Below are 72,089 nucleotides of genomic sequence, written 5' to 3' on the forward strand. Positions count from 1 at the left end.
AACAGCATTAGTGGCGCATTTCGATCTTGAGGTATATCATACAGATGTAAAGACGGCGTTTCTCAATAGCGACATTGATGAGACAATCTATGTGATGCAGCTAGAAAATTTTGTGTCTGGAGACCCAAAGAATATGGTTTGCAAACTTAAGAAATCCATCTATAGGCTCAAACAAACATCTCGACAATGGTATTTCAAGTTTCATCAAGTGATCATCTCATTTAGTTTTGAGATGAATTTGTTCTATGGGAGCAAGTATATTTTTCTGGTTTTATATGTCGATGACATTATGCTTGCCAGCAGCGATATAGGCTTATTGCAGGACACTAAGAGATTTCTAGGTAATAATTTTAAGATGAAAGATCTTGGTGACACATCTTTTGTATTAGGCATATAGATACACCGGGATCACTCCCAGTGTATTCTAGGATTATCACAAAAGAGCTATATCGACACAGTTGTCAAGAGATATGGCATGCCAAATTGCAAACCAGGTGATACCCCTATTGCTAAAGAAGACAAGTTTAATCTCAATCAGTGCCTCAAGAATAACTTTGAGGAGAAAGAAATGCAGAAGATTCTTTATACATCAGTAGTAGGAAGTTTGATGTATGCTCAGGTTTGTACGCGATTGGATATTGCATACATTACTCGGATGTTGGGTAGATATTTAAGTAATCCAAGAATAGACCATTGGAAAGTAGCCAAACGAGTGTTGCGGTACTTACAGTGAATAAAAGACTACATGCTCACATATCATAGGTCTGATCAGCTTGAGATCGTTGGGTATACTGACTCCAATTTTGTTGGATGCCAAGATAGTATGAAATCCACTTCGGGTTACATCTATTTGCTAGCTAGGGGTATTGTCTCTTGAAACAGTGCTAAACAGTCTCTTATAGCCTCTTCTATGATGGCAGCAAAGTTTATAGTATATTATAAGGCATCCAATCACGAAATATGATTACATAATTTTGTCACATGGCTGAGCATAGTAGATGGTGCTGATAGACCACAAAAATTATTTTGTGACAATAAGTCAACAGTGCTTATTCCAATAACAACAGGAGCTCGACGAAGTCGAAGTATATAGACATCAAGTTTCTAGTTGTTAAAGAAAGATTTCAGAGTGGACAGTTGTCTATAGAGCACATCGGCATAGACTCCATGATTGTGGATCCGCTTACTAAGGAATTGCCACCCAAAATATTTCATGAGCACACTACTCGTATGGGTATCATGTCATTTAAAGATATTCAGTTTTAGTAAGAGTTTGTGATTTTAGATGCTCTTACAACATAGACATTTTCAGTTATTTCAGTTATAGATGTTTCCAGTTATTTTCTACATAAATAAAGTTTTGGTGTAGTCACACTCTAATTTTGGTATGATTTCATCTTATTAAGATTTAAGGTGAACCATTTGGAAATAGACATATTAAGTTCACATTACGTGAAATTTCCATGCTACACATCCACATCATTATCTATGTCATTCAGTCGTATTGGCACAGTGACTATTGATGGGTCGAGTTACGAAAGTTGTAACGAAGGCTGCTTTAATCCTAGGTTGGTACGGTTGATGAACCAGATTGGTTATAGATACATTTTAGTAATGACAGTAAGGTTGAGCTCATTCGGTTATTTTTTCAGAGCATAATTATAAAGTTACACATATAGCCCAAGTGGGAGATTGTTGGATTTTTAATCCAATATTGTTAGATCCTTAATCCAATTTTGAGCTTATATGTGAATAGTAATATGTTGTGGACTGCAATATATAAGTTAAGTCCAATTAAAAGTGATCTATTTAGATTTTCGTTATTACGGGCTTGAATACATCTAATAAGGTGTGAGCCTTTAATGTGTAGAGACCCAATAGTATTATAATTCTATGATGGGCAGAATTAGGAATACCTAGTAACAACAAGAAAAAGTTGTCTATTTAAGTGGTTATGGTCCCCAGGTCATATGTATCTTTCTATTCTTTCTGAAATCTCATCATCAAAGAGAGAGCCCTGAGAAAACTTAAAGGATTTTTTAGGAGAACGTGTAGATCTGGTAAGCCAACCACACTACTTCAGAGAGAAATTAAGCATTATGGATTCAGGTACGCTTCCGCATAATTTTGTTATTGATTTTTGGTGATACAACATGAATGTTCCTGGGTTTATAGGTGATTGTTTTCATCAAAGTTTTTCTTGTCCCAACAATTCGCCATTTTTCTCCCCTCATCAACTCCTTGTAGTATAGTCTCCCCATGTCTGACTCCATGCAAGTAGCATCGCCAATGTTGCTTGTAGTCATTCTGTGCTCTCAAGGCGTCATTGGCATGCCAATCCGCAAACTCAAAGCCAATCCCCACAGGCCACGTACTGGTCTACATTGGAAAGGAGATGGAGTAACAGAAACCCGATCTTGAAGACAGTAGCAGGCTATTGGCAACAACCATTCAGCTGAGAAACAAAGGGAAATCGTGATAGCGCAAGCTGGGAAATGGGGATGAAGACAAAGACGAGGATAAAGAGCTATCACATTTGTTGTCTGCAGCATTATTCTTTTTTATGTGTGAAGTGTGATCTAAAATTAGAACTTGCCATGTGAAGTCAAAAGAGAGTCCAACACTTAGAATTGTTTTGGTGGTTTCAAGATACGGTGTTGTTTCATGTCCAAACTGGCTTATCTTAAACTCACCTTTTCATTAAATAGTAATAAGCCATCACATGTATGTGATAGATAAATAAACTATCACAAATCTATCATGTCTTTGTAATATATAAAAATTGTCACATGTCTATCATATTCTTTTGATCAATGATTAATTTTTTAATATTTATGACAAAAATTCGGTCATTGCAACTTGTTTTTCTAGTAGTGAGTGTTTGGGTGTTGTCGGTTTAGTATGGGTTTCGAGGATTTTACTAGTTGTGTGTTGTATTTTCAGATTTGAGAGTGAGGCTTGAAAATTTTCTCAACACTTTTGTGTTAGCCTAAAAGGCTACACATAATGTAATTTTGATGATAACAAACATGTGTCTTAAGTAAAAATAATAAATATTGTATTTCACATTTTCACTAGTTTTTTAAGGATAATATTTATGCAAGTGAATCAAGTGAAATCAAGATTGAAGACACTCAAAGGACAACGGTAACATCAAGAATATAGTTTGGAGCTCAACGAACAAATTAGTGCGAAAAATTCTTGTAAAGCCGGTATGATTTAATTGATGCATGATTTAGCATTTGAGAAGCTCAAGAGATTAATTTAATTAAATATTTTTCATAAACTAAAAGGTTTTATTTTTAAAGAAAAGTATTTTGTGGATTTAAGTAATTTGGACTTAAATGCTAAGATTTGAAATCTTTGATTTTAATAAGTATTAAAATTTCAGAGTTGAACGTTTTTTACAAACATTTTAAATGTTTTGGGCCATACTATAATTTATGAATATTTTGGACTAAAGTGAAAGATTTTGAGAACTTTAAAAAATATGGGTATTATGTTGAAAAGGACATTTGTGCGAAATAATAAAATTTTTGGAGCCATATCATAATTTCAAAAAGTTTGGGAAAGACAACTATCTTAGGAAGTTCTGAAATTGGACCTATTTGAAAATTTTTATGACATTTTGGGCTATAGTATAATTATAGAAAGTTTTGGGTTAAAGTGTAATTTTATCGAACAGTGTTACTGTAGCAAAATTCAAAAATAACGGTAATATCACTGTTCCTGAGCGGCTAGCCGGATAATCAAGCGGCTAACCGCTTGAGCACTGAAATTTGCCTATAACGGCTAGTTTTTGTGTTTTCACTATAAAAACTCAACTCAAACTTCATTTTAAGAAGGAATGCACGAAAATATAAGATCATACAACATATATTGAGCTTCCAAAATGAAAATCATCATTGATTAAATCATTGTTGAGCTATTAGTTGCATATCCACTCTTAAAAAGAGTTTTTGTTGTAATTTTCATTTCTTATCAAATTGTGAGTGTGTAAGTGTGGGAAACAATTGGGGTGAAGAGATTGGGGAGATAATCTCTTGGTTGTAAAGGTTCATTGACACCTTGGAAGTCAATTGTAAACATTTGAAGCCTTGGGAGGCTTGGATAGTGAAATCCTCGAGCTCGGTTGGCTTGGAGGCGTGGACGTAGGCAGGGATTACCGAACCACGTAAAAATCCACGTGTTTGTTTTTCTCTTCCCTTGCTCTTTTAATTTTACGCTTGCTTCAATTTATTATTCTTTATTTCATTAAGGCGTTAGATTGATTTATTGTGCGTATCGTGTTGCATTATTTTTAAAAAACCAATTCACCCCCTCTCTTGGGTTGCGTTACTTGTATTTCATTTGGTATCAGAGCTTGGTTCTCTTGTTAGGACTTAATCATCTAGAGTAAAAGATCCATGGCAACCCAAAATGATTCAACCTTTAGGAAGGACAATCCATAACTAGGCCACCGTTCTTTGACGAAAATGACTAACCGTATTAGAAAATTAGGATGAGAATTTATTTACGAGCATTAGATTATGAAATTTGGGAAGTTGTATGTGATGGTCCATTTATGCCTTTGACTAAAAATGAATTCGGGGAAGACATTTCAAAACCTTCACGGGAATGGAATGAATTAGAAAAGAGAAAAGCTTCTCTAAATTCCAAAGCCATGAATGCCTTGTTTTGTGCACTCGATAAGAAAGAGTTTCATAGAGTGTCTAGTTGTGAAAGTGCTAATGAAAGTTGGCACAAACTTGAAGTTGTTTATGAAGGCACGAATCAAGTGAAAGAGTCTAAGATTAGTAGGTACACTCGGCAATATAAATTGTTCCAAATGGAACAAAATGAGAGTGTATATTCTATGTATACTAGATTTACGAATATAGTAAATACTCTAGGAGCCCTAGGAAAGACCTTTTCAAATAGCGAAAAAGTTAAGAAAATCATTAGGTCATTACCTAAGGAATGGAGACCAAAAAGGACTGCCATTGATGAAGCTAAAGATTTGAATATCTTACCTATTGATGATTTAATTGGTTCTCTTATTTCTTATGAGGAAGATTTAGCAGCCGAAAGAGGAAATGAGGAAAAGAAGAAAAACATTGCTCTCAAAGCCACAAAATACGAGAGTGATGGGGAAAGTGAGCTGGATGATGAGGAGTTGGCTATGCTAGCAAGGAGGTTCAGAAAATTTTTCAAGAAAACCGGTGACCGAAGGAAATTTAGAAACTTAAAAAACCAAAAGGAGAAGAAAGAGGTAATCATATGTTATGAATGCAAAAAGCCCGGCCATATAAGATCAGAATGCCCACTTCTCAACAAACTCAAGAAGAAAGCTATGGTTGCTACTTGGGATGATAGCAATGAAGATTCAAGCGATGAAGAAGAGTCGCAAGAAGTATCAAACCTAGCACTTATGGTACTAGGAGATGATGATGATCTCAATGAGGTAAGTGATCCAACCTATGATGAATTGTATGATGTTTTTAAAGAAATGCATGTTGAGTTGATGAAAATTGGTAAAAAGAATGCATGCCTTAAAAAGAAATTGTTAGAATTTACAAATGAAAAGGATGCCATGCAAAAATGCAATGAGTCATTGAATGAGAAGATTAAAGGATTAGAATTAGAGAATAAAACCTTGCATAATAGAGTTGCATTATTAAATGAAAAACCTAGAACTTCACATGAGCATTTAGAGTCACATGTAGATGATTTGAAAAAGGAAAATGAAATGCTCAAGAAAAAGAATATTAACTCCCAAAAATGTGTTTTTGATAAAGGAGAACTTGGGTATAAGCCTAACTTGAAGCAAAAATATTATAAGAATTATTTTGTTAAAGCTACCTCCACAAATGATCATAAGATTGTTTGTTATTATTGTAATCAAAATGGTCACATGAAATATAGATGTCCCGTAAAAAGGAATGCATATAATGGTGTCAAATGTGTGTGGGTTCTAAAAGGAACTGTTGCTAACAATCAAGGACCCAAAAAGGTTTGGGTACCGAAGACATAAGATTTTCTTTGCAGGGCTTGAAGAAAAAGAAAAATAAATGGTACTTGGATAGCGGATGTTCTAGGTATATGACCGGAAACTATGCATGGTTCTCAAGTTTCACCAAAATCGAAAATGGTGGAGATGTATCCTTTGGAGATAACTCAAAAGGAAAAATTCTCGGAATTGGAAATGTTGGTAAAATTTCTTCAACTTTAATTGAAAATGTGTGTTTAGTTGAGAATTTGAAACACAATTTGATTAGCATTAGTCAACTATGTGACAAAGGTTATAAAGTTGTTTTTGATAAGTCAAGATGTGTTATTGAGAATGCATGTGATGGGAAAATTTTGTTTATGGGAAATAGATGTGGCAATGTTTACACGATTGATATAGAGTGTGCATCTACTCATGATAAATGTTTTTCGGCATTGCATGATGATGGTTGGTTATGGCATAGAAGACTAGGACATGTTAGCAAGGATTTAATTTCTAAAATTTCAAAAAACGATTTAGTTTAAGGTCTTCCAAAAATTGGTTTTCAAAAGGATAGAATTTGTGAAGCATGTCAATTTTGGAAAACAAATCAAAACCTCTTTCAAAAACAAGAATAATATCTCTACTTTAAAACCTCTTTAATTACTTCACATAGATTTGTTTGGACCCTCTAGATATGCTAGTTTAAGTGACAAATTTTATGCATTTGTAATTGTAGATGATTATTCTAGATATACATTGGTATTATTCTTAGCTAATAAGGATAATGCTATTGATGCATTTAGAATTTTCTGTAAAAAGGTTCAAAATGAGAAGGGTTATTCTATCACTTGTATTAGAAGTGATCATGGTGGAGAGTTTGAAAATCATGCATTTGAAAATTTTTGTAATGATTTTGGCATTGAGCATCAATTTTCATCACCTAGGACTCCACAACAAAATGGAGTTGTTAAGAGAAAGAATAGGTCTATTCAAGAAATGGCTAGGACCATGTTAAATGAAAATGCATTACCAAAATATTTTTGGGCCAAAGCCGTCAACACCGCTTGTTATGTTTTAAATTGGGTGTTGATTAGACCTCATCTCAATAAAACTTCCTATGAGCTTTGGAAGGATAGAAAACCCAACATTGGTTATTTCAAAGTTTTTGGATGTAAATGTTTTGTTTTAAACACAAAAGATAATCTTGGTAAATTTGATCCAAAATCTGATGTTGGCATCTTTCTCGGGTATTCAAACTCAAGTAAAGCTTATAGAGTTTATAATAAAAGAACTTTAGTTGTGGAAGAATCAATGCATGTTACGTTTGATGAATCTAACCCCTTCTCTGCGGAGAAAGGAGTTGTTAATGATGATGCAGATGGAGAGTTACAAGAAGAATTATCAAAAGATGATGTGCTCATAATTTATCTATTATTTTAATGCTTCCATAACTTAATTTTATGTTTTATTATGTTAATTTTATTTTAATTTTCATATTTTATTATTTTAGGTACAATATGGGATTAAAGAGAATTAATTGGAACAAATCACAAAGGATTTAATTTAATTAATCATTAAGCATGCATGCAGCACGTGGAGGAAGCATTGAAGAATTCATTTACAAAGAGAATACGGCATGCAACACGTGGAGAGGCTTTTGCTTTTAATTATGATTGGCTTAGGAATGAAATAGGCGGTTGGGCTTTTGTTTTTAATTTTTTTCATTTAAGGATCGTGGGCTGGATTTGCAATCCTTTTCCTTTAAGGATTTGGAAGAAACCACAACATTATAAAAGGGAAGAAAGGCAGCCGCACAAGGGGAATAAGAGCAGCCAAGAGAAAATAAAGAGAAGAGCAGCAGCCGCAAGTTTTGAGCAAAACCGAGAGCAGCAGGAATAATTTGGAGCAAGAAGAAGACGCATTAATTCTTAAGTTTTTCTTTTCCTCTTCTCTATTATCTTGCTTGAATGTTTCTAATTAAATTAATGAATTCTCTTTATATTCCCATGAACTAATTTATTGAGATTAGGCATCATTTCTTGAGAGATCATGTTCAAAAAGGTGATATTGCATTAGAATTTATATCTACGGAAAAACAACTTGTTGATATTTTTACAAAACCCCTTTGCGAAGAACAATTTTCAAAAATTCGGCATGAACTTGGGATGATGAAATTTTCGCATTAACATATCTATTTATGTTATTGAATCTATTTAAATTGGTTGCTTGATGATTGTTAATGTTTATGAAGTGTTTGAGCATGTTAGATATATGTGATGTTTGATTTATTAATTTTTGAATGCTTATGGGCTTCATGATTGTATGCTTGTTGGATGGATTATTTGTTTGAATTAATTATCTTTTGGATGTTTAAAATCATGAATCATGCATTAAATTGGCTCTTGAGATGTTTCGGGATCACAAAATGGTCACGGAATTGATCAAACTTAGCCGGAAATCAACTTGAGTGCAGCTGGACAACAACCAGGCGGCTAGCCGCTTGGTCACGGGTTGGGCATATTTTTTTTGCTTCTTCTTCTTCCTTCATTAATTTTCTGCACATGTTCCTCTTTCTCTCTCAAAACCGTGAGCCACTCTCTTCCATTTCCAATCAATTTCTCTTCATTTCTCAACCATTTGTTTTGCCCAAATCAACCATTCAAACTAATACCCATGCATTTCATCTTCATTAAACAGTTCTCCATCATGATTTCTTCACTTGTTCTTCATCATTCCATCCTCATTCCATTCACGCGTGAATAGTGTGCTTCATTTTCTTGGTAAAATCAATCATCCAACTCATTATTCATCCATTCCTCCTTCAATTTTCACTCTCAAAACAACATTTCATCAACTCTCCACATAAAACCCAAAATAAAAAATTCTCACTCTACCCGTTTCTCTCTCTTCATTTTCAAGCTTCCTTTTGCCCATTTTTAATTCACTCTACATCTTAAATTAGCTTCATTCATCTCTAGGATTAATTTTCTTGCCTCAAACAATTCCATTTCACCCAATTTTTGTTAAACCCGAAATTGCATCTTTAAGCTATTTTTTTTTTCAACAATGGCGGGTGGTGACAAGTCCAAGGGAAAACACGTGGCCAAGAAGCGTAAGGATGACCATGGAGATTATTGGGACTTTATGTTGATTCATTTTCCTCGACTCCAACTTCGGAAACGTTTTCTCGACCATTTCAAGCCAAGGACGGTAATTACTCCTTATTCTGTCAATCTCAATAATATGAAGAATTTAGAAATTTGTGATAAATCTCTTAAAGATTTACTTATTGCTATCGGATGGAAGAATGTGTTGGTCGTTAATGATCCTTACTATGAAAATTTAGTCAAGGTTTTCTATTCGAATATGGATACGGAAGTGTCAAATAGAATTGTTACTAATGTTGGGAGAATTCACATTGAATTTGATGTTGCTTTGCTAAATTCTATCCTTGGCACTCCAAATGAGGGATTGGAAATATATAGTGCTAGAGCCAAAATCAAACAACCTTGGTTCTCCCTTGAAAATGCCGTTCGAAAAATTTGTCGACGGCATGATTTGTCCACTGCGTTCTGTAACTCACCTTTGAAATCTCAAGCCTTACCTCTTCAAACTCGAATCCTTCATTATGTTCTTCATCATGTGATTACTCCTAGGGTCGGTCATGCGGATGAAGTTAGTCGTTTAGATGTAGCTATTTTGGACTGCATTCTAGAGGAAAGTGTGCTAAATATTGGGTATATTATTCTTAATCATATGCTTAGTACTCCCAATTTAGCCAAAAGATCCCTTCCATATGCTAGTATTATTACCCGAATTCTAGAGTATTTCTATGTCCCTATAACCTAGTCAATCTCCTTGAATTCGAGGGAATTAGGCGATGATTCAATCGCTAATCTGGGTTTTTATTGGAGGGATGATAGCTGGCATAAAGATCAAACAACCAAAAAGGTTACGGAACTTGCTCCTTCAGATCATCGTTTCTTTAACAATGTTCGTCCCCCACACTTGCTTCGTGATCTTAGTGCTCCATATCTCTCACATCCTCCACCTTCCGAGGGCCCTTCCCACTCTACTTCAGCTGACTCTGAGGATCCGTTGCAGCAGCTGTTAACTAAAGTGGATTCACTTTCTAAGTGGCAAGACAAACTTCAGTCTATGCTTGAAGCTTTTCACCTTCAGTCCATTTCCGAGCGAGAGCGTCTCTTTGCTCAACAACAGCAGCTTCTTGATGGCTAGCAGCAACTTTTTACAGCTCTTGGATTTCCACCACCATCCTCTTCATCACATCCACCATCTCCTTAGCACTCTATTTTATTTTATTTTGTTATTTGTCACTCTGCACTACATTTATTCATGCATTGTTGTTTTTCATTTGCGGATGATATCTTGTCGTTTGCTATTTGGATATGTTATTTTTAATTTGTGGATTAAGGATGCTTGTTATTTAATCTTCGGATATGTTATATTTGGATGATGTTTTCGGATTGATTAATTATTTGCTTAATTCTTATGTGTTGCTTGATAACTTGGTGGAGTTGTTGGTTTGTTATACTTGTTAAACCTTATATGGAAGTGTTTTTAACCACATAGTGTATTTGAGGATTTGTTCATTTTTAAGAGGAAACTCTGCCGAAATTTTTGCTCGCCCAAAATTGGTAATATCTTCTTTGAATTATTTTTGGTAATCTTGTTTCAAATCGCATATATCTACTTTTTAAAGCGGGAAATAAATATGCTAAGTTTTTGATAATGTCATTTTGGTTAAATTTTTCGGTCTTCGCATACATCTCTAGTAATTTTGATGATGAAGGGGGAGAAGTCATGTATTTTGAATTTTGAATATGAAGACATGTAATACATATTTTGTATTTCAAGTATTTATTCATGTTTTTGAAATATTAAGGGGGAGCTTTCGAATTATCTAAATCAAATATTCAGGGAGAGTTTTTTTTTTTTTTTGAATTTGATTTATAAGTTGAAGTCATGTATGCCATGTATTGAGGGGGAGTTTAATGTCAAAATACATGAGATGTTTGTCATCATCAAAAAAGGGAAGATTGTTAGCCTAAAAGGCTACACATAATGTAATTTTGATGATAACAAACATGTGTCTTAAGTAAAAATAATAAATATTGTATTTCACATTTTCACTAGTTTTTTAAGGATAATATTTATGCAAGTCAATCAAGTGAAATCAAGATTGAAGACACTCAAAGGACAACGACAACATCAAGAATATAGTTTGGAGCTCAACGAACAAATTAGTGCGAAAAATTCTTGTAAAGCCGGTATGATTTAATTGATGCATGATTTAGCATTTGAGAAGCTCAAGAGATTAATTTAATTAAATATTTTTCATAAACTAAAAGGTTTTATTTTTAAAGAAAAATATTTTGTGGATTTAAGTAATTTGGACTTAAATGCTAAGATTTGAAATCTTTGATTTTAATAAGTATTAAAATTTCAGAGTTGGACGTTTTTTACAAACATTTTAAATGTTTTGGGCCATACTATAATTTATGAATATTTTGGACTAAAGTGAAAGATTTTGAGAACTTTAAAAAATATGGGTATTATGTTGAAAAGGACATTTGTGCGAAATAATAAAATCTTTGGGGCCATATCATAATTTTAAAAAGTTTGGGAAAGACAACTATCTTAGGAAGTTCTGAAATTGGACCTATTTAAAAAATTTTATGACGTTTTGAGCTATAGTATAATTATAGAAAGTTTTGGGTCAAAGTGTAATTTTAGTGAACAGTATTACTGTAGCAAATTCAAAAATAATGGTAATATCATTTTTCCTGAGCGGCTAGCCAGATAATCAAGCGGCTAACCACTTGAGCACTGGAATTTACCTATAACGGTTAGTTTTTGGGCTTTCACTATAAAAACTCAACTCAAACTTCATTTTAAGAAGGAATGCACGAAAATATAAGATCATACAACATATATTGAGCTTCCAAAATGCAAATCATCATTGATTAAATCATTGTTGAGGTATTAGTTGCATATCCACTCTTAAAAAGAGTTTTTGTTGTAATTTTCATTTCTTATCAAATTGTGAGTGTGTAAGTGTGGGAAACAATTGGGGTGAAGAGATTGGGGAGATAATCTCTTGGTTGTAAAGGTTCATTGACACCTTGGAAGTCAATTGTAAACATTTGAAGCCTTGGGAGGCTTGGATAGTGAAATCCTTGAGCTCGGTTGGCTTGGAGGCGTGGACGTAGGCGGGGATTGCCGAACCACGTAAAAATCCACGTGTTTGTTTTTCTCTTCCCTTCCTCTTTTAATTTTACACTTGCTTGAATTTATTATTCTCTATTTCATTAAGGCGTTAGATTGATTTATTGTGCGTATCGTATTGCTTTATTTTTAAAAACCCAATTCACCCCCCCTCTTGGGTTGCGTTACTTGTATTTCATTTTGAATATTTTTTAGTTCCCTCCTCACAAAATTTTTCCCACCTTGTCGAGGTCCTCCAACTTGTTCATTTGTCAGATGCTCTATATTCGATCTCGTTAACACCCATATTTGGAAGAACATATTTTTCTACAAATTCTTAGATATAGCTATCTAATTCGATCAATTTACGAGAGTAACATTCTTTCATGTATAATTTATTAGTCTTGGTTGGTAGATAGAGCAGAATATTGCCATTGTATCAACTTATAATAATTTGGCGTTTAACACGATCACACATAACACCTCAGACATCGCATGGTATGACCAGAGGCGAAACTCCAAATGGTCATTTTCTAGTCATCAAAGTTCGCTACATGTCCTCCGGACTTTTTCAAGTTTTTATGCGTCTATCGTTGTAGATCTTCAAACCAAAAATCGTCACATAGAGGACTGTTGTCACCACCGTGAGCCATGGGGGCCAACTGCCGTAGCTTCGCTTGGGGGCCTTGTGCCGAGCCATGGCAGTAAGTGGGCATGCTTGTAGTGAGCACGGAAACAAGGCAGGACTGGCGCGTTGGCTGGGGCATGGCAGTAGAGTGCACGCTGCGGCATGGGCACAAGCAATACTGGGCAGCGCGCACAACAGTATGCGAAGGTGGCGTACACAACAACTCGCAAGACTGTGGCGTTGTGGGCGCGCGGGCGTGAGGCATAGCAGCATGCGAGCGGGCGTGACATGGGTGCGCAAGCGAGCGGGCATGAGCGCGCGAGCGTGGTGCTCAACAACGCGCAAGTTAGTTGTGAGATGTGGCTTAGTGGCGGGCTCAAGTGCACGCCGATGTGCAGCGATTTGAGGCATGCACATGGGGGCTGGATCATGCAAAAATGAGAGGCGTTGTGTGCGGACTGTGAGCAGGCAGTGGCTGGGGGACGTGGAGCATGGTTGGCCAAAATTCTCCAAGAGGTAGACGAAAATCAAGCATGAGTGGGAGACATGGCCTTGGAACACTAGAAATGGGGAAAACATGGAGAGTGGACAGCGGCAGTTACGCCCCACAACTTCCTTATCTCTAGACATGGGCAGCAGTTGCCTTGTTCCTTGGGGGAGTGGTGATGAACTTCCTTGAACATGCTTAGTGGAGGCCGAAATCTTGGGGAGGGATTTGAGGTGGCGTGTGGGTGTCGCGCCACCTAACCTTAGCGAGTGGGGGTGTCACTTGCAAACCCATGTATATAGATAGTGATAGGGTGTATGTGGGGGGCATGGGTTTTTGATTGAGCATTTGTGTCTTGTGCATACATTACTTGAATTATCTTGTAAAGCTTTTCTTATTGCAGAATAGAAAAGTTGGAGGTTGGTGCCTCCGTAAAAATCTATAGTTATGTTCAGTGTTGTGTGCGTGGTTGTTCTTTGTGTTGGCGAGATTACGTTCTTGTATAACTTCCTTTGTGCGAGTATTGACACGCTTCCTTATAAAATCGCTTCTGTTAGGTTTTGAGTTGGCTGGCTAAGTAGGGTCTTAGCGCCATCACGCGGGTTGCCACACGCATCTTGAGAAAAGCCAGGTGACAACTGCAATAGTGGGTGTTTTTTCTTGTAGCATAAGTAATTTTATTTGGTTGATTATTCTAATTCAAGTGTTAAAAAAATTAAGTTAAAAAATTAATTTAAAGTTTACCCACCACTCTATTTTTAAAAATAATTAAATAAATGAACTCTAAAATTCAACAAAGCAATAGGCTTTCGACTTGGAGGAAGATAAAAAATTATAGGAATTTATTGTCCTTTTATGGTCCCCATCTTAAACAAACTTCTTTATTTTCCTTCTTTATTAATTTTCATATCAGGGTAAGTTTAGAATTGTTGGCTGCTAATTTTTTTTCATTTTTGTTTTTTAATAATTTTCTTCCCCAGTCGAGATTTGGTCAAACCCGTGAAAAGTAATATATATTTTAAAACTATAAGAATTTATAACTAATGATGTATCTATTTATTAATCATTTATTTTATTTGTGTAGTAATGAGACTATAGAAAGAAGGCTCATCTCCTTATGTGCATATACTTGAAAATGAATAAAAGTGATCTCTAGACACTAGTTGTATCTTTTATTTGCTTTCCTTCTTTCTTTTACAAAATTGTGTTTCAATTGATAAATAATTTAACAATTAATTTATAGAGTGCATTTATAATTCAATGAACATGCATTTGATTAACTAAAAATTCATTGTAAAATATTTTCAAATCTAATCAATCGAATAAGAATTAATCCACTAAATATACATTAATTAAACTAAAAAAAATAATACAATGTAATTATTTACCTCTTCAATTGCCCTAATAAAAATGATATAAGTTCAGAAGTCTCAAGTTTAAAAGAAATTGTTACTAATGTCAACTGAAAATCCTGCTGATGACGAAGCTAAAGATGATACAATAGCTTCGGAGCCAGTTATGATCAAGGGAACACTCAACTCATGTCTCATCAACAACACTTTATAATTTTTTTATTGTAATTCGAGAATTCAACCTCATAACTTCTAAATGCAATACGAAAATTAGAGACCAAATACAATTAAATTTACATTTTAAAGAAAAAATAAGATAGACTCATATTTTATTAAATAAAATATCATAGTCAATAAACATATTTTATTAAATTCAGACAATATTATTACAACCGATGTTTTTAAGGGCAAAATAGTAACGATAATTATAACAAAACAACCATGAAAACTAATTAATATTATCAAAAGAAACGATGAAGTTAATCAGATGGTCTAGCGGGGCAGCCCTTGTAGGATCAAAGTAAGCAAGCTCTTGTTTTGCTTCAGCTATCAGCTCCTTGGCTTGCTTCTTGGACCCATCGATACCCAAAAACTTTGGATACGTTGCCTTATCCCGCAGCATATCCCTGCCAGTTTTTTCCCTCGTGTCTGGCGATCCAATCACATCTACAATATCATTCCACAATTGATATGCCATCCCCACACATTTTCCAAAATTTCTCATTCTTCCTATCTCTTCTTCATTTCCTCCTCCTATTATGACTCCAATAACTATGCTTGCCTCTACAGATTTCCCAGCTTTGTGTCTATGAATGAAGTCCAATTCACTCAAACTTACTTCTTTGCCTTCACTGGTCATGTCCATTATCTGCCCTGCAGCAAGTCCCTGTGAACCAAATGCTGAGGTTATCTCAACAATGGCTCGAAGAATACGGTCGGGCGAAACGTTTTTTGCCTTGATCATGGCAATTTGCTCAATGGCAAGGCAGAATAGAGCTTGACAAGCAAGAAGTGTGGTTGCTTCACCGAAAACCTTGTGGTTTGAAGGCTTGCCTCGTCGAAAATCATCGTTGTCAAGGCAAGGCAGGTCATCTTGAATCATACCCATTACGGAGAGCATCTCTATAGCACAAGCCAGAGACATCGCTACTGACTCACTTCCCCCAACCAATTCACATGAAGCATTGCATAATATTGACAAAAAATATTTACCACCAGGTATCATAGAGTATCTCATTGCTTCATGAAGAACAGCAGGATGTCGCAGTGGAACTGCTTCATCTAGAGCCTTGTTTATTTGTTTTGCTTTCATGGGCTTGTATTCATCAATTTGGAATAACTTGGGTAAAGGGTGGTTCTTTTGTGAATTAATAATCATCAGTTTTTTGGGTTGCCGCCTCAACGGTGCTGATATTGATACATGGGAATTGGGAACAAATGGGATCATTGAATGGTGTTTGAAAGCAATAATGGAGTTCGTAAAGTGATTTGATGAGGCCATGGACATGCGGAGGGGTGGAAGGATTAATGACTGTTTTTGTTTTTTATGTGAATTGTTTATTTCCCTAGGAGGATTGTGAATGAACGCCAACAAGCGCAGTTATGCAATGTTATCTCTCAATTAAACCTATTTGTAGATGAATATATTCATTAAGCTTCTCCAATAATAATCAATTTGCTATCAATATGTGCCGGTAACCGGACGCAATATTATTTTATTCTTAATAATCCATATTAGTAATAGTAGTTAATTTTAGTAGTTACAAGGACTTTTCTTCTTTGACTAGACATCGGATTTCAAATCTTAGAGGAGGCCTCAATTATGACTTTGCCACCCTTGTGGCTTTTGAAAAAATAATAATAATTTTAGCAAATAATTATGTACCCAGGGGCCGAACTATGGGACCCTCGGCCCTAAAAAACTTTGAAGGAAGGGTGAGCATTATGTTTTTTACCTTATCATTTTTATAAACCCACCCAATTTTTTTAAGAAAATAATTACCAAAATTTCATATTATTTTTATCTTAATTCTTTTATCATTTTTTTGTTATATTTAACTACTAACGTTACTTTATCATAAGTTTAATTTTAATTATTTTAATCTTTTAAGGTAAGAATATCAAAATACCTATATTTGCTACTAATGGTGTCTTTCGTGACCATCGAAGAGCTTCAATTAAACTAACATGATATATTTGAGACATGATATCTCACAAAATTTATTGGCTGTGAAATTTATATTATTTATCTTACACAATTTATTGGCCGTGAGAAGGGGCTACTTGATTAATTGTTTGAATCTTAATTGGAAATATTCAAACCCATTATTTTTTGTTTATATTCTATTAATTTTAAGAACACATGGAATAGAAAAATTAAATTAAATTAACATTGATTATGAAAATATTTATGAATCCATTGTTAGGAAAGCCATTTTTGAAGTATGAGAAGGATTCATATGTGAGTGACCGAGTTCATCAAAAACTTATTTTAGAAATTAAAGTATCAACGACTAAAATATTACTTAAATATGATTGCTAGGAAAAGATCTTCTTCACAAGAGATTTTAGGTCATCTCCAATGTGACACCAAAATTAACACCAACTACCTTTCACACCATTTTTGGTGTAAAATGCTTTTCCAATGTAACACCAAAATGGTGTTATGAATAGTATTGCACCAAATATGGTGCAACACTATTCATTTGGTGCTAGGAAAATAAAGTCTCAAATATCCTTATTACTTTTTCTTATTTACATATATGTCATATTTTATATAATATTTTAAGTTATTATTATTATTATTTTTGTTATTATTTTTATTTCATTTTTTAATTTTTGAATATTATACTAATATTTTAAATAAAAAATATTCAACACAAAAATTAATAATAACAATAAAATGCCAATAACATTAATTACTAAATTACATATTACAAAATTAAAAATACAAAATTAAATTAACACAAATTAAAAAAGCTACTACTACTAGCATAAATTAGAACAATTATTTAATAAGCTGGGAGATCATTATTAGATCCTCCAATATCATCAAAATATTGGCCAATATTATTGGAAGTATTTTGAGATGCTTGGCCTTGCTGAGATATTCTCTACAAAATCTTAATTTGTTCATTTGGAAAATATTGACGTAAAATTTTATTAGTAAAATTTTGTGCACTTGAATTTGATCACTTATCGAGTTTAAATCTTTTAGTAAAATTTTATTTTCTTCATGATATGTGACCATCTCCAATATTTTTTTTCTCATTTTGGGCTCGTATCATTTGAATTTGATAATTTTGTTGCCTATCTTCACTCTCTTTTTAAAGAATTTCATAAAGTCGTCGATTGTCTTCTTTAATAGTATCAATAACTAGTGAATTTTGATCTTCAACTTTCTTTTTTCCTTTTGACTTCTTTACTCCAATGGGTCATTGAGTAGAACAATCGTCAACATGCTCATCATTTATATTTAGTGAAAATGATGATAGATTGGGAGATACTGATGTTGGAGACTCCAGAGCAGGATAATCTGATTGTGATGACACAAATTCGCTACTTTGCCTTCGAAAATATGGTGTTGTAATGCTATGATCATCTCCAAATTTTTCAATATCTTTAAGGATATGCCATACATGATCAAATTTGAACCCTTTATTTGTATTTCTTATCTTGTGTCAATAACACATTCGCTCGATTTAGCTACAAAATAATGTAATTAGTATGTTATATATAAAATAAGTGTAAGATAAAAATAGTAAAGATGTAATATAAACTTACAATATCTTGTTCGGAAGCATCGCTTGGATTTTGATTTTCAATTTGTCGAACGCATCCCCTCAGTTTGCCAATTGCAACTAGAATACTTTGCATTCGTTTTTGTAATGTTTAATTTTCATAATGTACTAATTTAGTTAATTAAATGCACATTTAATAATTTTCTTTTTTTTTGTTAATCGATATAAAATTACTTATTACTTAATTATCTATATTAATAGTAATATTTATTGTGTTAATTGAATTAATTCTTGAGAATTAAAAGAATAAAAAGAAAAATATTCTTTTTGGTGTAAAATTTGGTGTAAATGGGTTGGAGATGAAATAGTAATTTGGTGTGAAAAATGTACATTTTTGGTGTTGGTGTTACACCAAAATGGTGTTAAACATTAGAGATGCCAAGTACTTCTATTATAGTATTCTCACTTAATGCATGTATGATATATGTGCATTAATTAAATATAACAAAATGTACACATATCATACCATTAAATCTCCATATTCACATATTAAGTGCTTCAATATTTATTATTTATTTTTCTTTCGCACTTGACCACTCTTTCATTATTTTCTTTATTAATTATTTATTGTTCTTTCACACTTATCCATTCTTTCATTATTCTCACTATTTATTGTTGTTTAACACTTGACTACCCTCTATAATGTAAAATTAGGCTCCCTCAATACGACGATACTTTTTATGAGTTTGAAAGGATTTTAACAACTCCTACAATTGTAACAATCAATCATATATAGTCAAAATATAAAACTATTAACAATTAAATATTATTTTCGTCAAAGACTTGACTTAATTTTCTCAATAATAATGCATAAATAGTACTACAGTCCTCCCTGGGCAGTATCTCAACAGGTTCATCTAAAGAACTGATGTGACTTTCTTCATCTACTCGATTACTCTATACATACCTCACTTCAAATAAAAAATTTTAGATTTTAGTAAGAAATAATATATATATATATATATATATGCATAAATGTTCAATAATGACATCTCTTAAATAATAAACTCTTTTACAAGATTAATAACTTCACTAAAACATAAGATAATAATGTATTGAGTGATGTTACTAGCATTCCCTATAGAATTGTCAAAAATTGCTTTCGTTAACATACCCCATAAAATCCTCCGAGGTATATTAAAAAAAATTAAAACTCGTCAAATAGCAAGAAAATTTAATTTATTTATATACAGCTAATTTAATTTCATAACACCCTTAGCTACATAAACGATGAACAATATCCACAATAAACGATGAACAATATCCACACGTGGAAAAAAAATAAAGGTTTCATCTGATTTAAAGTAAAGTATATAATGTCAAACTGAAAATGAGTGTTTGAAATTTTGAATTGTCTAGTCACCCATACAGACCTAATTGATACTGTATTGTAACTGTCTTAGTCCAAATACGCTCAAAGATTGAATAAATTAAAAAATAACATAGAACTAGATAAAATCAAAATAGATTGTGGAATTAATACAACCCACCAACCACAGTTTGTGGGCATTGAATAAACAATATTAATGATCTTTCACATCAACATCGATTTACTAATTCGAAATCATCATCTACTGAGCCTGGGTTGATTGTTCGTTCGAAAATCTAAGCTTGCCAGCTCCCTTACAAGACCGCTGTTCCATTTCATTTAATTAATTAAGTGGTCGAGTTCAAACACTTACTAAGAGTCAACAACCAAACCAATACTAAGAGCCAACAACTAAACCAATGGCAATGATTGGAAAAAAAAAAAAACAAAAACAAAAAGTGATTTTACAGATGGACCCTTGAAAAAGCATAACACGATCCACGTAATATTTTATGAAAAATAATAAAAGAAATCCTAAAAGTGACACAATGATAATAAAAATAACAATAAACACAGCAGAAGTAACAGTGCTAATTAAAAATTTTCAATTAAACTATAATCTCGGTTAGGTGTATCGTTATTTTTTTTATCATTTTGTTAGATTCTTCTTTTAAATATCATGTATTTTTATTCTAACTTTTATTTTTTAATCAATTCCTTCATACTACGTAAGTTTTGTTTTTGTTTGAGAGTTAGAATTAGTTATTAGATTAGAGTAAATTTTGATACAAAGTATTTAGAGTAAGACAATTGACAGCCATTTATTGCTGTTATAAATTTTTTTCTTCTGAAAGCACCTATTAGGCTATTACAAAATTTTAAAATAACACTATCACTAATAACATCCATGATTTTATTACAGCAATAAATTAAACAAATTCCAAATCCAACAAATTATCACATTTCTGAATTTTGAATTTTGAATTGGTTGCAACACAATTGCAAGTAATAAGTTTTGAAAATGATAAGTAAAAGGTTTAGACAAAAAATCCGCGGCTTTCGTTTCTTTTATTTAAAAAAGGAAAAAAATCTCTTGCTTTAGTCATTTTACATGAGATTAAAACTGTAAACACCTTGTACTATTTTTGCTTTCTTTTAATTAATATATTTCTCTCAATTAGTCGAAGTTCCAATAAAAAATAAAAATGTAAACACATAAGAGGGACTTTATAAGGATTTTAATTAGAGGGGGGGATAAAAAGTACCACTCAAATATTTATCTCATGTTTAGCATGCTTCAATTGGACTGAATTAATGAACTAAATTCAGATTTAGTCTTAACATCATGGGATTAGCTGCCTCTTGAATTTAGTTTAGTAAAAAGGTTTTGTTCATCTATGACATTTCTTTCATTTATTACACCATTTTTTATTTATTACTCATAATTATTTAATTGTTGATTTTTTTTGAATACTAATTGTCCAATTAAATTGATACTTTTACTTCCACTAAGTCGTGGTATCAAATTTTCATTATTTGTGCATTTATTTATGGGAAAAGTTCAGACCTTTTTTTTCTTCCTTTTATATCCTTTGATTACAACAACAAAAAATTTACTCTAAGTAAACCTCTATAACAAATACAAATAAAAAATTAAAATAATATAATATATAAATAATATAAATTATTACGATATTGTTAATTTGTTATTTTTAAAAAATAATAAAATCTATTTCACATATAATAATATTGAATAAATTATATTTAACAATTATTTTTTTACAATATTTTTTAATTATGTGCATATTAGTATAAATCTTGAAATCAAATTCTAGATTAATAGATTTTAGTGCTAATGAAATCAATCGGGATAGACTGAAAATATTTTCATTATTATTTTTTTTACTAATTATACTTATTGTCATATTTTATTTGTATTACATGATTTTTTTTTTTACTATACATATTTGTATTATACGGCTATAATCAAAGGGTAAAATAGTTAAAAAGGAGTTTTGTAGACTATTTATGAAACCAAGGAGATATATGTGACCCTTACAACAAATCTGGGGGGGTGTGTGGCTTTTTTCATTTATTCCAACCAAGGAAATAACATAAGAGATTAAACAAGGCACATAATAAACTTAGGAAAAATTAAGGTCTCCTTTTATATGCTTCCAAACATAACTACTAAAGTAACAATTCATAAATATAAGGAAAATGGATCATCAAATGATAGTTAAACTCTCTTCTTGAACAGTTGAACTCTCTGGTTAATCAGATCATCAATTTTTCTTTTTTCTTTTGGGAGAAAGCAGATCATCAAAATAATGGAATAGAAATTAGATATGGATAATCAAATGAAACACAAATTTGACTTCTAATATGACAAAAATAATAATTAAGTTAAACCCAAATCCCATCCCTACACACCCCTTCGCCCCGCCCCCCGTACGAGGGCCTGAATAGGGGATTAAGAAAAAAAATGCTCGGGTTTTTTTTGCCACCCTATTGCTGCCATCCAAATCAATTGCGAAACCAGACTAGGGCCTTGATGTAGAAACTGTAAACTAGAGTAGGCTAGAACAGAAATCAATAAAATTAATGAGACTAATAAAAATAAAATGAGGACAAAAAATGGACAAGCTATGATCTTGAGTAAACTACAAAATAAAACTTATTAAAGTAAGGGGCCAAACTTAAAAGAAGTGTGGATTTATTTCAATTAAATCCAAGTAATGTATTTGCTAAGATGAAAGTTTAGATAAGCGAGGATCTTGGTGCTATTAATAATGTATGGTTTAGATATGGCAGCCATAGATTCACTTTCCAGCCAAATGTAGTTCCAAAAATGATTGTAGGCTTGTAAAACCGCATGAATAATGGCCATGATTTCAGCCAAAAAGGAATTATTGCGGCCCAAACTCATAGTAAAAGCACCGAAGAAAATACCATGATGATTTCTAAATAACCCACTGCAAGCTGAAGCTCCTGGATTAATTTTTCAGAGATCATACCATATGTATTAATTATATTAAAAGAGAAAATAGGCTGATGCCATAGAGCTTTGAAGCGAGAGATATTAATGCCAAGATTTTTGACGGTATTCAAATCTGAAAGAGAAGAGACAGAATCTGGGCAAGTTGAAGACCAAGCACATAAGAAAGACTAGTAAGAAGCAATTGTGCGAGAGGTGCTAGGCGTAAAATCTTCAAAAGTAATCTTATTTCTTTCTTTCTAAATGTGATGAAAAATCAGAAAATTTGTCATGCGCCTCGCAATTGACAAATAAGAACCAAAAGGTTTAGAACTCATGGCTGTCCACAACGTTTGAAAGCAGGCAGAATGAGGCAATGAAAAGTCCGACATTAATACTTGATGGCCATTGTCAAAGACTTTTAGCAAAAGAGAAATTAACCACAAAAAAAATAACGGTTCAGACAATCTAAAAACAGCATAAAAAAAATCTACATAAAGAAGTTGAAAATACCATTTCCTTATAAGATGTTTCATAAAGAAATTTATTGGTCATAATTTGAGCTATTGGTGTCCGTTTAGAGCATATAATATAGCATTTTAAAGTCGCACAGTAAAAAGAATATATCTCAATGTGCAATGTCATAGTGGCCTCATAATTAAGCTGAAATTTCTATTTCTTTTTTAGTCGTTTTGCAAGTTTAAGATAGTTTTATATTTTTCGTATTGCTTTCAAGATTTATCTTTTTTTCTAAATATCGGATTTAAGTCTTATTCGAGTTAGTTAGTAGAATTTTATTATATAATAATATTTTAGGTTTACATATTTTGATAAATTAGGATTAATATAATTTAGAAAGGTTCTCATAGTCAACACTATCCAAAGCTGCCAGGTGACTCTACGTCAGTACGTCAGCACCATCCTAGCCCGGCCATATTCACAACATGACATGCTATTGAAGTAATTTTTATATTTGACTCTACGCTGCATTCTGTTTCTAATTTATATTCAATAAATTGATCGTTTACTCGAGTTTGCTTTTAAAAAAAAATAATAAGAACACAGAACACAGCTCAATATACTACAATATTCAAATACATCGTTATTCTCTCGACATGAAAACTTTCGCAAAACAAACAAACATGAAAACTAATTATTATTGCCAAAGGAAACGATGAAGTTAACCAGATGGTCTAGGGGGGCAGCCCTTGTAGGATCAAAGTAAGCAAGCTCTTGTTTTGCTTCAGCTATCAGCTCCTTGGCATGCTTCTTGGACCCATCGATCCCCACTAACTTTGGATATGTTGCCTTATCTCGCATCATATCCCTGCCAGTCTTTTCCCTCATCTCTGGCGATCCAATTACATCTACAATATCATTCCATAATTGATATGCCATCCCTACGTATTTTCCAAAATTCCTCATTCTCTCTATCTCTTCTTCATTTCCTCCTCCGATTACAACTCCGCTAACTATGCTTGCCTCTATAAACTTCCCAGTTTTGTGTCTATGAATGAAGTTCAATTCACTCAAACTTACTTCTTTGCCTTCACTGTTGATGTCCATGATCTGCCCTGCAGCAATTCCTTCTGACCCAACAGCTGAGTTTATCTCAACCATGGCCCGAAGCAGGCGGTCGGGCGAAACGTTTTTGGCCTTGATCATGGCAATGTGCTGCATGGCAAGGCAGTGCAGAGCTTGACAAGCAAGAATTGCCGTTGCTTCGCCGAAAACCTTGTGGTTTGAGGGCTTGCCTCGTCGAAGATCATCGTTGTCAAGGCATGGCAGGTCATCTTGAATTACAGCCATTGTGACGAGCAACTCTATAGCACAAGCCATTGACATCGCCACTGACTGACTTCCTCCGATCATCTCACATGAAGCAATACATAAAGTTGACATTAAACGTTTACCACCAGGTAGAGAGTATCGCATTGCTTCATGAAGAATAGCAGGATGTGGAAGTGGAACTGCCTCATCTAAAGCCTCGTTGATTTGCTTTGCTTTCAAGGCCTTGTATTCGTTAACTTGGAAAAACTTGGGCAAAGTGTCGTTTCGTTGTGAATTAATAATCTTCAGTTTTTTGGGTTGCCCTCTCAGCAGTACTGATTTGGCAACGTGCGAATTAGGAACATATGGCATCACTGAGTGGTGTTTGAGGGCATTAATGGAGTTCCAAAATACATCTGATGAGGTCATGGATACGGGTCTTTTTGGAAGGATTAAAAGACTGTTTTTGCTTCTTGTGTGAATTGTTTATTTCCCAAAGGAAGGTTGTGAATGCACGCCCACAAGCACAAGTATGCAATATTGTCTCTCAAATAAACCTATTTGTAGATGAATATATTCATTAAGCTTTCAATAGTTACTAATTTGCCGTTATTAAGTGCCGGTAATTGCACGCATCATTATTCTATATATTCTTGTTCATCAAGATTAGAAATATAATAGTAACTAATATTTTAGTAAGTTTCAAAGACTTGACCAAATGATTTTCGAGAACATCGTCACTCATGAAACTTTTCGAAAAAATTAAAAAATAATAATAATTTTAGAAAATAACTATGCACAGTTAGGCCCAACAAAAACTTCGGAGAAATGGTGATGGATTTTTTCCACCTCACAATTCATGTTGAGCACCCAATTTGTGGAAAATCGTTACCAGAAGTTTACATTGTTTACCCAAAAAAAAAAATCCAAATAAAGTAGAAGTCTATAGAATAAATTCAATTAAATATATCTTAATTTTTCTATGACCATTCTTTGTTATATTTGATCACTAACGTTGCTTTAGAACGAGTTTAATTTTGACTATTTCAACCTTATAAGTTAAAAGTATCAAAATACCTAGAAATTTTATTTTGGTTCAACATTTTTTTAAATTTTAAACAAAAGTCATTGTTTTCTGAATGATGTATTGGGACTATTTTATTAGTATGATTATAATTTTTATTAAATAACAAAATATTTATAACATGATTTTCATGAAATTAATTTATTAGACAAACAAATTATATCATTTACATGGGCAGAAAATTATGGAATCACAGTGGTACCATACCACAACGGGATCCAGCCATTAGATCCAGCCCATAGTGGTCATCAGAGCTAGATCCAATGGCTAGATACAGCTGTGGTATGGTACCACTGTGGTACCATAGCTGGACCCCATTTACATATGGGAGTATTGAAAATTGTTGTAATTCATTTTAAAACATTAGATTATAAGTCATAAAATTAAATACCTTAATTGTCAAATACAACTTATACTATTGACTTAAGTGATAAAGTGTACAAACTTTTTATCAATTTGTATTTTTCAAAGTGGGTGGAAATATCCTAGAGAAAATAATTAGGTTTGAACTTGGATGGTAAAGTTTCGACCCCTTAAATTGTGTAAATCCACCGCTCTTCAAAAATTTCAAACAAAGAAGAAATTTGGACAATTAATAAATTAAATCCTCATTAGTTACTTAATTTATGGCACAAAAACACTTGATTGGGAGAATTTGATCATTTTATGTTATAAGGGTAAAAAATACAAATTAAATTATGCTAAAACAACATGAGTGATTAACAATGTGTGTGTGTGTATTAGTCGTTTAAACATTTTCTTTACTTTCTTTCTTCAAATAATGTGAATTTTTTTAAATGGAGTGGATACCACAAATTGTGGAGTGGAAATATCCCAACCATTTGAGTTTTTATGTTTTTTTCAAGTGTATCATAAGTTTTCCCCTCAATTTTATAGATATTATATAAATCTTACCCAATTTTGTGGTTTCATAATTATGGCCCTTCCTTATGGCTTCTTCAATTTTATAGAATTTATTTATAACCCACTCGCATTTATAGTTTCTTCATTATGGCTCTTTCCACTTATAAATGATTATCTCATTATTGTAAAGCCAAGCAATTATATACACAAGTAAATGAAACTAAAAAGAAAAGTGAGAGAAGATTCCTAAGTCCAAGGAATTGTAGAGATTACTTCTAAAATTAAGCACAGACAGACAGACATTTGAATCATCTTGATTTAAGAAGGAAATTGATTCTATCTTTTTATGCCCTCGCAAGATGGTGGTGCCATCAATGACACTAATCTTGGACCGAAGTAAAGCAAAATGATACTTAGCTAATGATTTAGTAAGGACATCCACTAGTTGATCATTGGTGGAGACATGAGCTACTCGGAGAAAAGCAGTTGAAACTTTTTCTTGCACAAAATGGTAGTCAAAGGTGAGATGCTCCATTCGTGAATGGAAGATTGGATTTCCATTTGTGAATGGAAGACTGGATTTACTCACAAGTATGTGGCACGTATATTAGCACATAATAGACATGGTGGCTGATGGAGTTAAAGACGTAGCTCAGTGAGAAGATTTGTAATCTATATCAGTTCGGCTACTGTTAAAGCAACTAATCGATACTCAGTTTCACTAGAGGATCCAACTGTCAAAGTTGGCTGCATCTAGAAGTGTTTGGCATGACTGCATCTAGAAGTGTTTGGCATGGCTGCATCTAGAAGCTTTGACAAGAATGGTCAGCTTGCAACAAGTTTGAAGATTGAATTTGATGCACACGATTTTGATAAAGAAGTTTTGATACCCATGGCTTTGACTTTCTTGGCCATCATTTTGCTATAAATAGAAACGAAGAGAATGAGCAAATTCATTCCATTCAGAGAGCAATTTGGCAGTTGAGAGAGAGTTCAAGAGCTTGCATTTATAAGCTCTTGTTACAGTGATTGAGAGAGTTTGGGTGTACTGGGGTTTTGGGTAGTGAGCTAAAATACTACAATACTTGTAACTCTTTTTCACTAGTAAAATATTTCCTTCTGTCTTCGCCCGTGGATGTAGGCTAAAAACCGAACCACGTAATTTCTGGTGTCCTCTATTGTGCTTGTTCTTTATTTTATTTCCAATTTCATTTTAGCTGCAGTCCTGCTTCACCCACCAATTTCCTAACAAGTGGTATCAGAGTTATTGGTTGTATTTTTTGGAGTCAGGAATTGTTCACGTATTCACGTATACGGTGTACGACACTATTCACGTATACGGTGTACGATACTATTCACGTATACGGTGTACGGCACTATTCACGTATACGGTACTATTCACGTGAAACGGTGGAAGCGATCCAAGAATTTTGCGGTGCAAAGCAGGGAATAGTGGTGTGAGTAAAGCAACTGTGTGGTTCTGTACATATCTAGGAAAGTTCTGTCACAAAGGCGATAAGAGCTTAAGGAGTCTGGGTTTTAAGTGGGACCATTGTGACCCCTCTAGTCTTTCCTGGAAACTTTCTTGGTGTGCATTCTCACACATACTCACAACTATTCAAGGTGATACACTAACTTGTGTGCAGTATTTATCAACAAAATGGCGGCAAAGTATGAAATTGAGAAATTTAACGGAAATAATTTTTCGTTGTGGAAAATGAAGATGAAAGCTGTATTGAGGAAAAATAATTGCTTGGCAGCAATTGGAGAAAGGCCCATGGAGATAACTGATGACAAGTGGAACGAGGTAGACGGCAATGCCATTTCTGATCTACACTTGGCACTTGCGGATGGAGTATTATCCAGTGTGGCAGAGAAAAATACGGCGAAGGAAATATGGGATACTCTCACAAAATTGTACGAGGCCAAGTCACTACACAATAAAATCTTCTTGAAGAGAAAACTCTATACTCTTCGAATGGCGGAATCTACAATGGTGACCGACCACATCAACACTTTGAAGACTCTATTTTCACAACTCACAACGTTGGGTCATAATATAGAGGAGAATGAACGTGCAGAGCTTCTACTTCAAAATCTACCAGATTCGTATGATCAACTCATCATCAACCTGACGAACAACAATCCAGTAGAAAGTCTAGTTTTCGACGATGTTGCAGCCTCCGTATTAAATGAGGAGAGCAGGCGGAAAAATAAAGAAAACAGACAAGCAAGTTCGCAGCAAGCAGAAGCGCTATCGGTGACGAGAGGGAGATCAACAGAACGTGGCCCCAGTGGGAGTCAAAGTTATGGTAGATCAAAATCCAGAAGTAAGAAAAATGTCAAATGCTACAACTGTGGCAAGAAAGAGCACGTCAAGAAAGAGTGTTGGAGTAACCAGAAGAGAAGAGAAGGTAAAGAACCTGAGTCATCAAATGCTCAGGGGTGTGTAGCAAGTACCTCGGATGATGGCGAAATTCTTTACAGCGAGGCAACAATTATTTCAGAAGGCAGAAAACGACTTTCTGATGTCTGGCTTATAGACTCAGGAGCTACCTGGCACATGACCTCTAGGAGAGAATGGTTCCACACATATGAACCTATCTCAGAAGGATCTGTATATATGGGTAACGATCATGCCTTGGAGATCGCTGGTATTGGTACTATCAAAATAAAAATGTTTGATGGTACAATTCGCACAATTGGGGAGGTACGACATGTCAACGGCCTGAAGAAAAATCTATTGTCTTTGGGACAAATAGACAATCATGGGTGCAAAACTCATGTGGAGAATGGAATTATGAAGATTGTTAAAGGAGCGCTTGTATTGATGAAGGCAGAAAAGATCGGCGCTAATCTATTCATGCTTAAAGGAGAAACACTACATGTCAGAACAAGGCTTGAAGATTCTCTCTGAGCGAAAATTGCTTCCGGGGCTCAAATCGGTAAGTTTACCATTTTGCGAGCATTGTGTTACAAGTAAGCAGCATAGATTAAAATTCAATAGATCTATTGTTAGAAGTAAATGCATTCTAGACTTGATTCATTCTGATGTTTGGGAATCACCGGATATATCCATGGGAGGTGCAAAGTACATGGTGACTTTTATTGATGATTATTCCAGAAGATGTTGGGTGTATCTAATTAAGAAAAAGTCAGATGTATTTCCTGTGTTTAAAGAATACAAAGCGCGGGTGGAACTTGAATCTGGTAAAAAGATCAAGTGCTTGAGGACAGATAATAGTGGAGAGTATACAGACGGCGAGTTTCTTGCTTTCTGTAAGCAAGAGGGTATTCAAAGGCAATTCACGGTGGCATACACTCCTCAGCAAAACAGAGTAGCGGAGCGGATGAACAGAACTCTTACAGAAAGAATAAGAACTATGTTGAGGACTGCTGGTCTACCCAATTCATTCTGGGCAGAAGCAGCCAAAACTGCCTGTTATATAGTAAATCGATCACCATCTACAGCGATTGGGTTGAAGACGGCGATGAAGATGTGGACTGGAAAGCCAACTGATTATTCCTACCTACATGCATTTGGATGTCCTGTGTATGTGATGTACAATGCCCAAGAAAGAACAAAGCTGGATCCAAAATCTAGACGATGTATCTTCTTGGGGTATGCTGATGGAGTAAAGGGGTATCGTTTGTGGGACCCCACTGCCCACAAGATCGTCATTAGCAGAGATGTTATTTTGTAGAAAATCAACTGCAAATGAAAGATGGAGATGATGGCACTATAAAAGAAAAGTCAGAGATTGTGTCGGTATATGTAGAAAATAATCCAGAAGATTCAGATTCTTCGGAAGCAGCACCAGAGCACGAAGAACAAGAATTAGTCGAGTCTGAGGCTCCAGAAGTTCGTCGGTCAACTCGTGAGAGACGACCACCAACATGGCACTCGGAGTATGTCACAGAGATCAACGTTGCATACTGTCTTCTAACGGAGGATGGAGAGCCTTCAACTTTCCATGAAGCTTTAAACAGCTCAGATGTTGCTTTGTGGATGACAGTAATGCAAGAAGAAATTGAAGCTCTACACAAGAACAAGACATGGGAACTTGTACCACTACCACACGGAAGAAAAGCCATTGGAAACAAATGGGTCTACAAGATCAAACGTGATGGCAATGATCAAGTGGAGCGGTATCGTGCAAGATTGGTGGTGAAAGGATATGCTCAGAAAGAAGGTATTGACTTCAACGAGATATTTTCACCGGTAGTTCGACTCACAACAGTCAGAATAGTCTTGGCGATGTGTGCTACATTTGACTTACATCTTGAGTAGTTGGATGTGAAAACTGCATTTCTTCATGGAGAACTTGAAGAAGAAATATATATGCTCCAACCAGAAGGTTTTGCAGAAAAAGGAAAGGAGAACTTGGTTTGAAGGTTGAACAAATCTCTATACGGTCTCAAACAGGCGCCGAGGTGTTGGTATAAGAGATTTGATTCCTTCATCATGAGCCTTGGATACAACAGACTCAGTTCAGACCATTGTGCATATTACAAGAGGTTTGAAGATAATGATTTCATTATTTTGCTGTTGTATGTGGATGACATGTTGGTAGCAGGTCCCAACAAAGATCGAATCCAAGAATTGAAGGCACAGTTGGCTAAGGAGTTTGAAATGAAGAACTTGGGACCAGCAAACAAGATTATAGGGATGCAAATTCACCGAGACAGAAATAACAGGAAGATTTGGCTCTCACAGAAGAATTACTTGAAGAAAATCTTGCGACACTTCAACATGCAAGATTGTAAGTCAATTTCTACCCCACTTCCTATTAATTTCAAATTATCCTCAAGTATGTGTCCTAGTAATGAAGCAGAGAGGAATGAGATGTCTTGAGTACCGTATGCATCAGCAGTGGGAAGTTTAATGTTCGCTATGATATGTACAAGACCGGACATTGCACAAGCAGTGGGAGCAGTCAGTCGATACATGGCGAATCCTGGTGGAGAGCATTGGATAACTGTGAAGAGGATTCTGAGATACATCAGAGGAACCTCAGATGTTGCATTATGTTATGGAGGATCAGAGTTTATTGTCAGAGGTTATGTGGATTCAGATTTTGCAGGAGATCTTGATAAAAGGAAATCCACTACTGGTTATGTGTTTTCACTTGCGGGAGCAGCTGTAAGCTGGGTTTCGAAACTGCTGACCGTTGTGGCTTTATCTACAATAGAAGCAGAATACATGGCAGCTACACAAGCTTGCAAGGAAGCTATCTGGATACAAAGATTATTGAAGGAGCTCGGGCACAAACAATAGAAAATTCCTGTGTTTTGTGACAGTCAGAGTGCCTTGCACATTGCAAGGAATCCAGCTTTTCATTCTAGGACAAAGCACATAGGAGTTCAGTATCACTTCGTTCGAGAAGTAGTGGAAGATGGAAGTGTGGATTTGCAGAAAATCCATACTAAGGAGAACCTAGCAGATGTTTTGACCAAGCCGATAAATACTGATAAGTTTGTCTGGAGTAGATCCTCTTGTGGCCTAGCAGAAACGTAGGCAACATGTTTATGGCGAAGCAGAAAGGATGGTGTGGAGATTGATTGTTTTTCAATTTAATCTCCAAGTGGGAGAATGTCAAAGTTGGCTGCATCTAGAAGTGTTTGGCATGACTGCATCTAGAAGTGTTTGGCATGACTGCATCTAGAAGTGTTTGGCATGGCTGCATCTAGAAGTGTTTGGCATGACTGCATCTAGAAGTGTTTGGCATGGCTGCATCTAGAAGCTTTGACAAGAATGGTCAGCTTGCAACAAGTTTGAAGATTGAATTTGATGCACACGGTTTTGATAAAGAAGTTTTGATACCCACGGCTTTGACTTTCTTGGCCATCATTTTGCTATAAATACAAGTGCAAATGAAGAGCTTATTCATTCCATTCAGAGAGCAATTTAGGGAGTTGAGAGAGAGTTCAAGAGCTTGCATTTATAAGCTCTTGTTACAGTGATTTAGAGAGTTTGGGTGTATTGGGGTTTTGGGTAGTGAGCTAAAATACTACAATACTTGTAACTCCTTTTCACTAGTAAAATATTTCCTTCTGTCTTCGCCCGTGGATGTAGGCTAAAAGCCGAACCACGTAATTTCTGGTGTCCTCTATTGTTCTTGTTCTTTATTTTATTTCCAATTTCATTTTAGCTGCAGTCCTGCTTCACCCACCAATTTACTAACACCAACAACTATTTGTTATTTTTTAGAGCGCCAAGAAATCAGGTTACCAGCAAGAAAAATAATATATGCTTATATGAAATGCAATTATCTCGGTTTTCTACCCAATCAGAATCAAAATAAACTATCAAGGTGAGTTGCTAGTGACGTTGGAGGTAAAGACCATACATAAGAGTGTATTTGAGATATCGAAGTAGATGTTTTGTTGCTGTCAGTGAGATTGACTCGAAGAATGCATGTACTAGGCCAGCTTGTTAATTTTTACATATTCACGGAAACATAAAAGACACGAGATTTAATGTGATTCGTCAATAAACCTTTGTCCATGGAGACAAGAGAATAATTGTCTTATTAACAATTTATAGTGTATAAATTTGAGTACTCTCACACAATCTTAAAGGAAACAATTTCTCCAAGACACATATTTTCTCATATCTTTATAAATAATGTGGAACTAAACTGAGCATCCAAGAAGATGCTCTCAAAAGTTTCTAAGAGCTCAATTGCAGACGCTTTCTTTCTCTGGACTCTTTCACAGATAACTCTCTCTATACTCTCTCAGACAGCTCTTCACCCAAGCTCTCACACTCTATATTTTAGGATGCACTCACCAAAGGAAATGGCTTAGTATTTCTGGGAGATATTCACCATGCATGCATTTAGTTATTGCACTCAAAAGTCTTGGAAATCGGCAACCAATTTCTTCATTTTTGAGAAATGAATACATGCGGCTCTAATTCCTCCAAATTGTCAATTTTTGTGGCCACTGAATTGAAAAGCAATCCATGTATTTTCATTTGATTTTTCAATAATTCTCTATCTCGACTCAGATTTGTCCAAATTTGAGTCGACTACCAGCTAATCATCATCCCTAAAGTACTCTTTCATTAAGGATCTAAAATGGTTGTGTCAATTCCACTGCCTATATATCTAGCTACTAGGATTAAGCCAATTATAGCTCAAAATTTCTCAAAGGAAACACTTTCACAACTTATCCCATACTCATATAAAAAATACACATAATTTCAAGCTAGTAAATTTTATCCAGATCTACAAACCATGCTTATTACTTCAGACATATCGAGATTTTTATACACCATCACATCCATAAGACTACCCATAACACAATCTTACAAAACATGAGATATATTCTCATGCTTCACTTGAGAAGAATAATATAAAGAAGAGCTCAGAAGCTAAAGGATTGCAAACTAGTTTAGTTTTTATCATTTATACCAAACCTTTCTAGCACCTTCTTCAAAATAGACTCTTCAGTTACCTACACGCTCTCATTCTTCCTGTCTTTACGAAATCTCCATCCCATATATTATTTGTTCATCACTTAAACCTTTCATCTCAAGCTTGAAAGCCATTTGCTTTTTCAATTTCATCTCTATTCTTTGAATATATAAGCATTTCGTCAACATAGAGTAATAAATAAATGAAACCTCCATCTTGCAGTCTTCTGAAATAAACACAGTGGTCTTGTTCGCTTCTTCGTGAATTCTACCCTGAATCAATCTCTTGCACCCTTATCTCTTTATTGCTTTAGTTTTTGAAATGACCCGCCCCGAACCCCTAGGACGAGTATATCTAAACTCGTCTAATTGAATCGATAATAAATCTAATATCTAAGAATTCTACCAAAAAATTCGGCAGAGTCTCCTTTATAATTATTACATCCCCAAACCTGCAATTTATACAATAAACACTCCAAAAATAATACAATATTTAATCAACCTCCACAACCAACTCCCTCAATCAAATACCAGTATCCTTCAAACATATAATGCTAAGAATACAATAATTTATCCTTAATCACAAATAAGTAATAAATTATACAATTCAAAATGTCCCAACAAAACATTTATGATTCCTAACACCATCACGTGGCTATAATTTTAAATCTAACTATTGTTGCTGGGTCGACTGATGTACCTGCAAATCTCCTGTGGGGAGGGGGGGAATATAATAAAAATAGGGTGAGTATGAAACTCAGTGAGCTCAGTGTGTGGATAATAGTTTTTAGGAAAATAAATTTATTTAAAATAACTTAATCTTTCCTAAATCAATTTCATCAAAAGATCATAAGAACTTACATAAACTTATTTAATTCAAATCATGCACTGAAATAACAATATTATATAAATTTGCATAAAATCAATGAAATTATAATACTTATAATATCAAATACTAAATACCAAAAACAACTATCACCAAATAAGTACCTAGGGGAATAATTTCATCATATCCGGACCTCGACGAACGGGCAATCAGGGAACTATCATGCCCCGGAGCTACAATGGATAGACGAGGAAATGTCATCTTATATCTCATGTATCTCAACATCTATATCTCTGTAATCATCATACTGCATGCATAAGCCCCCAAAAGGTAAAAACGCCCAAACACACGGCCCAAAACCTCTGTGTATATTCAGACGGGCCCCAAAGGCCTCTCATCTCATATCATCTGTATCACTGTATTCATCTCATATTATCTGCATCTTTGTATCTGAAGGGGAAGGGTACTGTCCAACGATTTTCCAAACAACCTTTTATACACATGAACATAAACATATAATCACATCTGAAATCTCATTTCTTTTTTATTCAACATATCTCAAATCCACTCAATTCTAATATCATGCATTTACTCAAAAAATGATAATAAAATCATTATTCAAACTCATTTTCAATAATAATAAATATCAGCACGTAGAATAAAAATCAATTTTCTAGAAAATCATTAAACCGAAGCATCAAATACTTATTATCAAAACATGTTGTACTGTTGTATAGTAAAATCAGAATATACTATGAAAATAAGTTTTGTATATTCCACTCACAGTGACGATGTCCAGACTCGGTATCACCAACGTCTGCGAGTTGATTCTCATTCGCGGGTCCTCTTAATTAAATAAACGACATAATTATTATCCGTATCATGAAATACGACTAACAATACGAAATAAAGCTCAAAACCAAACTCACGAACACATAAAATTTCAAAATTACCCTTATGTCCAAAAATTACCAAAATGCCCCTAACACCGAAATTTACCGAATTACCATCGGAATCATAATTTATCAAATCGTCCTCAATATCTTAAATTACAAATTGTCCTCAATTCGAATAACAAAATTAATCACAAGTTTTGAATTTACGAAATTACCCTCGAAGTGCGAAATTACCAAAATGTTCTTAATAACTTAAATTACCGAATTACCCTCGAAATCTCAAATTACCTCTCCGTCCTAATTGAAAATTACCAAATTATCCACTATTTTTATAAATTACAAATTTACCCCAAAGTTTTATGAAATTACTGAATTGCCCCTACTGGTCAACAGTAACTAGACTTCAGTCAATGACGACGGGAAGCTCAGGTTTGATAGTTCAGACCTCGGTGATTCCAACGGTGCCGGCAGTGACCTCCCACGCGCGGTGATGGCGGCAGATCGTGCTCCCAAAGCCGTAAGCTCTCCGGCGGTTGTTCACGGCCAAAACGGAGGTTTTAGGTGGCGGGGTTGGTTAGAAAACGATGAGGGTGAGCTGAGAAACAAGATCCAGGTGGTGGCGTGGCTAAAAATCTGCCAGGATCAACGACGACAAAAATGGGTTGAGCCGCAGCTTTTCAAGCTTCAAACGGCAGCATTCTAGTCGGCTTTCAACGGCGAGGACAGTGAGGATGTGACCGACATCTCACAAGCTTCAGATCGGTACCAAGCTCGGCCGGTGAGGTGGCCGGAATCGACGAGTGGAGCCAGGTCAAGGTTGTGGGTCGGGTCGGGCTAAACGAGTCAACTTCTCTCTCTCTCCTTCTCCTTCGCGTGCCCCTCTCTCTTTCCTTTTTTGGAAACCAGTTCCCTCCTTTCCATTTATAGAAACCATCTTTTTTTTTTAAAGATTACTACTAATTAAGCTAATGCCGAACCCGTGTTGAAATAAAATCTAACTACACGACCATTGAATTGTGTTCGAATTGTCCCAATTTTATGTTATGACAAATTTAAAATTAATTTCGAAGAGAAAAAATTAAATAATAAATTTAATTAGGAAAATTAAAGTGCATATGTTACAGTTTTGTACATAGATTTAACCATCTTACACACATAATTCTCCCTTCAGAAATTTTGAAGTCACAAAACTAAGTCATTTAGATCTCCTTCTCCAAAATCTCATATAAGAACACATTCACAACATCTAATTGAGCCAGCTCTAACTCATATTCCGAAGCTAAGGCAATTCATATAGAAATGGAAGTATTTTTCAGAATTGAAGAGAAAATACCTTCCTTCTAAGCAAATGCTTTTGCTACCAGCCTTACTTTATAACGAAGAGTCACTTGTTTTGCAGATCATTGCTTCTTGATGTAGCCTTATCTATTGCCAATAGCCTCCAATCCTTTATATAACTTTACGAGTTCACAAGTTTGATTTTAGTAAAGAGCCTTCACCTCTTTTTTTATGGCTAACTTCTGCTGATCACTATCTCTGTTGCATATTGTTTTACTAAAAGTGTTGGGAATTTCATCATCAGCAATTCGAAGTGCATACGCTACCACTATATAAGCCATTTAAGTTTTTCTTCTTGATCTCCTTCTTGTTATCATCTTTATCTACATCATTAGTTTTTTTTTTAATGGGACATTAATAGAAACAACACTTCTTAAACTCTTGGTGTCATCTCCAAAGTGGAACTCTTCTCCGATGTAGAACTGTCTGGTCATATGGGTTGCTGATAACTCTATGAAATGAGAGTTATCATGACAATTTTAGACTTAAATCAAGATTACTTTTAGAGTAAATAACATATTTTTATTGCATTTTAGTTTTATTTTGCATGAATAACCATTTTAGTTTATTCTTTATAAATTTTGTTTGATTTAAAATAAATTGTGTTCTTAAATCATATGCATAATTGTAGGTGACTGAAAGCTCAAATTTCAATGAAGGAATACTAATGCCATAGGCTTGCAAAAGATGGAAAAGAACTTGGTTACAGAAGAATTGAATATTGCAATCTGCAGTTTCCTAATCTAGAAGACACGAGACATAGGCTTTCGTTTACCATAATTTTCAACTATAAATGGAGCACACATCATAAGGAAAAGAGAGAGACGTCACCTAAAGAGAAAAACCACAAAGAAACAAAAGAAAAACATGATTCAAGAGAGAGATTGAGGGCTGCACAAGAGGAGAATTTGCAGAAATCAAGCGGGAGCTCAATCATTATTGTTTTTCTCTTGTTTTCTTGTTTTCCATTTATTTATAGGGATGTGTTTGATGGCTGAACTTTATTCTTTATTTTTCTTTTGCAAATCATGAAATAAATTTATTTGTGGTTGAGTGATAAACAATCTTGATGGTTTATTGACTGAATATATGTATTGCTGCATGTTTGCTGTAGCATTTTGTTTTGATAGAATTTATTTTTATTCATTATTTCGGTTGATCACCCATTTAATGATACTAGCTAAGGAAGAGCCAAAAAATGGCCTATCTTAGTGGAACATATCAAAGCAATATTCGGTCTTAGATTGGGTTTCCTAGATTGAGTTTTACTTGAGTCCAAAAAGGTCATGCTTGATCTAAGATTAGTGATGAACTAGATATAGGGATTCACCTTGTAGGGTAATTAGAACTTAAGTGTATAATGTTAAATCTAATGTTAGCATAACAACTGATCACTGTTGGGTTGCATATAGATATAAGATATCCAATAGGCGACGGCTGATGATACATAAGAATTCTGCCCAGTTTTGTAGCGGATATTGTAGCAACCGAGCCAAACATTAGAAAAATAGTCAAAAATATTAAGAGAGTTTATTCACTCAACTACTTCATATTCCCATTGGTTTTATTACTGTGTGACGTGAGGCTTTATTTAATTGCATTTTTTATTTATTGCATTTTATTTCAATTAATTTATTAGTTTTATTACTTGTTTTATATTTAATCTAGAACAAAATTTGCTCTGTTAAGATTGTTGTAGCAAGTCTGATAACATCAATCCCTGTGGAGACGATCTTGAATACTTATCATTATATTACTTGTTGTGTACACTTGCACATTGACACCAATAGTATTAGAATTTATACCAAAAAGTTTTAAGCGCCGTTGCTGGGGATTGATTGTTCATTGTGATTTGTGAAATTAGTTTTAACAGTGCTAATTTTTAATTTTGTTTTGATTTGTTAATTTTGTTGACATATGTGATCTAGCAACCCTTGCATGTGCAAATATAAATTTGTTGAATTCCAATTTGATCTAGAAATATAAAGAACTGCAAAGAGATTGAGAAGAGAGCATCAGAAATTACAAGCTACTGTAGCAATGGATGACTTGCAAGACATGAGAAACTTTAACCGTAGAGAGGAGATACAATTAGTCAATGTACATGAAGGTCTAAATGGACAACATGTTCAAAGGCAACCAGGGAACGACAACATTATTCACATGGCGAACGATAGAGATAGAGCCATTCGAAACTATGCAGTGTTGACTCCTTAAGCCATACATCCGGGAATAATTAAACCTAACGTTCAAGCTGACAATTTTGAGCTCAACCCAGTGATGTTTCAGATGCTGCAAACAGTAGGGCAATTCAATGGACTGCCATATGAAGATCCTCATCTATATCTTAAGCTATTTTTGGAAGTGAGTGATGCTTTCAAGATTGTTGGAGCATCGCAGGAAGTATTGAGACTCAAACTTTTCCCATTTTCTTTGAGAGATCGAGCAAGAGCATGGTTGAATTCTCTATCACCACATGGAATGACTTGGCTGATAAATTTTTGATGAAATACTTCCCACCAACCAAGAGTGCAAAATTGAAGAACGAGATCACATATTTCCATCAACTTGAAGATGAGAGGTTGTATGATGCATGGGAAAGATTTAAAGAGTTACTCAAAAGATGTCCTCATCATCGTATTCCTTGCTGCATACAGTTGGAAACTTTCTATAATGGTCTCAACCCAAGCACTAGATTGATGGTGGACGCTTCAGCAAATAGGGCCTTGTTATCTAAGTCTTACAATGAGGCTTATGAAATTTTGGAGAGGATAGCCAACAATAACTATCAGTGGCCATCAACCAGACAAGCTGCAACAAGAGGAACAGCAGGGGTTCATAATATAAATGCTTTGACAACATTATCAGCCCAAGTAACCTCATTAACACATATGGTGAAGGCTATGACTACTGCTCTAGCAACTGTCAACCACATTGCTGAGGTCTCTTGTGTTTATTGTGGAGAGGGACACTTATTTGATAATTGTCCTAGAAATCCAATTTCAGTCAATTATGTGGGCAGCTTCAATAGACAGAACCAGGACAATCCATATTTAAATACTTACAACCCTAGATAGAGATAACACCCAAATTTTTCATGGAGTTATCGGAACCAGATTGCTGCAGCACCACCCAGTAGACAGAACAGACCTGCTCAACCACCTGGATTTTATCAACAAAATCAAGAGTAAAGAAGCATCAACAATGATCAACTCAGCTCCCTTGAAGCTTTAATTAAAGATTATATTGTGAAGAATGAAACAATTGTCCAAAGTCATGATGCATCTTTGAAAAACCTAGAAAATCAAATTGGACAGCTTGCTACAACAGTAAGCAATAGACCTCAGGGTAATTTACTGAGCAACACAAAGGACCCAAGAAGAGAAGGGAAAGAGCACTGTAAAGTGATTAACTTGAGATCTGGGAAGGATATTGATAGTTCAGTTGGTGTACCAAAAAGAAGAATTAAGTCCAACAAAGGCCTAGAAGACACTCAAGTAGAGGAGGAGTCACAGTCTTCCACTTTTCAAAATGCAAATCAACACAGTTCTACTACAACATCTACAGAAAGTTATGATCCAACACCTGATGGCGATGAAGCTACAGCACCAACAACAACAGACCCGAGTAGAGCAAAAGTAAAGCAGTCTGCACAACCTGCTACAACACAATAGCTTAGACATCCACAACCCTTTCCTCAAAGGTTTCATAAGCAAAAATAAGACAAGTAATTCAGCAAAATCTTGGGAGTGCTGAAACAACTACATATTAATATCCCTTTTGTGGAAACTTTAAAACAAATGCCAAATTGTATGAAATTTTGACAAAGAAAATAAGACTTAGAGAACTTGAAACAGTTGCTCTAACATAAGAGTGCAGCTGAATGCTTCAGACTAAGATACCGTAGAAAATGAAGGATCTAGGAAGCTTTACAATCCATTACTCCATAGGCACTAAATACAGTGGTAAAGCACTTTGTGATCTAGGGGCTAGCATTAATCTCATGCCTTTATTAGTGTTTAAGCAATTGGGAGTTGGTGAATGTAGACCACCAACAGTGGCTTTACAACTTGCTGACATATCTCATGTCTATTTAGAAGGGAAGATTGAAGATGTGTTGGTGAAGGTGGATAAATTTATTTTTCTGGTGGATTTCATTATGCTAGACTTTGAGGCAGACAAAGAAGTGCCTGTCACTTTAGGGAGACCTTTCTTAGCCACGAGAAGACTCTAATTGGCGTACAGAAAGGAGAGTTGACTATGCGAGTGAATGATCAGCAAGTTACATTCAATGTGTTGGATGCCATAAAGAGTCCCGATGAGATTGAATATTGCAATTTTATCAGTGTTATGGACTTTGTTATAGTAGAGAGATTACAGAGTTGCTGCAATAAAGAAGAAATCAATGTTGTAACATTTGAAGAACTTGATGATGAAGATCATGGAGCAGTCAACATAGCATGGTCAGGAGATAAGCAACCTGTGAGAAATGACAAACATATTGCGTCTTTAGACCTCTTAAACAGATCAAGAGAAGAGTTTGGTGGATTTATTGGGGTGATAGCGGAAGGCTATTGGATGAGGGATCCAACATGAGAAATCAAGAATGGTCAGGCTGAAAGACTCAAAATCAAGCACTAATTGGGAGGCAACCCAATAAGGGAAGTTATTTCAAGTTTTTAAGGCATTGAATTTAGCTTTTAAATTATTTAATTTGTCTTTTTGTTATTTTTAGTGTGCATCTAATTTTTTAGGTCTTTGTGTCAAATTGCAGCAAGTAAAAAAAACACAAAAAAATAAAAAAAAATGTGGGCAAAAAAGAGCAAGAAGGAATTGCTGCAACATCACTTACAGCATGACATATAACAAAAGATTCTCAAATAATAGAGGCATTTCTTACTTTTGCAGCAGTAATGGATTGATAAGATTTTGTGATAAGGAGCGTTTGAGAAGTGGATCAAAGAAGAAGTGACCCTTTACAGCCTATACTACAGCAGTGCTTCCAGCAACAGGGGAGTACCCCTTACCCGCAAGTTTTTTTTTACTTCTTTATGAAAAACTTCTCTTTCATTTAGTTTTAATTTTCTGATTCATTCTGTAGGTTTTTTATTTATTGTATGCATGTGTGGTTTGTGTTGTTTTATTTTGTGTGCTTGTGAGGACACAATATTTGTCAAGTTTGAGAGGGTTGTGTTTATGAGTGCATGTGTTTATGCTTGTGTTGTGTGTTGTTTGAAGTTCTGCTATCTAGTATTTGTGTATAGATTTGAAAACCTAATGAAGATAAATTGAGTGTTATTCAGTATTTATGAGAATGCTAAATAAGGATAGTTATAGATGAAGGTTGAAATTCTGTCCTGACACTTAAACTTTGGTTGAGTTTTATGAGAATGCTGTAGCAGAGCTAGGAAAACCAAAAAAAGAGTAGAAAATATCTCAAGTTTGGGGTAAAATTTTTGTTGAACTGTGCCTGTTGTGAAATAAATTATGCTCCAATGGTTTAAGTTGGAGTAACCAGGGTTGAGTATGCACACCCCATATGCAGACTTGAGTCTAAAGGCAACAAGAGTTATGAGCAGTGCTGTAGCAATTATATATAATAAAAAAAACAAAAAAAATGGTGATGAAGGAATGAAAAATAAAGGGGTTCGATGCCTAGGATACTGAGTAACCTGGTCTATCCATAAGCCCCATGTTCAACCTTAAGTTAAAGGCGTCCAAAGGTAAGACCTAGATATAGCATCCTGGATGTGTTGCTGTAGCAACTCTGACATGTACTTTGAGTGGGTAATTGGGTATCGTCATCACAAGTGATAGGTATTCACATGAAAGCTCAATGTTGCATTGAAAGATTTAACTGAAAAAAAAAACAAAAAAATTATTTTTGTTGAAGCATAATTTGAGTTTATTTGTGAATTCTGCTCCCCCATATGTGAATATATTTGTGCTCTACCTTTGAATTATATGCAATGTCTGTGTAATGTTGTAGCACCTCTGGAATTAGATCAAAGTGGCACACACACACTTTGGACATAATGAGGCCTAAGTCTAAAACTTGAACTGCTATAACAATTTTGTATAATTAAGAGTGTGATCTAAGGGTGAAAGAATCCTTGAAATTTGATGACAGAGCTAAGTTATTTGCTGCATGATTGTGTGATTGAAGTGTTAGTGTTGTTGTCATTACTTGAGGACAAGTAATGGTTTAAGTTTGGGGGTGTGATAACTCTATGAAATGAGAGTTATCATGGCAGTTTTAAACTTAAATCAAGATTACTGTGAGATTAAATAACATATTTTTATTGCATTTTAGTTTTATTTTGCATGAATAACTATTTTAGTTTATTCTTCATAAATTTTGTTTGATTTAGAATAAATTGTGTGCTTAAATCATATGCATAATTGTAGGTGATCGGAAGCTCAAATTTCAATAAAGGAATGCTATTGTAATAGGCTTGCAAAAGATGGAAAAGAACTTGGCTATAGAAGAATTTAAACAAATCTAGAACAGTACAGTTGCTGTAGTCGTTGCTGTAGCAACCATTGCCATTGTTGTAGCAATCCTAGAATAACGACTGAGAAAATTTTGTAGAATATTGTGATCTGCAGTTTTCTAATCCGGAAGAAACGCGACATAGGCTTCCGTTTACCCTAATTTTCAACTAGAAAAGAAGCACACATCATAAGGAAAAGAGAGAGCCGTTACCCAAACAAAAAAACCATAAAGAAACAAAAGAAAAACATGATTCAAGAGAGAGATTGAGGGCTGCACAAGAGGAGAATTTGCAGAAATCAAGCGGAAGCTCAGTCATTATTATTTTCTCATTTCACCAGCGCAAACCATTGACACTTAATATTAAATTATTTAACAAATTTGATATATTAAATTATTAATTTTTAATGAAAAAGTAAATATATATGAAAAAATGACTTTATATTGACTAATCATAAATAGTTATCAGACCCTCAAATCCGTATGTATTTATTGAAAAAAAATTGGACTCATCATTGATTCATTGTACGATCTTTTAGGAAACAAAATTTTTTTCCTGTGATTGTAATTACTGATATTGGTTACTAGAACTAAATTATTGATAATTTTTTACTATATTAATAGATTATGCTAAACATGTAGAATCTTAAGATTTTCTTTCGTTCGGTATTATATTTTCAAAAAGGATATTTTGTCAATTGTTATGTATTTTAAACTAAAAATATATTACAACTATTTCAAATAATTATTTTAAATTTACCAAAAAGAGTGGGTTAAATGTATTAGTTCAGTTGACACAATAATAGATTTGTGCTTATATATTTTATCCAAATAATTTAACGGATGGGTTTAAGAATATATAATTTAACATGACACAAATCACCGAACACGACCATTGCCAGGCCTGAGTATATATATTTTCTCTCAATTAAACCTATTTGTAGACAAATATAAGTGTGTGTATATTCTCTCAATTAAACCTATTTCTAGATAAATATATTCATTATGCTTCTCATAGTAACCAATGTACGATTAATTATGTGTGGGTAATTGCACACAAGATTATTGTATTCTTAATCATCAAGGTTCTCCACAGAAATTAATTTTAGTTGTCCTAAAAGACCTGTTGAGTAGTTTTTAAGTAATATTTTTATTGATTATCAGAATTCGAATCCTGACGTAGACTCGGTTTTGACTTTTTCCCCTCGTGCCTTTTTAAAAGAAGTTAATAAAAGTAACTTAATTCTAGCAAATAACTATGCACTCGGAGGCTGAAGTATAGAACCCCATGCCTTAAGAAAACAATGGAGAAAGGGTGATGATTTTTTCACCTAATAATTTTTGTATTCTCACCCAATCTCTACAAAATTACTAGAAGTCGCATTATTTTTAAGAAATTGAAATAAAAAAGAAATTTATCAACCATTCAATTAAATTTTGTCTTCTTTTTTTTACTGGTTTTTGTTATGTCTGACCACTAACCTCTTCTTTTTTTTTTTTTTTTTTTTTTGAGTTCCAAATAAGCGCCGTAAGATGGCATAATTTAATACACTGCTTACATGCTCAATAGGGAAGTTGGTAGCCTTTGGCGTGAAGCCCAACCAAGCTAATAATGTTAACTGTCTTGTAATTGTCTAAGAACATAGCAGAAAACAGATTCATCCACGATGATGGTTATAACAGTTGGTCCTTCAACATACAAGTTGTCAGTCCTGTTTCTAACAAATCATCCTCCTCTCATGTGTGCTCCAAGTTCACCAAACTGATCACCAGCTTCTATGTTTCAAGAGAGGCAAACTGCATCCAGCTATTGTTTCAGGACTTCTATGTCTGACCACTAACGTTACGTTAGCAAAAGTTTAATTTTTACTAGTTTACCCTTAAAAAATTTATTTAGCTTCAGTATTTTTTTTTAAATTTTACTAAAAAAAATTTTAATGATGAATGGATTATTTTATTGATATAATTATTAATTTTAATAAAATTATTAATTTCTAATTAAACTAACAAAATATTTTTATGAGATGATGCTCATGAGATAATTTATCAGAAGATAAATTATATTATTTACATGTGAAGGTATTGAAACATTAGATTATAAATAATAAAGCTAAATACCTATATATTTGGTATCATCTTTTCGCTTGCTGTCTTTTGTTCTTTGAAAAAGAAAATACATAAAACTTGCTTGCCGGCTCATTTTCGTTCTTTAAACTTTCATTCCATGTTAAAGGTTTCCGCGGTATGACTTTTTAACAACTTTTGCTAGTGCAATGAATGTATAGGTCCAACAAGAAAATTTATTATGTATATTAGATAATGATATATAAATAGAATATTTGTTTGATATCTTGCAGCCGAATCAACCATTTTAATTTTTTATATTTTATTTTAAAATAAAAAATATAACAATTTTTCAAATATTTTTGAAAGTATATCAACAAAAAAATTACAACCTTCCAGCTAATATTAACAAATATAAAAAAAATTAAAAATGAATTTTATATTCTGTCAAATATCATTCGGTTATAAATATAATTTATTTGCATAACTAAAATGCAATATTATTTTAAAACACACAAAATGAACTGTTCTTTAAAATAAATAACTTACATATATATATGATTGGTTATAAAAAATACAATTAATCATGATATTCTAACTAAAAAATTTAAAATATATATATATTACATTATGCTATTTTTTACTATTTAATTTTGTATTTTATTCTATAATTTAACGTTTAGAATAAAAAGATCCTTTTAAATAAAATAATAACACTGAATTATAATAATTCACACAAAAATTAATGCAACTATTAAAAAATATTAAATAATTCTTTACCTTCTCTCATTCTCCCTTATTTTTCATACAAAAATAAAACACGTTTTCATTGTTATCATTTTTATATATTGTTTTTAAAACAAGCTATCAAAAGTTTTTAAAACAAACTGTCAAACACATTTTGATTATTAAAAGTATCACATGAAAAACACAATTTTCTTTCTCCAAAACAATTGTAAAAGCATCAATTAAAAAAAATAAAAAAATGCACCCTAAATTGTTAAATCCAATAGTACATATTTCTTGAGATAATTTTGCTATTTTATTTCATAAAGGGAAAATAGTTAAATTATGTTTATTTTGAAGCAACTTTAATGATCAAAGATGGTCAAAAGATCTGAGTCAACACACGCACACGCACACGAGCAGATATATATAAAGATAGTCTTTTTTTAGTGCGGATATTCGTATTTTAAAAATTGCAAACATCCATACAAGAGAATATGTATGTACATATATATATATAGACACACACATACGTAAAAAACTTTTCAAATAGAGATTCTTAACTATATTAAAGTTATGGATAAATTAAAAGGTAAAGAAAATATATATTCTAATACGTTACATGATAAAATACACTGTATTAGATTATATATTTTCTTTTTTTCCATTAACATTTCCTTTAACTTTAATATGAGACTTTAATTTATCCTTTATCGTGTAAGCTTAAGTTGGACTTATAGAGCCCGTCACTTGTTTAGGAAATTAAAGAGTTCACAACTAAAATATTACCTAAATACGACTGCTGGGATAACATCTTGTTTACATATTAAGAGCTTCTTCATTATCTTGTTTACATATTAAGAGCGGTGAGACAGGTGAAACTTAAAATCATAGCAGCTTTGGAATTAATACCATCGACCCAACAACAGCTTGTGGGTGTTAAATGAATATTAATGAGTTTCACTATTGAATTCCAATCATCACTTATTAATGTCTAAACAACTGCTGCAATTTTACAGGGAATTGACTGTTGCATTTCATACAACAACAGCTCGTGAGTATTAATTAAAAGGATTGTGTTAATTAATTATTTTCCACGTTAATACTACTCTTGGATTTTGCGATTCTAAATCATTACTTATTAATGTCTGAACAAGTGTTGTATTTTTTGAGCCTGAATAAGTGTTGTTTTCATTGTTGCATTTAATACAAATCACGCATTAACAGCTTGTGGATATTAGATAATAATTATGATTTTTCACAGTAACATTACTCAAAAAATTTCCAATCCTAAATCGTTACTTGTTAATGTTTTGACAAGTGTTGCATTTGTGAGACAGGTGAAACTTAAAACGAAACCAGCTCCGGAAATAATACAACCGACCCAACAAGAGCTTGTGGGTATTAAATGAACATTAATGATTTTTCACATTAACATTACTCTTAAATTTTCAAATTCCAAATCATCACTTATTAATATCTATATATGTGTTGCAGTAACTAAGCCTGAGGGAATTGATTGCTTTTTAATATATTTGTGGGTGCTAGAGTCATTATTTTCTCACGTGGTACCACGGCATTCCGTTTCGAAGTCTAAACTTGTTGAACTTGAGGCCGTTCTTCCATTTAATTTGATTAATTAAGCTTAGTTGGAGTTATTGGAGCCCGTATGTCTGTTATGACCGGTTCAAACACTTATCTAAGAGTCAACAACTAATGCTGTGGCAGTTGGGTTTGGCATATTGAAACCTGATCATGTACAACGAGTAGCAGGATGGGGAGCTGAAGAGTGATTGTTGGGAGTTCTGAGGTGAAGATCTTGGACGAACCAAAATCTCCCAAAGAAGGATTGAAATTGAAGGAGCTAGAAAAATTCACAAAATCTTTTTGATCTCTGCCATGAGACCATTTTTTCTTATCATGTCTTTGAAGTAAACTTAATAAACATTGATGTTATTTTTTCTTTTAACAAAATTATGTGATTTTTACAAGTATTTGAGAATTGACCCAAAAAAAAACGTAATTTCTATAACAGTATTTAAATTGAACAAGAAAAAATTATTTTTTATATTTGTATATTTATTTAGAATGAAAACATTACACAACTCATATAAAAAATAATAATGAACATGTTCAACTAATTGTCATACATAGAAAGGTCATCTGAAAATTGAGAAAATAGAAACCCTCAAAAAAAAAAGCTAAGAAATGATAAAGCCTCTCTCTAATGAGAACGTCTATGGTATATCTAAGTCAATACAATCAATTATTATATATATAATATGTATAATTAAATTTAATATAACTATAACTTGCATGTTAATTTTTAAAAATAATTGAACTTTAAAAATAAATGAACACATGGCATAACATCATTTGTTTATTATATTACTGATATAGTATATCCGATTTATTCTAAAATTCCTCCTCTCTAATATTATATTACTGATATAGTACATCCAATATATTCTAAAATTTCTCCTCTCTAATAACTACTATTGATAAAAGTAAGTAATCCCTCTGGGGTACCGTTGCTCTTGACTACTTTGATTGAGTTAAATAACGGAATTCTGAAATCTAAAACAACAGACGATTGTATACTATATACTATTGTAGTACAGTAATTTGCATCCCAGAAGCCAAAATCCAGACATATCGAACAATTAATGAATTTGAAGATAAGAAGAGAAAAAATAAAATTAAAAAAAGAGTCATCAAAGTAAGAGAGAAGAAAGCCATTGGCGGGTTACCAAAATTTTAAAATCAAAAGAAAACTGCCACTGCCATGACCGCCGAAAACCCTAGGTCAGTTTGGGGGAGTTGGGAGGAGTTTATGCACTGGAAACTAACAAGTGGAGCGATGGCTAGAAAGCAATATTACATTAATTAACTAAAAAAATCAGTTGAGGGGATGGTGACATGGTGTAGTGCCTTATTTCGAAGGTCCTACATCGCAGTACTTGTCTTAAAAAAAGAGTGATTAAGTCTAGAAGAAGTCGGAGAGAAGAACGTTCAGAATAAAATTAAATGAAAACCATGCATCTCACTAATAAAATATGTTGAATGACTCCAGAAACCACGTAACTCACTTAAAGAGATACATAAGTTGTATAGAGGGAACAAATTGATCTCACTAGAACGGACGGGCGAGATTAGATCTAGAAATGTCATACCACTTAAGAATGGCTATGAATAGAAGACTAAGGCTAAACTGCTTATTTTATAATTTTTTATAAAAATAGTGTTTGGTAAATTTTGTAAAAGCAACTTATTTCATAATTTTCTTCATTTCTTCAGCAGCTTTTAAAAGCAAGTAGAGGGTTGCTTTTCATAAACAGCTTATTCAATAAGCTGCTATGTCTTTTTAAAATACCTATTACAACCTTAGTATTTTGATAAAAAGACAATTATATCGTACTTATTCATAAACCCTAATATATAAATCATTAGATATTATATCACTGCCACAATTTTATTGCAAAAAAATTATTGTGAATGTAATACATATTACTTTTTATTTGATTTAGATTACGTAAAAGTATAAATTTTTATCATATATTTTATATAATAGATTATGAAGTTCTTCAGATTTTTCTTAATTGAGATTTTTAATTAATTTTACATATTTAAGAAAAAAATATATGTCTAAACAATTTATTAAACATAAAATAAAAAATTAAAATGTATGTTCATTTTGGTCATTATGTAATACAAGAGCACTTTCGTAATAAGATTTACCAAACGCATGTACTTTACTTTTCAAATTCACAGCAAACGCAACAGCACAATTTACCAAACACCAAGCTACTTTTTTAATCAACAGCTTATTTCAGCTGCACAGCAGAAGCAACTTATTTCATCAGCCTCTGCAATCCCAAACTGGCCCTAAGGCTGAATAATGGGTAATTCACTACTTGATTTCAGAGATTGAAAAGAAGAAGATAATGAAAAGAAACTCTATCTTCCGCAGTGCCTTTGAAGGTAAATCCAACCGCGCTACAAATCAACAAGTTGACAAATTCCATGGTTTTTATAACATAATGAGGGGAAGATTTAAATAAAAACGTTGATTAACAAGGAAAAAGTGCTTTTAATGGCTATAACATCCAAATATTATTTCAGGGAAAAGGACATTCAACCCCCCAACGTTTAGGAAAAGGGACAAAAAACCCCTCAACGTTTCAATTTAATTATAGTGAGAGATAAAAATTTAATTGTATCTCAATTTTTAGTTTTAAAAAATTATTAATTGTGATATATCTCAAATTAATATATTAATTAATTTATTATAAGGGTATAATAGTAATTAAAAATTAAAAATAAATTTACTGTTAAAACAAATGGTGTTTGTTAACGGAAAGGGGGTTATAAATCCTTTTTGAAACGTTGAGGGGTTTTTTGTCCCTTTTCCTAAACGTTGGGGGGTTGAATGTCCTTTTCCCTATTATTTCATAAACAACAAAGTGCACAAAAGAAATTATTTCATGATAAAATGCATTGGCTAACCATGTAAAATCACTCCACCGCGCACAAGACAAATCATGGGACTAAATGGCAACGAGGACGACCCGAAGGGGTCGAGCCTTTTGCAAGGTGAGGTCAAATTTCTCTTCCATGTCCATGTTTTCTAGTCTAACCCCATCTTCGAGCTTCCAATCGAAAGATCTAATAAGAGAACCCAACATTAAATGTAACATCCTGATAGCCAACGGTAAACCAGGGCATGTTCGCCGCCCAGCTCCGAAGAGGATTAGCTCAAAATTCTGGCCTTTGAAATTAAGATCTGTCCTCAAGAATCTCTCAGGCATAAACGAGTGAGGGTTGTCCCATGTGCTTTCATCTCTACCAATAGCCCACACATTGACTAAAACTTGAGCACCCTTAGGCACTGTGAAGCCAGCAATTTCTACATCTATTGAGGCTTTACGAGGAAGTAATAAGGAAAACTGTTGGGTGCAACCTAAATGTTTCTTTGACTGCTGCTTGTAGATAAGGTAATCGATTGATGTCTGATTCCTCAATTGGGTTACCTTTGCCAATTGTTTGTTCCATCTCTAATCGGGCTTTCGATAAATCCTCGGGACTGCAGAGTAGTTCCGCCATTGCCCATTACAGTGTACCTGACGTTGTATCGGCTCCCGCAACAAACAAATCATGTTATCATGCGATCCGTTACTACTATAAACTCTGTGAAAATCGCCAACGACTCGAGCAAACGTAACTTGTAATTCGTACAAGAAAGAGACCCAAAAAGGGAATATGATACGCCGCGGAGGTCGTCAAGGATTCCAAAGCCTAGCAACAAGTATGCTGGGTACGTTTGAATTATGCATGGATGCTTGGAAGTCGAACGGTCACATGGCTCAAGACTCATTATTGAGATGCTTAATCAACAGCAGCAGATCAATGGCTGAGATTCACTTGACTAGGATTGATGAGTTGGATAGCTGAGCTGGACAAATTAGTTAGATTGTTATTGTTTAGCTTAGCTTAACCAGTAGTTATTTAACAGCTGTTATAGAGGTTGTTAATACTGTTAATTAGCAATATAAGTTGATGTAAGCTTGCATGTAATTAGTTAATTCGAGATTAATAAGATTCTCTGATTTAGTTTATTTTCTCTCTTCCTTCGTCACTTTCCTGCTAACCAAACAGATTGTATGCTTAAGATTTGTGGATTCTAAGTTGGTATTAGAGCTAGATGGCATCGTCAAGCTTAAATCAAACCACAACTGTTTCCTATACCTTTCCTACACCAATTAAGCTCGACAGATCAAATTATTTGATCTGGAAAATGCAAGTAATGGCATCCATTCAGGGAAATGGATTAGAAGGATATATTGATGGTTCAATCACAGCACCATACACAGATCAGAGGATTCCGAACTCTGAATTTGTGATGTGGAAGCGAACTGATCAGCAGTTGCTAGGTTGGTTACTCTCTTCCATGACTGAGAGTGTTCTCGGATGCAAAACTTCCTTTGAAGTTTGGAAAGCTCTGGAAAAACTTTCTGGTTCACAGAATAAAACCAGAGCATTACAACTGAAGAATCAAATGATGTTGACAAAGAAGAACGATTTGAGTGTTTATGACTATTTTCACAAAATGAAAGGCATAGCAGATAGCATGGCAGCAGCAGGAGCACCAATGAGTGACTATGACTTTATGATGAGTGTGTTAGGAGGAATTGGTTCAGAATTCAATCCTGTAGCAGTTTTGATCACAGGAAGACGATTACATCTCGATTTATCAGAATCGCTCTATATGTTAATGACACAGGAGGGAATGTTAGAACAACAAGCATTAGCTGAAACTATGGATGCAAATCTGGTGTTTGCTGTAAATTTTGTTCAAAAAGGGAACAATAATAAGAAAGGTTTTGGGACATACAACTCAAGATTTGGTTTCAATCAAGATGTATTAAAATCTGAAAATTCTGGATATATGATGCAAGGAAATTTTAGAGGCAATCAAGGTGGAAATTTCTATCGAGGAAGGAAAGGTGGAAGAAGAAATAATAACATGCATGGAAGAAGATCTTGGAATCAAGGTGGGAGAACTCAAATGCCTGGTCATGTGCCTGGTCAATTTTCACAGCCATATCAACCTAGATGCCAAGTGTGTTTCATCATAGGACACACTGTGGCTACCTGCAAGGATAAGTTCAACAAGGATTTTATTCCAGTCACAAGGTATCCACATCAAAGCAATTACAATCAAGGTTTCAATCAAGGCTACAGTCAAAGAAATATGTCAGCTTATATGGCAACACCAGAAGCAGTAATGGATGATGGCTGGTACCTGGATAGTGGAGCAACTCACCACCTAACCAATGATCTCAATAATCTCAGCATCAGTGAAGCTTATGAAGGTGATGAAAAGCTTTTAATTGGTAATGGACATGGCCTTACTATTTCTCATATAAAAAGTACTCATTTAGCAGTTGGAAGTCATAGATTGTTGCTCAAAAATCTTTTATTTGTGCCACACATCACCAAAAATCTTTTAAGCATTTCTAAGCTAACTTCTGATAACTCCTTGATCATTGAATTTTGTGGCAATACTTGCTTTCTTAAGGACAAGAAGAAGAGGACAGTTTTGTTGGAGGGTGTAGCTATGAAGGGTCTGTATAAGTTGAAACTTGAGCCTGGAAGTAAAATTCATTAAGCCTTATTTTCAACTGTAAATAAAAAGTCATGTTTTGTTCCTATGTCTATGGTGTCACATTGCTCAGATGATTTGCAGTCTTGTTCTATTTCAAATATTCAAGCTAAAGTTGTTCAATACTCCTCTCAACAGTGTCTGTTGTCTCATTCCAGTAGAGTTTCCAGTACTTCAATAAATATTCTACATAGGCAACTTAGTCATCCTAGTTCAAAAGTCTTGAAACATGTACTCACCAATTGTAAACATTTGTAGTTAAGCAATAAAGTTCAAATTCCTGATTTTTGTGATGCTTGCCAATATGGCAAAGTTCATAAACTGCATTTTGGAGCAACTGAACACAAAACAGCCTCACCTCTAGAACTCATCCATACTGACTTATGGGGTCCAGCACCCATTACTTCTCTCAATGGTTATAGATACTATATTAGTTTCATTGATGATTATAGTAGATATACCTGGGTTTATCCTTTGAAAGCCAAGTCTCAAGCTTTATCTGTTTTTACCATTTTTCGAACCCAAGTTGAAAAACAATTTGAAACAGTCATTAAGGTCCTACAGTCAGATTGGGGGGGGTGAATTCAGGTCTTTTGTGCCTTATCTTCAAAAACATGGCATTTTATTCATACATCCCTGTCCTCACACACATCACCAGAATGAGACAGCAGAGAGAAAACATAGACACCTTGTTGAGATGGGTTTGACTCTTCTTGCAAAAGCTAAATTGCCTCTCAGTTTCTGGTGGGAAGCATTCTCAACTTCAGCTTTTCTCATCAATCGATTACCAACTTCTGTTCTGCCATCCCATAAATCTCCCTATGAAACTCTTTTCAAACACAAGCCTGACTATGATTTTCTAAAGTGTTTTGGTTGTTCCTGTTTTCCATACTTACGATTCTATGACAAACACAAATTCAACTATCATACTACAAAGTGTTTGTTTATTGGTTATAGCTCAGATCACAAAGGGTATAAATGCCTAAGCTCAAAAGGAATTGTATATGTTGTTAGGCATGTTGTGTTTAATGAGTCAGAATTTCTCTTCTCGACTGACCCTCTTTTCTCTAAACAAGCTTCTTCCTCTGCTTCTGAATATAGATATTCTATATTTAAGGTATCTTCAGTGTCAGTTCCACTTCATAACCCTTCAGGCTCAAGTAACACCATTATACAAGCATTTCAGTTGCCTGCAGCTTCAGCTTCTTCCTCCTCATCTAGTTCTTCATCACCTTCTTCTCAAGCATCTCATTCACATCATCCACCCTCCCACACCTCTCCTTTTCTATCTCAAAACACTTCAAATCAACAACTGCCAAATCACCCAATGATTACAAGAGCTAAAGCAGGTATGTTTAAGCCAAAGTTTCTTGCTTATTCCTCTGTTCTTGGAGAACAAGAACCTGCCACAGCTTCTCAAGCTCTTTCAGATTCCAAATGGAAAGCAGCCATGCAAGCAGAGTATAATGCACTGATGGAAAACAAGACTTGGGTTCTTGTACCAGCTTCTCAAGCTACAAAACTCGTTGGTTGTAAATGGGTTTTTCGCATTAAGTACAATGCAGATGGTTCTGTTTCTAAGTATAAAGCACGGCTGGTGGCAAAAGGATTTCATCAGACACCTAGTATTGACTACTTTGAGACCTTTAGTCCAGTAGTTAAACAGTCAACTGTGAGAATTATCCTTAGTCTTGCTGTGATGAAGGGCTGGAAAATAAGACAAATTGACATCAACAATGCTTTCCTTAATGGAGAGCTCAATGAAGATGTCTATATGTTTCAACCTGAGGGCTTTGTTCAGTCTCCATCTTGTCATGTTTGTAAGTTGCATAAGGCTCTTTACGGCTTGAAACAGGCTCCCAGAGCTTGGTTTGACAGGCTAAGGAAAGCAATGTTGCAGTGGGGGTTTCAGAACTCCAAAGCAGACTCATCTTTATTCATCAAACATGAACTTGGAGGTATTGTGGTTGTGTTAGTATATGTAGATGATATATTAATTACTGGAGATAACAATACAGTAATTGAAACATTCATCCAATACCTTGGAGATACTTTTGCTTTAAAAGATCTTAGTGAGTTCAGTTACTTCCTTGGTATTGAGGTTACAAATGGTGCAAAAGGCAGCTTACATCTTTCACAGGCAAAATATGTAAGAGATCTGCTTACAAGAACTGATATGAAAAATTACAGAGAAAGTGATACTCCAATGAGTACAGGACAGAAATTAAGAAGAGCTGGGAATGATGATAACTTGATTGTCAATGTCACTGAGTATAGAAGCATAATCGGTGTTTTATAGTATTTGGGGCTTACAAGACCAGAGCTTGCTTTTTCAATGAATAAGTTGAGCCAATTTCTTGTTGCACCAACTGAGAAATATTGGATTGCTTGTAAGAAAATTCTAAGATACTTGAAGGCAACTGGAGATTATGGATTGATGTTTAAAGCAAGAGATAGGATTAGTTTGATAGCATATACAGATGCAGATTGGGCGTGTGATGTGGATGACAGAAAGTCAATTGGAGCATACTGTGTATATCTTGGGTAGAATCTTGTTTCATGGTCTTCTAAGAAGCAACAAACTGTAGCAAGGTCTAGCACATAGTCAGAGTATAGAGCATTGTCAACAGCTTGTGCAGAAATCGTTTGGATTCAAGCTCTACTTGGAGAGCTCAAACTGAAGTGTAGCCAAATACCAATAATCTGGTGTGACAACAATGGTGCAGCTGCATTAGCAACAAATCCAGTATATCATGCCAAAACCAAGCACATAGAGTTGGATGTGCATTTCATAAGAGAAAGGTAACGGGCAAACAAGTGGAAATCAAGTATGTACCAAGTGAGTGGAATATTGCAGATGTCCTTACAAAGCCTATGGCTTACTTCTATTTTAATTACTATAGAGACAAGCTTAATGTTGTTCCACAACCGTTAAGCTTGATAAGGGGTGTTGAGATGCTTAATCAACAGTAGCAGATCAATGGCTGAGATTCACTTGACTAGGATTGATGAGCTGGATAGCTGAGCTGGACAAATTAGTTAGATTGTTATTGTTTAGCTTAGCTTAACCAGTAGTTATTTGACAGCTGTTATAGAGGTTGTTACTACTGTTAATTAGCAATATAAGTTGATATAAGCTTGCATGGAATTAGTTAATTCGAGATTAATAAGATTCTCTGATTCAGTTTATTTTCTCTCTTCCTTCGTCACTTTCCTGCTAGCCAAACAGATTGTATGCTTAAGATTTGTGAATTCTAAGTCTCATGCATACGTTACATGCAACATGCAGCACGTTGGAAGAGTGGTCGTTGGAGCAGTCTACAGGGATCATGGGTTGATTCGGTCAACATGGGATCACTTGCTGATTTAATGGAGATTTATTATTTGGTTTAATTCATATTCGGTTTTTTTGTTAAGCTAAAAGAATAAGTCAAGTTGTTAGCTTAGGACCTGCCTACAATCTCGAGTGATAGTAAGATTGTTTGGCTAAGTTGTTTCAAGTATAAATAAGCTCCAACAGACTTGAATAAAGGCATTGACTATTATCTAAAAAATCAAATATCTTGTGGTCTTATTTCTCACCCTAAGTAGAAATATATTCAATCACTTACGCTTTGACTAGGACCGCTATCAGATTGATACGCCGCGAAGGTCGTCAAGGATTCCAAAGCCTAGCAACAAGTATGCTGGGTACGTTTGAATTATGCATGGATGCTTGGAAGTCGAACGGTCACATGGCTCAAGACTCATGCATACGTTACATGCAATATGCAGCACGTTGGAAGAATGGTCGTTGGAGCAGTCTACAGGGATCATGGGTTGATTCGGTCAACATGGGATCACTTGCTGATTTAATGGAGATTTATTATTTGGTTTAATTCATATTCGATTGTTTTTTTAAGCTAAAAGAATAAGTCAAGTTGTTAGCTTAGGACCTGCCTACAATCTCGAGTGATAGTTAGATTGTTTGGCTAAGTTGTTTCAAGTATAAATAAGCTCCAACAGACTTGAATAAAGGCATTGACTATTATCCAAAAAATCAAATATCTTGTGGTCTTATTTCTCACCCTAAGAAGAAATATATTCAATCATGCGATTGGTTGCCATTTCCAAATTCTGTTTTAGTTGTCGCAGCAACTCATCCCTAGACAACAAAGCTTGATCTACCTCGTGCACTGGAGAAGATCCCACATGATACATTGGTACTACCGGTGGATGTCGCCCATACAAAGCCAAAAAAGGAGTCATACCTGTGGACTCATGGTACGTTGTGTTGTACCAGTATTCTGCCCAACGTAGGTAAGATTTCTATTGCTTCGGCCATTGGTGAACAAAGCTTTGCAGGCATTGTTCAAGACATCTATTAATAACTTCCGTCTGACCATTGGTTTGCAGATGGTACGCAGAACTCATCTTGAGTTGTGTACCTGACATATGAAAAAACTCCTTCCAAAACTTGCTAATAAAAATAGGGTCTCGGTCACTGATTATTGATTTCGGCATGCGATGTAATTTTACCACTCCATCAATAAACTTCTCAGCCACTGTTTTTGCTGTGAATGGGCGAGTCAAGGCCATAAAGTGTGCACTCTTGCTGAGCCGATCCACCACCACTAGAATAGAACTTCTTGCCTATAAAAATGAAGCCCTCATTTGAGAGCTTGGCATCCCAAATCCAAGAGAAGCAATCCAAATTGAGAGCAGAGAAATATTTTTTTAAGCATGTAATTATATTGTAGGAGCATTTGGCTCCTCAATATGGGTATTACGGGTTTGCTTTGTTAGGGAATATTTTTAGGAATCATATATTTGGGGCTTGGGTGAGAGAAAATTATTTTTGAGAAAGTGGTTGTAAAAATTTTCCACATAGTAAATATTTTCTCTCTAGTTGTCTTTTGACAACGACCGTGGTTTTTCTCCATATTTGAAGTTTTCCACGTAAATCTTGTGTTGTGTGATTGGTGTGCTCTCCATTTAATTCTTCTGTTAATTTGTTGCTTGAAATTGTCAAGAAAGAGAACACATTACTGTAAGCAGGGCCCACAAAATTTGCACACAAGGCATGGTTGGCATTGATGCAGGGTGTGTGGTGGAATTTATGTCAATGACTGACAAACTTTCAGGAAAAGCTAACATGGAAGTTGCACCATAAATTTCAGCAGGATATTTCGACATGTGCCGAGAAAAATCTTATAATGATTAATTATAACTGGTATACTCTTTATGATAGAGTATGATAATTCTTTATGTTGAGAATTATGACTGTTGGTGAAGACAGTTTTTTATAACAGTGGTTATGAATTTTTTTTTAAATTATGGTGGAGATAGTTGAAAATATGATTAAAACAAAAAAGTCAAAAAATGTGACTTCAAATTTGGTGGCTTACTCACCAAATTTATTGACCAAATTTGTTAGCCACTAAATTTGATTAAGATTGGTGGGCTTGATTTTAGGCAAAAATTTGCCTATAAAAAGGAAGCCCTCATTTGAGAGCTTGGCATCCCAAATCCAAGAGAAGCATTCCAAATTGAGAGCAGAGAAATATATTTTTAATCATGTAATTGTATTGTAGGAGCATTTGGCTCCTCAATATGGGTATTACAGGTTTGCTTTGTTAGGGAATATTTCTAAGAATCATGTACTTGGGGTTTGGGTGAGAGAAAATTATTTCTGATAAAGTGGTTGTAAAAATTTTCCACATAGTAAATATTTTTTCTCTGGTTGTCTTTTGACAACGACCGTGGTTTTTCTCCAAATTTGGAGTTTTCCTCGTAAATCTTGTGTTGTGTGATTCGTGTATTCTCCATTTAATTTTTCTATTAATTTGTTACTTGACAAATTGTTTGGAGTGATCTTGGGAGGAAACTCAACTTCCTATCAGTGGTATTAGAGCCATTGATTGAAGTATTGGTATCGGGGCATTGTTCGCGTAGACGGTACTATTCATGTATACGATACTATTTACGTGAAATAGTGGGGCCAATCCAAATAGTTTCTGGTGAAGAGTAAAGACTGATCTGTAAAGCATATATGTCAACAGTTGGTGTTTTCTAAACTTGGTGGAGTTTGATGTTGTTGAAAAATTATTAGGAGAATGATTTTTTGGCTTGTGGTGGATTCAAGTAAAAGGCGTATCTAATCTGGTATGCACAAAGATTTTAAGGTGTGGCCAATTTGGCACCTTAAGAAAATTGTCAAAAAAGTAGAGTAGGCTCGGCAAATTGCTCCAGAATCAGTAACGGAGATACTGATATTCCCATAAATAGTGAGTTTCTTTTTACAAGAGACTGGGTTAGTTCTTTTGGCATATAGATCTCCAAGTTGCCATGAAAGAGAACACATTACTGTAAGCAGGGCCAACAAAATTTGCACACAAGGCATGGTTGGCATTGATACAGGGTGTGTGGTGGAATTTATGTCAATGGCTGACAAACTTCCAGGAAAAGCCAACATGGAAGTTGTACCATAAATTTCAGCAGGATATTTCGACATGTGTTGAGAAAAATCTTAGAATGATTAATTCTAACTGGTATACTCTTTATGATAGAGTATGATAATTCTTTATGTTGAGAATTATGACTGTTGGTGAAGATAGTGTTTTATAACAGTGGTTATGAATTTTTTTTTTTAAATTATGGTGGAGATTGTTGAAAATATGATTAAAACAAAAAAGTCAAAAATCGTGACTTCAAATTTGGCGGCTTACTCACCAAATTTATTGACCAAATTTGTTAGCCACTAAATTTGATCAAGATTGGTGGGCTTGATTTTAGGCAAAAATTTGCCTATAAAAAGGAAGCCCTCATTTGAGAGCTTGGCATCCCAAATCCAAGAGAAGCAATCCAAATTGAGAGCAGAGAAATATTTTTTTAATTATGTAATTGTATTGTAGGAGCATTTGGCTCCTCAATATGGGTATTATGGGTTTGCTTTATTAGGGAATATTTCTAAGAATCATGTACTTGGGGTTTGGGTGAGAAAAAATTATTTCTGAGAAAGTGGTTGTAAAAATTTTCCACATAGTAAATATTTTTTCTCTGGTTATCTTTTGACAACGATCGTGATTTTTCTCCAAATTTGGAGTTTTCCACGTAAATCTTGTGTTGTGTGATTGCTGTAATCTTCATTTAATTTTTTTGTAATCTGTTGCTTGACAAATTACTTGGAGTTATCTTCGGAGGAAGCTCAATTTCCTAATAAGAAGGAAATGGTCCCGGAGCAGGAAGCTGTCTGCAAAATCCTGCTTTGAGTCCTCTGGAAAACGACTTTAAAGGTTTGACAAAAAACCCATGGGAACAGAAGCCATATTATGTAGCTTAAGCTATCAATAATCTTTTTGGTTGTCTCTATCTTGGCGACGAATAAGCAAAAGCAGAGGAAGAAGAAGAATGAGAATGTGAAGATGAAGTGTAATGAGAGAGAAAGACCGAAGGACTGGCTCGTCAGAGGATCCTCAAGAGGAGGCTGCTGCCAATTTATTGTTGATAACTCTATGAAATGAGAGTTATCATGACACTTTTAGACTTAAATCAATATTACTTAGAGAGTAAATGATGTGTTTTCATTGCATTTTTGTTATATTTTGCATAAACATTCATTTTAGTTTATTCTTAATAAATTTTGTTGATTTAGAATAATTTGTGCTTAGATTGTGTGCATAATTGTAGGTGTCCGGAAGATCAAATTTTAAGGAAGGAATGTTGATGCAATAGGCTTGCAAAAATAAGGAAAAAACATGGCTACAAAAGAATTGGAACAAATCTGAAACAGTGTAGTTGCTGTAGCCGTTTATGTAGCAACCATTGCTGTAGCAATCCTAGAACAATGACAGAGAAAATTTTGTGCGAGATACTTGTAGAATTGCGATCTGCATTTTCTCAATCTGACTTATGCGCGCCCTAAGCTTCCATTTACCTTAATTTTCAATTATAAAAGGAGCACGCATCATATGGAAGAGGGGTCATGAATCAACATCGAAAAAATTTAAAAGAAAAAAAAGGAAGAAGTAGAATTAAAGAGAGAACAAGTCGATCTGCACCATTAAAGAAAAATCAGCAGAACTAATTGGATTCAATTTTCATCATTCTTTACTTGTCTCTTTACTTATTCTTTGATTGAAACGATGTATTTCATGGCTGATATTTTGCTGTTAGTTTTTCTTTTACAAGTTATGAACTAAATTTGATTGTAGTTGAATGACAAACAATCTAGATGGGTTATTGGCTATTCTTATGAGTTGCTGCAAGATTGATGTAGCATTTAGCTTTAATAGCTTTTATTACAATTATTATTTCGATTGACCTCCCATTTAATGATTCAAGTTAAGAGAGAGCCACAAAAGGGTCTATCTTAGTGAAAATTATTAGAGTAATACTTGATCTTAAGTCAAGTTTCCTGGATTGAGTTTAACTTGAGTCACAAAAGGGCCACACTTGAGTTACGGTTTGTGATAAACTAGATATAGAGATTCACCTTGTAGGGTAAAGAGAGTATATGTTTATAATGTCATATCTTATGTGATATAACAACTGGTCATTGTTAGGTTACATAAGGGTATGAGAAGTCTAACAAGCAACAGCTGAGGATGCAAGGTAATTCTGCTCAGTGCTATAGGAGTTACTACAGCAACTGGTGTTAGGTTGAACAAAACAGTCATCCTATTAAGAGAGTTTGATCATTTAACTACCTTATTCTTATTGAATTCTTCTTGCGCAAACCACCCAATTTACTTTCATCATTGCATTTACTTTGTTAAGTTGCTAATCTTATTAGTTAATCAACTTTTTAAAAAAAAAAATATAGAAGGGAGTTTGCACTGTCATGATTGTTGTAGCAATTCTAGTAACATCAATCCCTATGAAGACAATCTTAAATATTCATCACTTTATTACTAGTTGTGTACACTTGCAAATTGACATCAATAGCAATTGAGTTAAAATAACCAACAATTGTGGAGACAATAATTAATGAGATTTTTTTTTCTTTTAGACAAGAAATATTATTTCTGCACATAGGCTAATGTTGATCTGCCTTTGAGGCATTTACTGTAATTTACTTGTAATAATTGTCGACACTCCACAAGTCAACATAAGGAGAATGTGTAGTGCACCTGCAAACTTAGAAGTCAAACATAGCTGATTTTGAAAGCAACAGCAAGCTGGTTGCTTTAATTAGAGCACATGCATTGCATGCTTCACCTATGTGTTTGTTGTGCATGTTTGAATGTGGTGGCATATATAAAAAGTAAAGAATTGAAGTAACTCTCATCATTTTCATAAATCGAACCAAAACAGAGCAAAACAAAGAGAAGAAAAAGAAAGAAACCAGGAGAAAGAAAGAGGAGCAAAAAAAAAATAATAATAACGAAAAGTGAGAAGCCAAGAGGGGAAAAGAAGTTTAAAAGAGGAATGGAGAGGAAAAGTTATAGAAGATGGAATAGCATAATTAGATTTATATCCAGTGAATTATTGGGTAATAAGTTTATGATATTTGAGGAGTTATGTTACAATTTTCATGATATCTATCAATTTTTATATCAGTTCTGACAGGTTATTCTATAAACATGTGTTTTAAGAGAAATCCAAGTACTCAAGAACCTGCAAGAGTCTCAACAAATCCCAAAGTGAACAAGGATCTATGTGTGGATTACTATTATTAATACTATGTGTTCCATAAATCATTTTATTTTGATAGTATGAATTAATATCATATTGAGATTATATGTATACACATAATATGGTTGATTGAGTCATGAGATGTGATTGCCAGTCATAATATATGTATCCTTCCCCATAGGCTCTGTGCATATTGAGAGTTATATTACTATGTCCGTGCAATGTAGTTAAATTCAATTGGGTATTGAGAAGATTTTCCCTTACTTTGCTCATGTGATGATGATCCTAGCGAGTATGACAGTCATTTCCCCTAGGTACTATTTGGTGCAATTTTGTCATATATGTATGTATTATTTCATATTTGCTTATACATTATGTTCATTATGGAGTTATGTCATGTGATTATGTATAAACACTACTTTACACACACACCCCTTATTTCTCCTAAATCATCACAGGATTTCGTGTAGTCCAAATTCTAACTAGTTAATGTTGGGCCACGACATGATTGCTGCATGACTTGCATTTTAAGCATACTTATGTTCATATATACACACTTAAGATGTATGTATATATGTATAGTGAGATGTGAAGTGTGCAAGTTTCGACTATGTTTTCAGATGAGGATTAAATGTTCTCATATGTTTATAGTGGAGGCCCAAGTCCAACTTTATATTCATGAATTAATTCATGTTACGAGCTTTAAATATGAGCATGAGATAAGTAACACAATGAGACTTCTCCTGATCCGCCTCATATCCAATAGATAGGTCGGGTCTAATTGGGTCACGCCAAAAAGTCTATGGTATATTAAAGTTAAAATAATCAATTATTGCACTTGTCACAAGTATAGTCGAATTTAATATAGCTATTACATGTATGTTGGTTTTTTAAAATAAATAACCACATGGCACAACAATTATTTTTGGTTGTATGACTGAAGTAGTACCTCAATATATTTTAGAATTTCTCAAACCAAAGAGTTACATAACTTAAAAAACAATTAATAGGGTCAAACAAAAAATCCCCAATCTTTAAAAAAATCTTAGTGTTCCTTGAGTACACATATCCACATGGCTAGTATTGCTTTTTATCCATTTAGTTCTTGCCACGAGTATACTTCAAACAATCATGAAGATATGCATATCCACATGGCAAACATCGAGTGGATAAAGAGCAATTTTAGGGTAGGGATTGTGTTAAATGAACTCAAACTCGATAGACTGTCATATCTTTTTTAAGATCAAAGTTCATGTGACTTGTCATTTCAAGGATTCCAAAGGCAAAGCCGACAATGTTATTATGTCACCCAAAATAATTGAAGCAGTCACATGACAAACAAGGTGATTGCAAGAAGGTTGAAGTTGAAGCAATTGAAAAATTTAGATTATTATTAAAGACCATATTTTATTTGGATCTTGATGAAACATTTATTGTTCCATCTTTTAGATGGAATTTGATTTCCATTTCTACTTTGGAAAAATATGGTTACTCTTGTTCATTTGGAAATGGGAAATTTAATTTGTTTCAAGATTCAAAACTGATTGGTTCCAATTCTTTGTTAGGCGATATTAATCTTTATATGCTTCATACAATTGCTTCATTTAATGAATCCCTGCAATTAAGTACACGAAGTGTAAAGAGAAAATTAACCAACGAGAATTCAGTTGCGTTATGGCATAAGAAATTGGGTCATATCTCCAGACGGAGAATAGAGAGACTTGTGTCAGATAAAATTCTCTTAGATTTCACAGATTTTGGCATATATGTTAATTGTATCAAGGGAAACAAACCAGTAAAAGGAGATTTGATGCCAACAGGACTTCAAATATCTTTAAAACTCATAAATACAGACATTTGTGGGCCATTTCCTATGGCTGCTTCGAATGGTCAATAATATTTTATGACGTCTGTATACGATTTTTCTAGATATAGCTATATATATCTCCTCCATAAAAAGTTACAGTCCTTGGATATGTTCAAAATCTTTAAGGCTGAAATTGAGAACCAACTCGACAAAAGAAACAAAAGCGTTAGATATGACCGTGGTGGTGAATAGTATGACAAATTTGATGGCTCGGGTAAACAATGTCCAGGACCATTTGTTAAATTCCTAGAGGAATGTAGTATCATCTCAAAGAGCACTATGCCGGGTTCGCCCACTATGAATGGTGTTGCTGAAAGATGAAATATGACGCTTAAGGACATGGTGAGGAATATGATTTATCATTACCATAATCACTTTGGAGAGAAATGCTTAAAACTGCAGCATATATCCTTAATAGAGTTCCAACTAAAGCAACTGCCAAAATCCCTTACGAGCTTTGGACAGGCAAGAAGCCTAGTTTAAAGCACTTACATGTTTAGGGATGTCCAGCTAAGGTAAGGCCTTATAGGCCTAATGAGAAGAAACTGGACTCAAGGACGGTAAGTTGCTATTTTATTGGATACTCTGAACGATCTAGGCGGTACAAATTTTATGATCCCACGACTAAGTCGATTTTCGAGCCAGAAAAGGCTCGTTTTTTTTAGGATGTCGAGTTTGGGGAGGAGATATAATTAGGGACTTCGTCCTTGAGGAATAATATGTTAATAGTCCTATAGGTGTTATTAGCATTGATCAGTGTCTCATTCTTGACTTTATTCAAGACATAATAAATCAAGACAATATTAGAGAACCCCTCATACAAAAAGTTGTTCTAGAAGAACAAACTCTACCACATCAATAACTTATGCCATTAAGGAGATACACTAGAGAAATGAGAAGTGCATTGCTAGATCATTACATTGCATTTCTCCAAAACATGAGGCAGACATTGAAGTTATGGAAGACGATCCAATCAATTTTCGTCGAGCCATGGAAAGTTTCAACTCTCAAAAGTTGATTGATGCCATGAATGAGGAGATGAAGTCCATAAAAGACAATGATGTATGGGATCTTATCCCATTGCTAGAAGGTGTGAAACATATTGGTTGCAAATGAATATTAAAGACCAAAAGGGATTCGAAATGTAATATGGAGAGGTACAAGGCGCGCCTTGCTGCAAAGGGCTTTACACAGAAAGAAGGCATCGACTATAAAGAGATTTTCTCTCCAGTTTCTTTGAAAGACTCTTTTAGGATTATAACAGCATTAGTAGCGCATTTCGATCTTGAGTTATATCATACAAATGTAAAGACGGCGTTTCTCAATGGCGACATTGATGAGACAATCTATGTGATGCAGCTAGAAAATTTTGTGTCTGGAGACCCAAAGAATATGGTTTGCAAACTTAAGAAATCCATTTATAGGCTCAAACAAACATCTCGACAATGGTATTTCAAGTTTCATCAAGTGATCATCTCATTTAGTTTTGAGATGAATTTGTTCTATGGGAGTAAGTATATTTTTATGGTTTTATATGTCGATGACATTATGCTTGCCAGCAGCGATATAGGCTTATTGCAGGACACTAAGAGATTTCCAGGTAAGAATTTTAAGATGAAGGATCTTGGTGACACATATTTTGTATTAGGCATATAGATACACCGGGATCACTCCCAATGTATTCTAGGATTATCACAAAAGAGCTATATCGAAACAGTTGTCAAGAGATATGGCATGCCAAATTGCAAACCAGGTGATACCCCTATTGCTAAAGAAGACAAGTTTAATCTCAATCAGTGCCTCAAGAATAACTTTGAGGAGAAAGAAATGTAGAAGATTCTTTATACATCAGCAGTAGGAAGTTTGATGTATGCTCAGGTTTGTACGAGATTGGATATTACATACGTTACTGGAATGTTGAGTAGATATTTAAGTAATCCAAGAATAGACCATTGGAAAGTAGCCAAACGAGTCTTACGGTACTTACAGTGAACAAAAGACTACATGCTCACATATCAGAGGTCTGATCAGCTTGAGATCGTTGGGTATACTGACTCCAATTTTGCTGGATGCCAAGATAGTATGAAATCCACTTCGGGTTACATCTATTTGCTAGCTAGGGGTATTGTCTCTTGAAAGAGTGCTAAATAGTCTCTTATAGCCTCTTCTATGATGGCAGCAGAGTTTATAGTATATTATAAGGCATCCAATCACGAAATATGATTACATAATTTTGTCACATGGCTGCGCATAGTAGATGGTGTTGATAGACCACACAAATTATTTTGTGACAATAAGTCAACAGTACTTATTCCAATAACAACAGGAGCTCGACAAAGTCGAAGTATATAGACATCAAGTTTTTAGTTGTTAAAGAAAGATTTCAGAGTGGACAGTTGTCTATAGAGCACATCGGCACAGACTCCATGATTGTGGATCCGCTTACTAAGGAATTGCCACCCAAAATGTTTCATGAGCACACTACTCGTATGGGTATCATGTCATTTAAAAATATTCAGTTTTAATGGGACTTTGTGATTTTAGATGCTCTTATAACATAGACATTTTCAGTTATTTCAGTTATAGATGTTTCTAGTTATTTTCTACAGAAATAAAGTGTTGGTGTAGTCACACTCTAATTTTGGTATGATTTCATCTTATTAAGATTTAAGGTGAACCAGTTGGAAATAGACATATTAAGTTCACATTGCGTGAAATTTCCATACTACACATCCACATCATTATCTATGTCATTCAGTCGTATTGGCATAGTGACTATTGATTGGTCGAGTTACGAAAGTTGTAACGAAGGCTGCTTTAATCCTATGTTGGTACGGTTGATGAACCGGATTGGTTATAGATACATTTCGGTAATGACAGTAAGGTTGAGCTCATTCGGTTATTTTTTCAGAACATAATTATAAAGTTACACATATAGCTCAAGTGGGAGATTGTTGGATTTGTAATCCAATATTGTTAGATCCTTAATCCAATTTTGAGCTTATATGTGAATAGTAATGTGTTGCGGACTGTCATATATAAGTTAAGTCCAATTAAAAGTGATCTATTTAGGTTTTTGTTATTATGGGCTTTAATACATCTAATAAGGTGTGAGCCTTTAATGTGTAGAGACCCAATAGTATTATAATTCTATGATGGGAAGAATTAGGAATACCTAGTAACAATAAGAAAAAGTTGTCTATATAAGTGGTTATGGTCCCCAGGTCACACATATCTTTCTATTCTTTCTGAAATCTCATCATCAGAGAGAGAGCTCTGAAAAAACTTAAAGGATTTTCTAGGAGAACGTGTAGATCTGGAAAGCCAACCACACTACTTTAGAGAGAAATTAAGCATTATGGATTTAGGTACGCTTCCGCATATTTTTTTTATTGATTTTTGGTGATACAACATGAATGTTCCTGGGTTTATAGGTGATTGTTTTCATCAAAGGTTTTCTTGTCCCAACAATTCACCATTTTTCTCCCCTCATCGACTCCTCGTAGTATAGTCTTCCCATGTCTGACTCCACGCAAGTAGCACCGCCAATGTTGCTTGTAGTCATTATGTGCTCTCAAGGCGTCATTGGCATGTCAATCCGCGAACTTAAAGCCAGTCCCCACAGGCCACGTGCTGGTCTACATCGGAAAGGAGATGAAGTAATAGAAACCCGATCTTGAAGACAATAGCAGGCTATCGGCAGCAACCATTCAGCTGAGAAACAAAAGGAAATCGGGATAGCGCAAGCTGGGAAATGGGGATGAAGATGAAGACAAGGATAAAGGGCTATCACATTTGTTGTCTGCAGCATTATTCTTTTTTGTGTGTGAAGTGTGATCTAAAATTAGAACTTGCCATGTGAAGTCAAAAGAGAGTCCAACACTTAGAATTGTTTTGGTGGTTTCAAGATACGATGTTGTTTCATGTCCAAATTGGCTCATCTTAAACTCACTGTTTCATTAAATAGTAATAAGCCATCACATGTATGTGATAGATAAATAAACTGTCACAAATCTATCATGTCTTTGTGATATATAAAAATTGTCACATGTCTATCATATTCTTTTGATAAATGATTAATTTTTTAATATTTATGACAAAAATTCGGTCATTGCAACTTGTTTTTCTAGTAGTGAGTGTTTGGGTGTTGTCGGTTTAGTATGGGTTTCGAGGATTTTACTAGTTGTGTGTTGTATTTTGAGTTTGAGAGTGAGGCTTGAAAATTTTCTCAACACTTTTGAATATTTTTTAGTTCCCTCCTCACAAAATGTTTCCCTCCTTGTAAAATGTTGCGTTGTGTTTTTTATTGCAAACGTTTTAGTTATAATTTAAAATTATAAATCTTATATCAAGAGATGTCATCGTTTCACTTTTTCTTGTTAATAAAATGTGTTCAAAAATAAAGTCAAGCTCATGCGATTAAAGTCAAACCCATGCAATTAAAGTCAAAATAAAAAATATGTCATGCATTATTGATAGCCAAATAATCTATCACTAGTCTAGCATAGGTTCTCGATAGATGATATTTCTATCATAAATATGTCGTAAATACATGACAAAAAAGAAAAATCTATTATACGTCTATCGTTGTAGATCTTCAAACCAAAAATCGTCACATAGAGGACTGTTGTCACCACCGTGAGCCATGGGGCCAACTGCCGTAGCTTCGCTAGGGGGCCTTGTGCTGAGCCATGGCAGTAAGTGGGCATGCTTGTGGTGAGCGCGGAAACAAGGCAGGACTGGCGCGTTGGCTGGGGCACGGCAGTAGAGTGCACGCTGCGGCATGGGCACAAGAAATGCTGGGCAGCGCACACAACAGTATGCGAAGGTGGCGTACACAACAACTCGCAAGACTGTGGCGTTGTGGGCGTGAGGCTTAGCAGCAAGCGAGCAGGAATGAGCGCGCGAGCGTGGTGTTCAACAACGCGCAAGTTAGTTGTGAGATGTGGCTTAGTTGCGGGCCCGAGTGCACGCCGATGTGCAGCAATGTGAGGCATGCACATGGGGGCTGGATCATGCAAAAATGAGAGGCGTTGTGCGCGGACTGTGAGCGGGCAGTGGCTGCGGGATGTGGAGCATGGTTGGCCAAAATTCTTCAAGAGGTAGACGAAAATCAAGCATGAGTGGGAGACATGGCCTTGGAACACTAGAAATGGGGAAAACATGGAGAGTGGGCAGCGGCGGTTACGCCCCACAACTTCCTTATCTCTAGACATGGGCAGCAGTTGCCTTGTTCCTTTGGGGAGTAGCGATGAACTTCCTTGAACATGCTTAATGGAGGCCGAAATCTTGGGGAGGGATTTGAGGTGGCGTGTGGGTGTCGCGCCACCTAACCTCAGCGAGTGGGGGTGTCACATGCAAACCCATGTATATAGATAGTGATAGGGTGTATGTGGGGGGCATGGGTTTTTGATTGAGCATTTGTGTCTTGTGCATACATTACTTGAATCATCTTGTAAAGCTTTTCTTGTTGCGGAATAGAAAAGTTGGAGGTTGGTGCCTCCGTAAAAATCTATACTTATGTTCAGTGTTGTGTGCGTGGTTGTTCTTTGTGTTGGCGGGATTACGTTCTTGTATAACCTCCTTTGTGCGAGTATTGACGTGCTTCCTTATAAAATCGCTTTTGTTGGGTTTTGAGTTGGCTGGCTAAGTAGGGTCTTAGCGCCATCACGCGGGTTGCCACACGCATCTTGAGAAAAGTCAGGTGACAACTGCAATAGTGGGTGTTTTTTCTTGTATCATAAGTAATTTTATTTGGTTGATTATTCTAATTCAAGTGTTAAAAAAATTAAGTTAAAAAATTAATTTAAAGTTTACCCACCACTCTATTTTTAAAAATAATTAAATAAATGAACTCTAAAATTCAACAAAGCAATAGGCTTTCGACTTGGAGGAAGATAAAAAATTATAGGAATTTATTGTCCTCTTATGGTCCCATCTTAAACAAACTTCTTTTTTATCCTTCTTTATTAATTTTTATAACAGGATAAGTTTAGAATTGTTGGCTGATAGTTCTACAGTCCTCCCTGGGCAGTATCTCAACAGGTTCATCTAAAGAACTGATGTGACTTTCTTCATCTACTCGATTACTCTATACATACCTCACTTCAAATAAAAAATTTTAGATTTTAGTAAGAAAGAATATATATATACATAAATGTTCAATAATGACATCTCTTAAATAATAAACTCTTTTACAAGATTAACAACTTCACTAAAACATAAGATAATAATGTATTGAGTGATGTTATTAGCATTCCCTGTAGAATTGTCAAAAATTCCTTTCGTTAACATACCCCATAAAATCCTCCGAGGTATATTAAAAAAAATTAAAACTCGTCAAATAGCAAGAAAATTTAATTTATTTATATACAGCTAATTTAATTTCATAACACCCTTAGCTACCTAAATGATGAACAATATCCACACGTGGAAAAAAATAAAGGTTTCATCTGATTTAAAGTAAAGTATATAATGTCAAACTGAAAATGAGTGTTTGAAATTTTGAATTGTCTGGTCACCCATACAGACCTAATTGATACTGTATTGTAACTGCGTTAGCCCAAATACGCTCAAAGATTGAATAAATTAAAAAATAACATAAAACTAGATAAAATCAAAATAGATTGTGGAATTAATACAACCCACCAACCACAGTTTGTGTGGGTATTGAATAAACAATATTAATGATCTTTCACATCAACATCGATTTACTAATTCGAAGTCATCATCTGCTCAGCCTGGGTTGATTGTTCGTTGGAAAATCTAAGCTTGCCAGCTCCCTTACAAGACCGCTGTTCCATTTCATATAATTAATGAAGTGATCGAGTTCAAACACTTACTAAGAGTCAACAACTAAACCTATGGCAATGATTGGGAAAAAAAAACAAAAACAATAAGTGATTTTACAGATGGACCCTTGAAAAAGCATAACACGATCCACGTAATATTTTATGAAAAATAATAAAAGAAATCCTAAAAGTGACACGATGATAATAAAAATAACAATAAACTCAGCAGAAGTAACAGTGTTAATTAAAAAATTTCAATTAAACTACAATCTCGGTTAGGTGTATCGTTGTTTTTGTTATCATTTTGTTATATTCTTCTAATATGGCAAAAATAATAATTAAGTAAAACCCAAATCCCATCCCTACACACCCCTTCGCCCCCGCCCCCAGTACGAGGGCCTGGATAGGGGATTAAGAAAAA

General features: G+C 34.4%; 3 protein-coding genes and 1 non-coding gene across 4 annotated transcripts; all 4 read right to left on the bottom strand.

Moving 5' to 3' along the window:
• Window positions 1–15,114: 15,114 nt before the first annotated feature.
• Window positions 15,115–16,237, bottom strand: LOC112098541 (geranylgeranyl pyrophosphate synthase 7, chloroplastic-like). The gene has a single exon (XM_024185130.1). It carries the CDS (start codon window positions 16,171–16,173, stop codon window positions 15,115–15,117), a length of 1,059 nt encoding a protein of 352 aa, XP_024040898.1. The 5' UTR covers window positions 16,174–16,237.
• A 7,664-nt stretch (window positions 16,238–23,901) lies between these two features.
• On the bottom strand, window positions 23,902–24,951 carry LOC18042186 (geranylgeranyl pyrophosphate synthase, chloroplastic). The gene has a single exon (XM_006431754.2). The coding sequence runs from the start codon at window positions 24,949–24,951 to the stop codon at window positions 23,902–23,904; it is 1,050 nt and encodes a 349-aa protein (XP_006431817.2).
• A 14,533-nt stretch (window positions 24,952–39,484) lies between these two features.
• Window positions 39,485–39,591, bottom strand: LOC112098738. The gene has a single exon (XR_002905847.1). It is a non-coding gene; the product is annotated as a small nucleolar RNA R71 (small nucleolar RNA).
• Window positions 39,592–50,780: 11,189 nt separating this feature from the next.
• On the bottom strand, window positions 50,781–51,336 carry LOC18042187 (geraniol 8-hydroxylase). Its single transcript, XM_024183441.1, is given in 2 exon segments — window positions 50,781–51,176; window positions 51,178–51,336. Coding segments are annotated over 2 exon segments (555 nt in total).
• Between the last annotated feature and the right edge of the window lie 20,753 nt (window positions 51,337–72,089).

Source organism: Citrus clementina, unplaced genomic scaffold, assembly GCF_000493195.1.
Source record: "Citrus clementina cultivar Clemenules unplaced genomic scaffold, Citrus_clementina_v1.0 scaffold_5, whole genome shotgun sequence".
In the NCBI taxonomy this organism is placed as follows: Eukaryota; Viridiplantae; Streptophyta; class Magnoliopsida; order Sapindales; family Rutaceae; genus Citrus; species Citrus x clementina.

Bases quoted from the DNA above. Each gene is read 5' to 3' on its own strand.
- LOC112098541 (XM_024185130.1), bottom strand. From the start codon at position 16,173: ATGTCCATGGCCTCATCAAATCACTTTACGAACTCCATTATTGCTTTC.
- LOC18042186 (XM_006431754.2), bottom strand. From the start codon at position 24,951: ATGACCTCATCAGATGTATTTTGGAACTCCATTAATGCCCTCAAACAC.